Source organism: Triticum urartu, chromosome 3A (assembly GCF_056163025.1).
Source record: "Triticum urartu cultivar PI428250 chromosome 3A, HENAU_Tu73, whole genome shotgun sequence".
Taxonomy (NCBI): domain Eukaryota; kingdom Viridiplantae; phylum Streptophyta; class Magnoliopsida; order Poales; family Poaceae; genus Triticum; species Triticum urartu.
This window is the reverse complement of record NC_141875.1, coordinates 221,595,459-221,667,547: the sequence shown is the minus strand read 5'-3', so window position 1 is coordinate 221,667,547 and position 72,089 is coordinate 221,595,459. Positions and strand designations below refer to the sequence as shown.

Here is a 72,089-nt window from a genome sequence, read left to right as displayed (position 1 = left end):
GTTTATCTTTTATGCATCTTATCTTGCTTTGATTGACGGTAGCATTATAAGATGACCTCTCACTAAATTATCAAGAAGTGTTCTCCCTGAGTATGCACCATTGCCAAAGTTCGTCGTGCCCAGACACCACGTGATGACCGGGTGTGATAAGCTCTACGTCCATCTACAACGGGTGCAAGCCAGTTTTGCACACGCAGAATACTCGGGTTATACTTGACGAGCCTAGCATATGCAGATATGGCCTCGGAACACGGAGACGGAAAGGTCGAGCGTGAATCATATAGTAGATATGATCAACATAATGATGTTCACCATTGAAGACTAATCCATTTCACGTGATGATCGGACATAGTTTAGTTGATTTGGATCATGTAATCACTTAGAGGATTAGAGGGATGTCTATCTAAGTGGGAGTTCTTAAGTAATATGATTAATTGAGCTTAAATTTATCATGAACTTAGTCCTGGTAGTATTTTGCAAATTATGTTGTAGATCAATAGCTCGCGTTGTTGCTTCCCTGTGTTTATTTTGATATGTTCCTAGAGAAAATTGTGTTGAAAACATGTTAGTAGCTATGATGCGGATTGGATCCGTGATCTGAGGTTTATCCTCATTGCTGCACAGAGGAATTATGTCCTTGATGCACCGCTAGGTGATAGACCTATTGCAGGAGCAGATGCTGACGTTATGAACGTTTGGCTAGCTAAATATGATGACTACTTGATAGTTTAGTGCACCACGCTTAACGGCTTAGAATCGGGACTTCAAAGACGTTTTGAACGTCATGGACCATATGAGATGTTCCTGGATTTGAAGTTAATATTTCAAGCAAATACCCGAGTTGAGAGATATGAAGTCTCCAACAAGTTCTATAGCTAAAAGATGGAGGAGAATCGCTCAAGCAGTGAGCATGTGCTCAGATTGTCTGGGTACTACAATCGCTTGAATCAAGTGGGAGTTAATCTTCCAGATAAAATAGTGATTGACAGAATTCTCTAGTCACCATCACCAAGTTAGTAGAACTTCGTGATGAACTATAGTATGCAAAGGATGACGAAAACGAATCCCGAGCTTTTCATGATGATGAAATCGATGAAAGGTAGAAATCAAGAAAGAGCATCAAGTGTTGATGGTTGACAAGATCACTAGTTTCAAGAAAAGGGCAAAGGGAAGAAGGGGAACTTCAAGAAGAACGGAAAACAAGTTGCTGCTCAAGTGAAGAAGCCCAAGTCTGATCCTAAGCCCGAGACTAAGTGCTTCTACTGCAAAGGGACTGGTCACTGGAAGCGGAACTGCCCCAAGTATTTGGCGGATAAGAAGGATGGCAAAGTGAACAAAAGTATATTTGATATACATGTTATTTATGTGTACTTTACTAGTGTTTATAGCAACCCCTCAGTATTTGATACTGGATCAGTTGCTAAGATTAGTAACTCGAAACAGGAGTTGCAGAATAAACAGAGACTAGTTAAGGGTGAAGTGACGATGTGTGTTGGAAGTAGTTCCAAGATTGGTATGATCATCATCGCACACTCCCTATACTTTCGGGATTAGTGTTGAACCTGAATAAGTGTTATTTGGTGTTTGCGTTAAGCATGAATATGATTTGATCATGTTTATTGTAATACTGTTATTCATTTAAGTAAGAGAATAAATTGTTGTTCTGTTTACATGAATAAAACCTTATATGGTTACACACCCAATGAAAATAGTTCATTGGATCTCTATCATAGTGATACACATAATCATAATATTGAAACCAAAAGATGCAAAGTTAATAATGATAGTGCAACTTGTTTGTAGCACTGTCGTTTAGGTCATATTGGTGTAAAGCGCATGAAGAAACTCCATGCTGATGGGATTTTGGAATCACTTGATTATGAATCACTTGATGCTTGCGAACCATGCCTGATGGGCAAGATGACTAAGACTCCGTTCTCCGGAGCGAGCAACTGACTTATTGGAAATAATACATATTGATGTATGCGGTCCGATGAGTGTTAAGGCTCACGGCAAGTATCATTATTTTATGAACTTCATAGATGATTTGAGCAGATATGGGTATATCTACTTGATGAAACATAAGTCTGAAACATTTGAAAAGTTCAAAGAATTTCAGAGTGAAGTGGAAAATCATCGTGACAAGAAAATAAAAGTTTCTACGATATGATCGCAGAGGTAAAATATTTGAGTTACGAGTTTGGTCTTCAATTAAAACAATGTGAAATAGTTTCACTACTCACGCCACCTAGAACACCATAGTGTAATGGTGTGTCCGAACGTCATAACCGTACTTTATTAGATATAGTGCGATCTATGATGTCTCTTACCGATCTACCACTATCGTTTTGGGGTTATGCATTAGAGACAGCTGCATTCACGATTAAATAGGGCACCATCTAAGTCCGTTGAGACGACACAATCTGAACTGTGGTTTGGCAACAAACTGAAGTTGTCGTTTCTTAAAGTTTGGGGTTGTGATGCTTATATGAAAAAGTTTCATCCTAATAAGCTCAAACCCAAATTGGAGAAATATGTCTTCATAGGATACCCAAAGGAGACTGTTGGGTACACCTTCTATCACAAATCCGAAGGCAAGACTTTTGTTGCTAAATTCGGAGTTTTTCTAGAGAAGGAGTTTCTCTCGAAAGAAGTGAGTGGGAGGAAAGTAGAACTTGATGAGGTAACTGTACCTGCTCCCTTATTGGAAAGTAGTTCATCACAGAAATCTGTTCCTGTGACTACTACACCAATTAGTGAGGAAGCTAATGATGATGATCATGTAACTTCAGATCAAGTTACTACCAAATCTCGTAGGTAAACCAGAGTGGGATCCACACCAGAGTGGTACGGTAATCCTATTCTGGAAGTCATGTTACTAGACCATGATGAACTTGCGAACTATGAGGAAGCGATGATGAGCCCAGATTCCGCGAAATGGTTTGAGGCCATGAAATCTGAGATATGATCCATGTATGAGAACAAAGTATGGACTTTGATGGATTTGCCCGATGATCGGCAAGCCATAGAAAATAAATGGATCTTCAAGAGGAAGACGGACGCTGATAGTAGTGTTACTATCTACAAAGCTAGAATTGTCGCAAAAGGTTTTCAACAAGTTCAAGGTGTTGACTACGATGAGATTTTCTCACTCGTATCTATGCTTAAGTCTGTCCGAATCATGTTAGCAATTGCCGCGTTTTATGAAATCTGGCAAATGGACAAACAAAACTGCATTCCTTAATGGATTTACTAAAGAAGAGTTGTACACGATGCAACTAGAAGGTTTTGTCGATCCTAAAGGTGTTAACTAAATATGCAAGCTCCAGCGATCCAGCTATGGACTGGTGCAAGAATCTCGGAGTTGGAATATGCGCTTTGATAAGTTGATCAAAGCATATAGTTTTATACAGACTTGCGGTGAAGCCTGTATTTACAACAAAGTGAGTGGGAGCACTACAACATTTCTGATAAGTATATGTGAACAACATATTGTTGATCGGAAATAATGTATAATTTTCTGGAGAGCATAAAGGAATATTTGAAAGGAGTTTTTTAAAGAAAGACCTCGGTAAAGTTGCATACATATTGAGCATCAAGATCTATAGAGATAGATCAAGACGCTTGATAAGTTTTTCAATGAGTACATACCTTGACAAGATTTTGAAGTAGTTCAAAATGGAACAGTCAAAGAACATGTTCTTGCCTATGTTGCAAGGTGTGAAATTGAGTAAGACTCAAAGCCCGACCACGTGAGAAGATAGAAATAGAATGAAAGTCATTCCCTATGCCTCAGCCATAGGTTCTATAAAGTATGCCATGATGTGTACCAGATCTATTGTATACCCTACACTGTGTTAAGCAAGGGAGTACAATAGTGATCTAAGAGTAGATCACTGGACAGCGGTCAAAATTATCCTTAGTGGAATAAGGAAATATTTCTCAATTATGGAGGTGACAAAAAGGTTCGTCGTAAAAGGTTACGTCGATGCAAGTTTTGACACATATCTGGATGACTCTAATTCTCGATCTAGATACATATTGAAAGTGGGAGCAATAAGCTAGAGTAGCTCCGTGCAGAGCATTGTTGACATAGAAATTCGCAAAATAAATACGGATCTGAATGTAGTAGACCCGTTGACTAAGCCTCTTCCACGAGCAAAACATGATCAGCACCAAGACTCCATGGGTGTTAGAATCATTACTGTGTAATCTAGATTATTGACTCTAGTGCAAGTGGGAGACTGAAGGAAATATGCCCTAGAGGCAATAATAAAGTTATTATTTATTTCCTTATATCATGATAAATGTTTATTATTCATGCTAGAATTGTATTAACCGGAAACATAATACATGTGTGAATACATAGACAAACAGAGTGTCACTAGTATGCCTCTACTTGACTAGCTCGTTAATCAAAGATGGTTATGTTTCCTAACCATGAACAAAGAGTTGTTATTTGATTAACGAGGTCACATCATTAGTTGAAATGATCTGATTGACATGACCCATTCCATTAGCTTAGCACTCGATTGTTTAGTATGTTGCTATTGCTTTCTTCATGACTTATACATGTTCCTATGACTATGAGATTATGCAACTCCCATTTGCCGGAGGAACACTTTGGGTGCTACCAAACGTCACAACGTAACTGGGTGATTATAAAGGAGCATTACAGGTGTTTCCAAAGGTACATGTTGGGTTGGCGTATTTCGAGATTAGGATTTGTCACTCCGATTGTCGGAGAGGTATCTCTGGGCCCTCTCGGTAATGCACATCACATAAGCCTTGCAAGCATTACAACTAATATGTTAGTTGTGAGATGATGTATTACGGAACGAGTAAAGAGACTTGCCGGTAACGAGATTGAACTAGGTATTGGATACCGACGATCGAATCTTGGGCAAGTAACATACCGATGACAAAAGGAACAACGTATGTTGTTATGCGGTCTGAACGATAAAGATCTTCGTAGAATATGTAGGAGCCAATATGGGCATCCAGGTCCCGCTATTGGTTATTGACGGAAGACGTGTCTCAGTCATGTCTACATTGTTCTCGAACCGTAGGGTCCACACGCTTAAAGTTACGATGACAGTTATTATGAGTTTATGCATTTTGATGTACCGAAGTTAGTTCGGAGTCCCGATGTGATCACGGACATGACGAGGAGTCTCAGAATGGTCGAGACATAAAGATTGATATATTCGATGACTATATTCGGACACTGGAAGGGTTCCGGAGAAGTTTCGGATAAAACCGGAGTACCGGAGGGGTTACCGGAACCCCCCGGGGGTTAATGGGCCTTATGGGCCTAATGTGGAGAAGAGGAAGGGGCTGCCAGGGCAGGCCGCGTGCCCCCTCTCCCCCTAGTCCGAATTGGACAAGGAGGGAGGGGCGGCGCCCCCCTTTTCCTATTCTCCCTCCACCTCTCCTAGTTGGACAAGGAACGGGGAGGGGAGTCCTACTCCCGGTAGGAGTAGGACTCCTCCTGTGCCCTCCTCTAGGCCGGCGCACCACCCCCCCCCCTTGGATCCTTTATATACGGAGGTAGGGGGCACCCTAGAACACACAAGTTGATCCTCGTGATCGTTCCTTAGCCGTGTGCGGTGCCCCCTGCCACCATATTCCACCTCGGTCATATCGTTGTAGTGCTTAGGCGAAGCCCTGCGTCGGTGGAACATCATCATCGTCACCACGCCGTTGTGCTGACGGAACTCATCCCCGAAGCTTTGCTGGATCGGAGCCCGGGGAGCGTCATCGAGCTGTACGTGTGCTAAGAACTTGGAGGTGCCGGAGTAACGGTGCTTGGATCGGTCGGATCGGGAAGAAGACGTACGACTACTTCATCTACGTTGTGTCAACGCTTCCGTTGCGATCTACAAGGGTACGTAGATCATACTCTCCCCTCTCGTTGCTATGCATCACCATGATCTTGCGTGTGCGTAGGAAATTTTTTGAAATTACTATGTTCCCCAACAATGGATGGCCTTCTCGTAGGAGAGACGGGGATGAATCCATAGTAGTGTCTTGATGTGGTGATTAGTGGACTCATGTGCGCTGCCTCACCTCAAAGAAGTTTCTCGTTGTCGTAGAACAGGATAGCCACTGAGTCAAAGCTGGCTTGCTGCAACTAAACCCCACATTACCTTCTTGATACAATGCATGTATGATAGGATCTGATGTAAGTCCTGCTGAGTACCTTTGTACTCACGTTTGCTTTGTTTATGTTTTGCAGGTGAGACAACTGTCTCACTAGTAGTACCGCTTGGACTTCGACGAGTAGCTTGTTACCTCCGCTACGATCTTGTACCTTGGAGGGACTTGTAGATAGTCAGGCTTCTCGGCCTTTTTCTTTTGTAGTTGTCTGTACTCAGACATGTAATGCTTCCATTGCTTGTATGCTCTGAATGATGGGTCATGTGACCCCTGTTTGTATTAATGCTATGTGGCTCTTCTGAGCCTTTATCTATATGAGTTTGCGTTATGTTGTGATGCCATGTTGTACAACACATACTTGCATGTTATGCGTACGTGTGACGTGTATTGCTATGTGTGGGATCCGACAATCTAGTTGTTTATCCTTGGCAGCCTCTCTTATGGGGAAATGTAGTCTAGTGCTTCCTTGAGCCATAGTAGTCCGCTACAGCCCGGTTCACCGGAGTTCTGCTAGCCCAGCATTACTGCTCAGAACACTTGACTGGCCGGCATGTGTTCCACTTCATTCCTATGTCTGTCCATTCGGGGAAATGTCACGCGGTGACTTCCGGAGTCCTGTTAGCCCAGTGCTACAGCCCGGATTCATACGCTGTTGACCGACATGCTCGATGTGATTCATGTATGCCTGTTTCCATAGGTCTGTGCCGCTTTGGGTTCACGACTAGCCATGTTCGCCCGGGTTCTCTATCATATGGATGCTAGCGACACTATCATATACGTGAGCCAAAAGGCGCAAACGGTCCCGAGCCATGGTAAGGCGACACCGTGGGGATACCGTGCGTGAGGCCGCAAAGTGATATGAGGTGTTACATGCTAGATTGTTGTGACTTAGAATTGGGGTCCCGACAGCTTTGGTATCAGAGCCTGACTGCCTGTAGGATTACCAGGCCAACCTGGTCGAAGTTGGGTCTAGAAATTCTTTAGCTATATAGGGGAATTGATTGTGGAAGGGAATGTAAGGCTCTTTTTACTCCTTATACCTCATGCCCTTCTGATCTGAGTCATCCTATCCTTCCTACGAGGCTAAGGAACTAGGATTTATCTTCCGTCTAACAGGATCACGTGTTACTACCCCGTAGTCTCTAAGGTTTGGTTGATCAGAGTCATATCCTAGTACGAGTACCTCCGGTGTAGCCTGTTTAGTAATATCTCAGAACCTTGAGTGATGATGTTGAGTATGGTGCTACCCCATCTTTTGCAGAATGTCTCATTTTGAGCATTTTACTGCCGTTATGCTGCCGGATTTGTCATAGGAGTTCAAGAGATAGTATTTTCCTCGTACTATATTCTACATCCTTATGATGATGCTGAATCCATCCTTGTTTCCTTGGTTGGTTCTTCAGGATGTCGTCAGTTAACCGAAGTTCTCTTGCTCATAGACGGAACCACGGAGATGGAAGGGATGAGGATCCTCCCGACCAGCCTTTGTTGGCAGAGTTCATGTTAGAGATGGAGAAGAACAAGCGATAGTCTAACCGCTTGGTAGCACGTATTAAGGAGAACACCTCCCATCAGCACAAAGAGTCAGCGTCCATCTATGATTTCATTGGTCTGAAACCACCTACCTTCCATCATTCCATTGAACCACTCGATGCAGATGACTGGCTACGTAGTATCACACACAAGCTGCATTCTGCAAACGTAGCTGAAAGTAACAAGGTCACCTACGCTGCTTATCATCTGGAAGGTCCTGCTAGTACTTGGTGGCAGAACTATGAGGCTATGCTTCCAGCTGGCCAGATACCCACCCGGAGAGATTTCACTGAGGCTTTTCGCGAGCATCACATCCCTCTGGCTCTCATCGACCGCAAGAGAGAAGAGTTCTGTAGTTTCACCCAGAGTAAGATGGTTGTTGATGCTTACAGTAGAGAGTTTGAGAACCTTGCCCGCTATGCTACAGAAGAGGTGTCCACGGACGCCAAGAAGCAGGCTAGGTTCCGAAAGGGTCTCAACCCCAAGTTGCGTCGTGATCTCCACTTGCATCATTGCAATACATTCCAGGCTCTTGTGAACAAGGCCATTAATGCAGAGACAGCTCAACTCACTTACGAGGAGTCTTGTAAGCACACCCGTGGTTTGGGTTCTTCTTCCAGTTCTACTTCGCAGAAGCGCTGGATTTGGGTTCCGAACTCCGCTCTTCCACCCGGTTATACACCAAGGCCATCTTGTGTGGCACCTCACCTAGTTCAGTTACATGCTCCACCAAGGCCTATTGGTAGACCGCTTGTCAAAGCGGGTCCACGTCCTACTTTAGGGACTTGTTTCACATGCGGAGAACCAAGACACTATGCATGTGACTGCTCTCAAACCAACTATGCTCCACCCCAGCCTGAGAAGTCTGTTGGTCGTGGTAAGCCATCACGCAAGATGATTAGTGTCAAGTCAGCTCCCACTGAACGTGGATGTGTGCATCACGTCTCAGCTAAAGACGCTCATGATGATCCGGATGTCGTTCTTGGTACACTCCTTGTCAACTGTCATCCAGCTTCGGTTCTGTTCGATATCGGAGCATCTCACTCCTTCATCTCTGAAGGATATGCTCGTTTGCACGACATGTCATTTTGTGATATGCCAACTCCACTTGAAATCCAAAACTCCAGGGTCTAGATGGCAAACCACCAGAATAAGCCATGGTAATGAAATCCTTGTTGACAGACTTGTATTCCTTACATCACTTATAGCCCTCAAGTCTACAGATATTAACATCATCTTGGGTATGGACTGGACGAAAGCTCATTATGCCTAGATTGATTGTTACACAAGGTCTGTTCAGCTTACACACCAATCTGGCAAGATAGTCACTGTCTCCACTAGAGTTGTAAAGCGCCAACTCTATTCTCTTAATGCCAACCCTCTTACTAACCTTGAAGATATCCCGGTAGTCTGTGACTTTCTAGATGTCTTTCCAGAGGAACTGCCAGGTATTCCACCTGACAGAGATGTAGAATTTTTCATAGATCTTATCCCAGGTACCGCTCCAATCTCTAGGAGACCTTACAAGATGGCACCCTTAGAACTAGCTGAGCTTAAGAAACAACTCGATGAATCCTTGCAAAAGGGTTTCATCCGTCCTAGTTATTCTCCCTGGGCTTGCCACGTCCTCTTCGTCAAGAAGAAGGATGGTACGGACCGGATGGTTGTAGATTATCGTCCCGTTAATTTGGTCACGATAAAGAACAAGTATCCGCTCCCCAGGATCAACGACCTGTATGATCAGCTCGCTGGATCCTCAATCTTTTCCAAGATGGATTTGAGGTTAGGCTACCACCAAATCAAGATCAGAAATGGGGACATTCCTAAGACGGCTTTTGTCACTCGTTATGGTCAGTACGAGTACACCGTCATGTCCTTTGGTCTAACCAACGCTCCAGCTACTTTCTCTCGCTTGATGAACTTGATCTTCATGGAGTACTTAGATAAGTTCGTCGTGGTTTACCTCGATGACATTCTTATTTACTCGAAGAACGAGGAAGATCACGCCGAACATCTTAGACTTGTGCTAGAAAAACTCAGAGAGCACCGCCTTTATGCCAAGTTTTCCAAGTGCGAATTTTGGTTGCCAGAAGTGACCTACCTAGGCCACGTGATATCTGGTAAGGGCATTGTCGTCAATCCCGAGAGAGTTCAGGCCGTTCTTGATTGGACTCCGCCTGAAACAGTTAAGCAAGTTAGGAGTTTCCTTGGTCTAGCCAGTTATTGTCGCCGCTTCATTGAGAACTTCTCCAAAGTGGCCAAACCTCTCACGGAACTTCTCAAGAGAGATAAAAAGTTTGAGTGGTCCCCGCAGTGTGAGCACAGTTTTCAGGAACTGAAAAGGCGCCTGACTTCTGCTCCCATACTTGTGCCACCGGACTTCACTAAGGACTTTGTTATCTATTGTGATGCCTCACGACAGGGACTAGGTTGCATTCTTATGCAAGATCGCCATGTGATTGCCTATGCATCTCGACAGTTGCATCCACATGAGGAGAATTATCCTACACATGATCTAGAGCTTGCAGCTGTAGTCTATGCACTTAAGACCTGGCGACATTACCTTCTCGGTAAATGTTGCGAGATTTACACCGATCACCAGAGCCTCAAGTATATCTTCACCCAACCAGATTTGAACCTTAGGCAAAGACGTTGGCTGGAGTTGATCTCAGATTACGACTTAGGGATTACCTACACCCCAGGCAAGGGCAATGTCATGGCTGATGCGCTAAGTCATAAGTCCTATTGCAACAATCTCATGTTGCAGCAGGGCCAACCACTTCTTCATGAGGAATTCTGTAAGCTTAAACTTCACATTGCTCCTCATGGATTCCTTTCTACCTTGGTGGCGAAACCTACTCTTGTGGATCAGATCATCTCTGCTCAGAAGCAGGATATGGGAATTTCCTGGATCAAGAGAAACATTAACAAAGGGGTTGGTGGTAGTTTCTCTATAGATGATCGTGGTGTTGTTTTCTTTGGGAGTCGCTTGGTGGTTCCCAAGAATCAACATCTTCGACAATTAATCCTTAAGGAGACGCATGAATCTCCTCTCACGATTCATCCCGGTAGTACTAAGATGTATCAGGACCTATGCCAGAGGTTCTGGTGGACTAGGATGAAGAGAGAAATCGCTGAGTTCATTGCTAACTATGACGTTTGTCGTCGCGTTAAGGTAGGGCATCAAAGGCCTGCTGGCACCCTTCAGCCTTTAGCCATTCCTGAGTGGAAATGGGATAAAGTTGGTATGGACTTCATCACCAGCTTTCCTAGGACCAAGAAAGGGAATAATGCTATCTTCGTAGTCATTGATCATCTTTCCAAAGTTGCTCACTTCCTACCTGTTCGAGAGAGTATCACTGCTAGTCAGCTCGCTGACTTATATATTTCTCGAATGGTTTCACTTCATGGTGTTACACTAGAGATCAATTCAGACCGTGGTAGTCTTGTCACTTCTCATTTCTGGCAGAGTTTCCAAACTGCCATGGGCACCCATATTTCCTTCAGTACCGCTTTCCACCCTCAATCAAGTGGTCAGGTGGAAAGGGTCAATCAAATTCTCGGAGACATGCTTAGAGCTTGTGTTATCTCATTCGGTATGGATTGGGAGAAGTGTCTTCCCTTCGCCGAGTTTGCTTATAACAATAGCTACCAATCCAGCCTCAAGAAAGCTCCTTTTGAGGTTCTGTATGGACGAAGATGTCGAACACCTTTGAACTGGTCAGAAACTGGTGAAAGACAATTCTTTGGACCGGATATGATCCAGGAGGTAGAAGAGCAAGCTCGCATCATTCGTGAGAATTTGAAAACAGCCCAATCTCGTCAAAAGAGCTAGTATGACCGTAGTCATAAGGAAGTGGCTTATCAAGTTGGCGACAAGGCTTACCTCTGGGTTACTCCTTTGAAGGGTACCCATCGATTCGGTATCAAGGGCAAGTTGGCTCCTCGTTACATTGGTCCCTTTCTCATTCTCGCTAAACGAGGAGAGGTTGCCTACCAGTTGGAACTACCCCCACATCTTTCTCAAGTACATGATGTCTTCCACGTCTCTCAACTCACGCGTTGCTTCTCGGATCCCATCCGCGGAGTGGACCATGAAACGCTTGATCTCCAAGATAACCTCACTTATCGAGAGTACCCCGTCTACATTCTGGATCAAGCCGAGCGTGTCACTCGATGTCATAACATCAAGTTTCTCAAGGTTCAGTGGTCTCATCATTCCGAGAGAGAAGCTACCTGGGAGCGTGAAGATCGTCTTCGACTTGAGTACCCCGATTTCTTTTCGCCAACTCCTGAATCTTGGGACGAGATTTCTTCGAGGGGGGGCGAGTTGTCACATCCCTAGTTCTGGTATGCTCAAGGCTAGCTAGTCATGTGTGCATCATGTTTAAATTTCATTTAAATTTGAAATGGGGATTTGTAAAACCCTCAGAAATCATTTCTGGAAATGACCCAGATAAAAATTGCTCCAAAAGGGTCCAAGAAAATGCTCATGTTGCTCTCTGAAAATATTGGGCAGAGGTAAAATTCAAACCAATATTTTTAGGAGGTCATAAATATTTATTTTGGCCATTTGGAATTAATCCAGTAATTATTTGCTTTGGATATATATTTGTTATATATATAATATATGTCCAAAAATGCTGTTAATTGTTGAGGAGTTTTAGAGCAATCCAAATAGTTCCTACAAAAATTGATAGAAGTAAATAAAATGATTTAGTTCTTATAACTAAATCAAAACAAATTACAGAAATAGAAAAAGAAAACAAAATAGAGTAAAGGAAAGAGGCTTACCTGGCGCTCACCTGGCGGCCCAGCAAACCGACTGGCCCAACCGCCAAATGTCGTCCTTATGGCGACGACAGAAGGATGAGGTGCACGCGCTCGCCGCCGCGCGCATGGGCGCCACGCCACCTCCCTGCCTGCCTGCCCTCTCCCTCGACGCCTTGGTCTCTCCGGATGACGCCACGCATCGCCCCAAGCCTCTCTCGCTCTCTCAAGTCCTCCTCCCCGCCTCTGTCACCCTCCCCCGCGAATGCCCGAGCTCTGCCATCACTGCCGCACTCCGTGGCCATACCCACCGCCTTCCCCTCGCCCTCTCTCCGTATCTGCAAGCTCCGCCGTGACTTCCCCTACGTCCTTGACGAGCCAAGCAACCGGGGACACCCCGTGGAGCCGTCACCGCCATCTTCTTTACCCCCGGCCGCCCGAGATCGCCGGCGCCGCCTCGTCGCCTCCAGAGCCTCCCCCGAGCCACTGAGCACGCCCACCGAATCGTTGTGAGCTCTACTCTGTTCCCCCCTTTCTCGAGCTCGATTGCCTCGCCTAGCTAGCTTAACCACCACGGTCATAGCACCTCGCTGCCGGCCATGTCGCCACCGCAGCCACACCTACGGGCACCTGCAACCGAGCATACCACCGAGGTCAGAACGTCTCCAGGAGACGAACACGACCAACCCCGGCCCCTGCCGTGCTCCGTAGCTTGCTCCCGCTCGGAGCCGTGCCCTGGCTACCGCCCCGAGCTCCGCTCCGGCCACCGCTCCTCCTCCTACCTACCCCACTAGATGTGGGAGAGCACGGGCTACCCCCCGGTGCTCCCAGCCGCCGCCCCCGTGCCCTGCAGCGTGGACGCCGCCGCGTCCAGAGGTCGCCGCCGACGACCCTAGTCGGCCTGACGTGCGGGCCTGGCCTGCCAGGTGATTAGCTTAAGGCTAATCACCGTTTAATTAATCCCTGACGCTGACACTGGGCCCATGCGCCCTAATCCTTTAATTAGATTAGTAATAACCCCTGTTAACTAACCGTGTCACTGACGTGTGGCCCCACACGTCAGGTTTGACCCGGGTTGACTGCTGACGCAGTGCTGACCTTAAGCTGATGCAATATATCATTTTCTGGTTTTAAAATAAATCAGGAAATTCCAGAAAATGGTATAAACTTCAAAAATTCATAGAAATTCAACCGTAGCTCAGATTGAAATAATTTATATATGAAAAATGATCAAAAAAATTCAACCTATCCATCTGTACCATTTTCATGCATGACAAAACCAACCTATACATGCTGTATATATGAAAACATATAAATGGCATATTTAAGAGCTTATTTTGGAGTTGCATTCGAACCCTTGGTTCAAATGGACCTCAACTAAATAAATGCTAGATGCATTAACTCAAACCCCATGATCATGGATCATATTGTTGCATATACTTGTGTTTGATTTTCGACACCGTTCCTTCTCGATAGGTTCTGCTCTAGAGATCGATCCAGAGTACCTGTCAGAGGAGCAGTGCCCCCTATTGATCTACCAAGCAAGCAAACCCCTTGTTCATTCCGATACAATCCTACTCTGTCGCTCCTGCTCTCATTTATTGCATTAGGACAACAATTATTCAACTGCTACTTTATGCTGCGGTAGTTGAACCCATTCCTCTGCATGACCTGTCATTGCCACGGTAAATAGTGAAAACCCACTAGCATGTGTAGGAGTTGATTGAGCCATGTTGTGTTCCTACAATGCTTTGCCTGCTATTGCTTAGAGTATGTCAGGTCTGATTCATTGGGAATGAATTGGAGTGCAATGCTATGGTCTGATGCTGAGAGTTAAGTGTGTGAACACGATTTGGTAAAGGTAGCGGTGAGAGGCCATGTAGGAGTACATGGTGGGTTGTCTCACTGGAACCGTCCTTAAGCACTGAGTTCCGTGTATCTCGTCCAATGACTAGCTACTACCACACATTGGAATGCTTAAGTGCCCCTCTCGACTTATTAACCAACTTGATCTCTGTCCAGGAGTTGCAAATAGTTTCTGGTGTTTGTAGGTAGTGCTATTTTTCTACCAAGTGGCACCCGGCAGGGTGGACTTGGGACAGACTAGGCACACGTGGCCCGGTGTACCGAGTGGCACCCGAATGGTGGGCTCGGGAACCCTGTACACATCGTTTCGGGCCGTGAGCGAAACCCCGGCCGGATCTCCTTGCGGATGGAACCCGAATAGGTGATAAACCTGGACTAGAGTCTTGTGTGGTTAGTCAGGTCATGGCCGACACCCTCGCCAGGCTTCCGCTTGAAGGTTTCCGAGATACATGACGTGTATATGGTGATAAGTGGTGAGAGCGTGTGTGAAGAAGTACACCCCTACAGGGTTATCATGATTTATTCGAATAGCCATGTCCTCGGTTATGGACTTCTTGGATGCTTACGTGGTACATAGACAACTTAAAGTGGATACTCTAAAATGCTCAAGACAAGTGTGAGTTCTATGGATGGCCTTCTCGTAGGAGAGACGGGGATGAATCCATAGTAGCTTGTTTCCTCAGCTACGATCTTGTACCTTGGAGGGACTTGTAGATAGTCAGGCTTCTTGGCCTTTTTCTTTTGTAGTTGTCTGTACTCAGACATGTAATGCTTTCATTGCTTGTATGCTCTGAATGATGGGTCATGTGACCCCTGTTTGTATTAATGCTATGTGGCTCTTCTGAGCCTTTATCTATATGAGTTTGCATTATGTTGTGATGCCATGTTGTACAGCACATACTTGCATGTCATGCGTACGTGTGACGTGTATTGCTATGTGTGGGATCCGACAATCTAGTTGTTTATCCTTGGCAGCCTCTCTTATGGGGAAATGTAGTCTAGTGCTTCCTTGAGCCATAGTAGTCCGCTACAGCCCGGTTCACCGGAGTCCTGCTAGCCCAGCACTACTGCTCAGAACACTTGACTGGCCGGCATGTGTTCCACTTCATTTCTATGTCTTTCCCTTCGGGGAAATGTCACGCGGTGACTTCCGGAGTCCTATTAGCCCAGTGCTACAGCCCGGATTCATACGCTGTTGACCGAGATGCTCGATGTGATTCATGTATGCCTGTCTACTTAGGTCTGTGCCGCTTTGGGTTCACGACTAGCCATGTCGGCCCGGATTCTCTGTCATATGGATGCTAGCGACACTATCATATACATGAGCCAAAAGGCGCAAACGGTGCTTGGCCATGGTAAGGCGACACCGTGGGGATACCGTGCGTGAGGCCACAAAGTGATATGAGGTGTTACATGCTAGATCGGTGTGACTTAGAATTGGGGTCCCGACACGTCGGGGGTTGCCTCGCGAAGAACGGCTGGGGGCTCGGGAGCCCCGGCCTCAGGAGCCGAAGGCCAAAACCCTGCATCAACCACCGCCCCAGGGCGGGCCTCGGGAGACGTCGCCTCTGAGGCTTCACGCGGTGCCACCACCTCGACATCAGCCACTTCAGCTCCCGTCGGCTCTCTCCCCGCTCTGTCGCCTGAGGAGGGACCGCTGTGGGCGGCAGGGGGAACAACCACGACCACTGGGTTCTCGCGCGGCCCTGTGAAGCCAGCCAGGCGCGGCCCCCACTCGTCGAAGCTGGGCATCTGCTTCACGAAATCAGCCCTGCCGGAACAAAGGTACAGAAGGACTCCACCGCGCCGTATGCTGCCTGGGGAAGGATCACCAGTCAAGACCCCAAGCACCGTCCGCAGCACTTCGGGCGCCAAATCCTCCTCCTGAAGCCGCATGCGGTCTCTGCGCCCCGCAAAGTCCCACATCCGGCGAGAGTGGCGCTGGAGAGGAGCAACGCGACACAGAAGGAACTCCCTCACCACCTTGGGTGCTGTCACATTATGCGCCCTCAAACTTTCGAAGCGGCGCCAAACGAAAGCAAAGACAGCCAAAAGGGCAATGGACTCCGGCCCAAGGTGCATCATGTGGATCTGATAATAGGAGAGCACAGCATTGAAGAAAGCAGAAAAGGGGGGAACCAGACCCGCCCATAAGGCATCGACGAAGAATCGGACCTCCGTGACAGTCCTAGCAAGAAAGGCGTGGGATGCGGGCCAAATTGTGGTCAGGCCGCACTCATTGAAGATGGAAGCAAGGGCGGAGTGGACCTTGTCCAAGGCTTCTGGGTTGAGTATGATTGACCGATCGATGGCGGTGGCCGCCGCTGGAGGTGCGCAGGACGAAGGCGCGGGCTTCTTCCCCCTTCCCTTCTTCGTCGATGCCATGGCGTTAGGGGAAGGGGAAGAGCTCGAGCCGGATTGGCGGCAGAGGTTGGAGCTCGGAGAAGAACGAAAGGTAGGAGGCGAGCGGGCAGCCAAAGGAGGAACAACTGTGTGCAACTACGGGTCCGCTTAGCCGGGGGCGTAGCAAGGCATCGTGGGAAGTGCAGACACCCATGTCCAATCAACGGCCACGCGGCGCCCAAGGCCGCAGGCTATGAGGGCCCGTGGCGCTTCGCGCTTGCCCCTTTGCTTCTCTGCTAAGCCAAGCCCGCGCGCGCCTTGGGCCCGGGGGCTACTGTCGTCGTTCTAGGAACGGGGGTCCCCAGACTTGCCTGACTTCGGCCCGCGGCGTGGCTCAAGTGGGGGCCCAGCGCGGCCCATCTTCATCATCCCAAGCTCAAGACCCTCGTGAGGGGCCATGCCTTGCGGGGCAGACGACAGGAAGCTTCCTCAAGAGCGGCCTCATCAGGCAGGCTCGCGAGGAGGCGGAGAGATCAATGCAAGGGTACCTCGTGAGGATCCCATGATGCAAGCCATGACGTCAAGGCCAGGTGAGCGCCAAGCGGGCACTGGCCTGCGCAGGGTCCTTGTTTCCCCTTTGGAGCAAAGGGGGCAAGAACAGGCCAAGCCATCAGGCAAAGGTTGCCATTTCGGTGCAATGAGACCAAGACCAATAGAGCGGCAGGACGGAGGTCACCGTGGAGCCCAAGACGGCATCATCACCACTGCTTTTGGTAGCCGAAGACCACCTTTGGTCAGGATAACTTGTACTACATGTTCCCCTTCAAAATGGCCAACTGTTGGCGCCCTTCCCGCTCAATTATTCGGGGAGAGGCCCAAGGCCTCTATAAATTGAGCTAGCCACCACAGAGTAGGGAGACATCTAGAAATCTGGTAGAACCCCAGCAGAGAGAGAGAGGCCACTGAACTCACCCTAGCAGTTCATCGCACCAGCTCAAGAACACCTCTCGCAAGGATGTTCTTCCCTTGTACTGTTCATCATCAGCCCCCTGAGGCAATCCACCACACCACACACTGGAGTAGGGTATTACACCACAACGGTGGCCCGAACCAGTATAAACCTCGTGTATCTTGTGTTGTTCATCATTTTCATCTTAGTTCGCACGAGAGGATCAGACGTAGATCGGTAGGGGAGAGATCTCCGCGCGCACCCCAGTGTTCGAACCTCAAGGGTCTGCCGGAACCCGAAATCCGACACCTACGTCCTGCTTGATTATTCTTGATAATATGAATAGTACAAGAGTTGATCTACCACGAGATCGGAGAGGCTAAACCCTAGAAGCTAGCCTATGGTATGATTGTATGTTGTCCTATGGACTAAAACCCTCCGGTTTATATAGACACCGGAGGAAGTTAGGGTTACACAAGGTCGGTTATAAAGGAGGAGATATACATATCCGTATTGCCTAGCTTGCCTTCCACGTCAAGTAGAGTCCCATCCGGACACAGGATGAAGTCTTCAATCTCGTATCTTCATAGTCCATCAGTCCGGCCAAAGGATATAGTCCGGCTGTCCAGAGACCCCCTAATCCAGGACTCCCTCAGTAGCCCTTGAACCAGGCTTCAATGACGGTGAGTCCGGCACGCTGTGTTGTCTTCAGCATTGCAAGGCGGGTTCCTCCTCTGAATACACCACAGAAGAGTTTGAATACAAGGATAGTGTCCGACCCTGCAAAATAAGTTCCACATACCACCATAGAGAGAATAATATTTCCACAAATCTAATCTGCTGACACATTTTGGCAGCATGACATCATGCCATGGCCCGGTAATTATTCGAACCGTTTATCTTTAACCAGCCCCGCACATAACGCGAGGCGGTTTCTTAACACGTCTTGTCAAAGTAGAGATCCTGTTCCCCTTATTACGGGATTCCCATCAATACGGGCGTGGGTAATCCAACCGCGCCACCAACTACGACGCTTGGGGGATAAGCGAGTTTTACCAGGCTAGTGGGGGGCACATAGTTTCGTCCGCCCTTATAAAGGGATAAGGTCAACTCTCTCCAAACATGTCCGGAGCGGGAGGCAAGTGGATGGCCTCCTCCATCACGGAGGGACACATCAAAAAGCTACGTGGGGCCGGATACTTAGCCGCGGACATCGCGCACCGGTTGCCAGCCGCGGTTAGATCGTCCCTACCTCAGAACCTCACGAGAGGGTGGTTTTCCTCCCCCACTTCGTCCACGGACTGGGGTTTCCCCTCCATCCATTCGTCTGCGGCCTCATGTTCTATTATGGGATGGACTTTCATGATCAGGCCCCAAATTTCATCCTCAACATCTCAGCGTTCATCTTCGTGTGCGAGGCTTTCCTCCGCATCCGGCCCCACTTCGGTCCTGTGGCTGAAGACCTTAAATATCAAGCCAAAGGTGGTGGGCGACCAACAAGGGGAATGCGGTGGAGCCATGGTGGGTAAAATGCCCAACGTTATATGGCTCGAGGGCTCCTTCGTGGAGACCATAAAGGGGTGGCAACCAGGGTGGTTCTACATCACCGAGCCGCGCGACACCAACTGGGTGGCAGCCCCCGAGTTTCCATCCGGAATACCCATGCAGCTCACTTCCTGGAAGGAGAAGGGCCTGTCCTGGGGTTCATCGGTGGAGCTGGACGGACTCCAGAAGTGTATTCGGAACATGATAAGCAAGAAACTTAAGCTTGTCAACATAGTCCAGGTCATGCTCTTCCACCGGATTGTCCCGTGTCAACAACGGGATTTCAACTTATGGGAGTTCGACCCGGCCCAGCACCAGACTCTACACGAGCTCTTCGACATGACGGATAAGGACGTCTGGAGGGTGCTGTTCAAGGGCGCCGAGGTCCCTCCTTCTCTTACCGAGGACCGCGGGCTAAGCGCGAAGCACCCTGCGAATTTGATAAGTTATGTACATCTAGTAGGATATTTATTTCCCATAGCTTAACCATGTGCGGGGTCTGAGCTCCCATGCCTTTGACAGGACTGGGTGGAGACATCGGAGCAGATTAACTGTCCGGCCCTCTGCCCGAAGACACTGCGGACGCTCTCCTGACGGAGATGCGGACTCCGGCTCCTTATGATGTGCCGGAGAAGACCAAGAAGAAGGCCAAGGGAACCCGAAAGAGTTCCTGGCACCAGGTGGTATTGGACTCATCGTCCGATAACACCGAGACACCCTCCTCCCGTGAAAACGAGGAGAAGGAAGATGAAGATTGTCCCCCTCCAGCCGAGGGAGACAAGAAACGGAAGGTCGCCCCAACCGGGGAGGCCGAAGTGTCCAAGAAGGGAAGGACTCTCCTTCCGGACTGCTCCACCACCGCCGCCGACGGCGAAGACGAGTGGCTGCTCAGGGCCAAGCCCCTAGCGAAGTCGTAAGTATTCGGATAGCAGAGTAACTCATAGCATACCTTTGTCGCAGTGCTTCTCCTTACATCGAATATGATTATGCAGTCCGCCCCAAGCCCATATCGATGTATCATCGCCGGACGGTTCCTTGGACTCGTCAGACATGAATAGTGATACACTTCCAACCGCCTCCTCTCCTTTCCCTACGGACAATGCCGAGGTATTGTCTCAAGGGGCACCGAGCCGTGGGGAGACAGTCTCGGAGGCACCTCAAGGCGACCTTCCGGACTGCAGGAGCAAAGGGAGCAAGGCTCCCGGGGGCTCCAAGTTCGGCTCTCAGCCGAAGACCGCACCGGAACCTCCAGTGGTTCCGGACTCGGGCAGGCGGCCGCTTCCAAAAGGGGCAAGATGCCCGTGCCGATGACCTCTGTCCATCCAGAGGCACCAGACAATCTGTTGGGAGCGCTTCGCGGCGCTTCCATCGACGAAGAGCACCGCACTATTATGAGTGCGGTGATCAAGAAGGTACAGTCCGCCAAGAGCGGACTGACTGAAGCCTGTGCCAGCCTTCTAACAGGCTTTGAGGTAAGTATTTAAAATATAGGAAAAATATTACCGCATAGATAGTAGCCCCTGATGCTCTGTTTGGTGTTCACAAAGAAAAGCCGGATAGAGGATCAAATAATATCTGCAGGAGTCTAATATAAGTATGTATGTATGCGTATGCAGGCTTCGCTGCTGACCTCTGTCGCACTGACTGCGGAGGTCACCGCATTGAAGCAGGACCTCGAGGAGTCCGAGAAAGAGCTCGGCCTTGCTAAGAGGCAGCTCGAGGAGAACAAAGGTAAGTAATACCTTGTCTATATATAAAAGAAAATGTGATTGCGAAATGACAGGATCATCATGAATGTGCCAGGGGCCACGACCGAAGTGGCGACCCTGAAGCAAGCGCTGTCCGAGGCCGAGAAAAAGCAGCCAAGGAGCGCACCGAGCGGGAAAAGCAAGAGGCACGGGTGGGCGAGGTGCAGCAAGAGCTCCAGGCTCTCGTGAAGAAGCACGAGGCTTTGGAACTTGACTCGAAGACGCGAGAGTCCGAGCTTGCCGCGGCCCTCGAGAGCACAAAGAATGCCAAGGTTGAAGCCCAAAAGGCCCTCTAGGAGATTGAGGCGATGAGGAAGATAGTGGCGGGTAAGGCATTCAATATGCAAAGCAAGCATGTGAAAGTAAATTACTTGTTACTTACCCGAGTCCGGAGCTCTCCAGGAGCATTCGCAGATTTGCCCCGCAGCGTGTCGGATGCCGCAAAATATTACCAGGCCAAGGAGGGAAGCTCGATGGAGAAGTTGTTCTGGTCTCAGTATACTGGTGTCGGCATTCTGGGAACGGGGGTCCCCAGACTTGCCTGCCTACGGCCTGCGGCGTGGCTCAAAAGGGGGCCCAGCACGGCCCATCTTCATCAACACAAGACTCAAGACCCTCGCGAGGGGCCAAGCCTCGCGGGGCGGACGACGTGGAGCTTCCTCAGGCACGGCCTCGTCAGGCTGGCTCACGAGGAGGCAGAGAAATCAAGGCGGGGTACCTCGCGAGGTGCCCGTGACGCAAGCCATGACGACTCGGGGTGCCAGCCGGGTGCCAGCCCGCGCAGCGTCCTCCTTTCCTCTTTGGTGCAAAGGGGGCAAGCGCAGCCACGGAGTACCGAGGCATTAGGCAAAGGTTGCCATTTCGGTGCAACGATTCCAGGACCGGGAGGACTACGAGACGGAGGTCACCGTGGAGCCCAAGACGGCGTCATCACCAGAGCTTTGTGCAGGCGAAGACTACTTTTGTCAGGATAGCTGATACTTGTTGTCCCCCTTCAAATTAGCCCGCCATTGTTGGCTCCCTTCCCGCTCAATATTTGGGAAGAGGACCAGGGCCTCTATAAATAGGACCAGCCGCCCACAGAGCGGGGGGTTGGGGAAAAAGAGTTGGTCAGAAGAAAGGAAGGAGAGGCGGGCGAGTAAGAGGAAGGCAGTGAGTGAGAGAGAGAGAGAGAGAAAGAGAAAGGTGGCTGAACTCCTCCCAGCAGTTCATCGCCCCATCCAAGAACAGACCCTCGCGAGGCTGTTCTTCTTTGTATTGCTCATCATCATCAGCCCCAAGAGGAAATCCACCCACCACACACTGGAGTAGGGTATAACACCACAACGGTGGCCTGAACCAGTATAAACCTTGTGTCTCTTGTGCAGTTCTTTCAGTAGTCTAGATCTTTGCGAGACGGAGAGGTAGAAGGCGTAATCTCCGCGCACACCCCAGTGTTCGAACCTTAAGGGTCTGCCAGAACCCGAAATCCGACATTTGGCACGCCAGGTAGGGGTGCGCCAGAGTTCGTCTTCCACCGCACCGTTCTCCTCCGACCGTCGCGTCCATGTCCGACGCTCGTCGAGCCCACGCCGAGCGCCGGGCCGCCGTCACTTCCCGCGTCGCCCAGACGGCGCCCGTCGGCAAACGTCCTCATCGTTCCCCGTCGCCTGCCATCAAAGCCACCACCTGCCCGGCGGGGGGCGAGCAGCAAGCGTCATCTCAGCATCCATCCGTGCGGCAAGACGGCCACACTGCTACTCCATCGCTCGCACCAGCTGGTTCTTCGTCCCGCACGCTCCGCGCACCCTTGGAGGCTCGAGCTGCACTCGTCGCGGCAAACGAGCTCCTGCGCTACCGCCCCGTCAACGACGTCTATGAAGAATGGCTCGACCGCGTCGCCGAGCTCGTCCACGCCGCGGGGGGCTCTCCCGCGCCGTCCATTCCGCTGTGCCACACCCCGCCCCGCGCGGGCAATGAAGCTCCAGAGGCGTACCAGCCGCCTCCTCTCCAAGAAGACGCCATGGATCCAAAGCGCGTGGCCCCTGGGCAGAACCCGCTCCGTCAGGTGCCAGCGCAGCAAGAACGGAGCTGCCAAGAAGTCCCTCGCCCGCAGGGAGCTGCCCGGGCGCTCCCTGCTCCGGCACGCCGCGACCCTGCTCCAGCTCCGGCGCACCAAGACCCCGCGCTGCTCCTAGCTGCAGCGCGTGGGGACCCTCAAGACCGAGCTCTCCACCAGCCGAAGCCTTTCGTGGCCACCGCAGGCTGTCGTGCCTACACCACCGAGCTGCGTAGCGTCGCGTGGCCCGGCAAGTTCAAGCCAGATCCGCCTCCTCATTTTGACGGCACGACTGACCCTGCCGAGTTCCTCCAGCTCTATGAGCTGGGCATCGAAGCTGCCAGCGGGGACGAGAAGGTCATGGCGAACTGGTTTTCCATGGCGCTCAAGGAAGGAGCTCGCACCTGGCTCCTGAATCTGGCTCCAGGCACGATCTCTTCCTGGGACCAGATGCGCACCCGCTTCATCGCCAACTTCCAAGGTACTCACAACCGGCCACCCGCCTTGAGCGACATGCGCCGCATCAAGCAACAACTTGGAGAGACCCTGCAAAAGTACATCCAGCACTTCAACAGCGCGTGCCTCAAGATCCCCAAGGTGTCCGAGGAGGCCATTATCTCGGCCTTCTCCGATGGTGTGCGCGATGTCAAGATGAAGGAGGAGCTGGCGATGCATGAAGACCTGTGCACCTCCCTGGAGCTGTTCAACTTGGCGACCAAGTGCGCCAGGGCTGAGGAGGGACGCCTCTCCCTCCTCGAGCTGCCTGCCGCAGACCCAGAAGAGAATAAGCCCAAGGCCAAGGACGTGAAGCGCAAGGGGGCTACCGTGCTGGCAGCAGAACCAGACACCAAGCGGGGCAAAGATCTGCCTAAGTCCTCCCGGGGCGGCCGGTACTGTGTGTACCATGACCTCCACACCCACGACACCAACGAATGCCAAGAACTCTGCGCCGTGCAAGAAGGAAGGATCGGCCGTCGATCCGAATGCGCCAAACGAGGCTACAGCCAAGGAGGAGGAAGAAACGCAGGACGCTGGGAAGACCGCGGCCCGCGCCAAGGGTGGCGCGATCAACCTCGCGAGCATCGCTGGCTTGACCTGCCTCGCGAGGGGGACTAGAGGGATCAGCCTCGTGAGGATCGCCCACAGGGCAACGCAAGCCTCCCTCAACTACCGCCTCAGCCAAGAAGAAACAAGGACCGCCATCAAGACGAAGGGGCTGGGGGCTTCCAGGAGCCACGTGCAATCGCCGGCGTCCTGGCGGAGCTCAAGCCCCAGCCTCACAATGCATCTTCAAGCAGTTTGCCCGCGAAGTGAATGTAGTCCTCCCCAGACTTGAAGCAACGCGCCCTCTCAGGTGGTCGACCTGCTCCATCACATCCAGCTCAGCGGATCAACTCAAGTGCGCGGCCACAGCCGGGGTCCTCCCGATGCTTTGCTCCCCAGTCATCAGCAATGTACTGGTCACTAGGACCCTCATCGATGGTGGGGCAGGGCTCAACGTCCTATCCGTGGAAACGTTCAACAATCTCCAAGTGCCTTACGACCAGCTTCAGCCAACCAAGCCCTTCTCCGGAGTCACCGACGGCTCCACGGTCCCGATTGGGCAGGTCCGCCTCCCTGTCACCTTCGGGGCACGCGACAACTACGGCACCGAGCTCATCGACTTCGACGTTGCCCATATCCGCCTGCCGTAAAATGCCATCCTCGGGTACCCAGCGCTGGCCAAGTTCATGGCCGTGACTCACCATGGCTACAACGTCCTCAAGATGCCAGGAAGTGGCGGAGTCATCACGGTGCCCTGTGAAGAGAAGGATGCAGTGTGTTCCCTGGAGCGAGCCTTTCAGGCCGCGTCACTGGAAGACCCGGATCATGGAAGCAGGAGGCTTCCCGAGACCACCCCCAAGAAGAAGAAGACATCGTCCGGACCAGCCCATCGGGAGGTGGGCCCCTCAGGGCCCCCATCTGCCCAGGGGGAACCTCCTTCCATCGCATAGGAACGCGCCCGGCGCCCTCCTTAGGCAGGGCTCGGGGGCTCTCCCCTGGAGGGCCACCGACCTGGCCAAGGTCACGAGGGAGGCGCTTGGGCACCACATGGAGGTGTGTTACGAAACACGTTTCCCTCAAGAAGGAGCAAGGCAAGGAAGGTCAGACCCGCAGGAGTTCGTCGACGAGGCCATTCAAGAACTACAGGAATCAAGAATCATGAGGGGTTGCCGCCGTCTACCTGCTGCAGCTCCCCATCCAGGCGAGGATGGTAGGCTGCGCGTCTGCATTGACGTACCAGGGCTCAACCAAGTCGCTACGATGGAGCGCCTCTGGCCCTCGCGAGTGGGGCGCTGCGGGGGTCCGCCCCACAGCTACGTTCGCATGCCTTACGGCTTGCCGAGCGCGGTTGCCACGTGCCAGCGCCTCCCGAGGGGCATCATGGAGGCTCAAGAAGACAGGCGTTCCGCAGCCTTGGCGGAGATGGAGATGATTCGTGAAGAGCTACCAGTGCCTCCGGAGCCTCCCGAGGCCCCTGGGCCTGGGTGCTCGTGAGAATCGGCTTCCGCAGCCCACCGAGTCTGCTGCACCAACACCCCTCTCACCCTCGACACATTCAGGTGACATCTTACAAGTTTTATTTCCAGCTGGGAGCGCCCTCCCCGAGCTGCATCGTTCCCAGGACGCGTGGGTCCGTCCCTGCGGTATGTATCCCTTTTATTTCATGTCGTTAGCTTGCTTTGTTGGGGGCGCCCCTCGGGCTGCATCATCCCCAAGTCGCTCAGGCCAGGCCCAGCGGCATGTACCTCCCTTGCGTTTATTTCCGGCTATGCATTCGCCCGTCATGCTTGATTACTTGATGCCTGTCCACGGCACCTCTTCTTCTCCATGTCGACCACTTGCACGTTAAAGGGGCGGTACCTAAGCATCGCGACTCAGGGATCTTACTGGCTCTCCAGCCCTCACCCTCTGGCCACGTCCACGGCATCACGACCTGGCAACCAGTGACGGCTGAGACAAGCTCGAGGGCCGGGACCCGAGGACGTAGAGTGCCGGCATCTAACCAGATTTGCAGGAACACTGCACAAGATAAGGCCCAGTGCCAGGCGCAACCCGCCTAGAGGTAGGGCCCCGTGAGTACCGCACTGGCTCACGGGTGCCCAGATACACCTCACCTAGCCCTACCGTGCCGGCCACGTGTCAGGGTGGGGCTGTACACGCCCCGGGGGCTCCTCCCGGAGGGGAGCCGCCTCCCACGTACCAGTGGAAGCACCATGCTCCGCGCTGGCTGACGACACTGCCGAGGAGCGGCTATGCCCGTACACATGCGGAAGCGCTATGCTCCGCGCTGGTGATAAATAACTGAGGGTGGCCCCCGGGCCGCATCAACCTCAGGGAGCCCAGAGCTCAGTGTCTAGCCTCATCGCAACGCCTCCCCTCGGGAGCGCCGCGCGAGGGGGCTGGGCACGGGGGCTGCGCCTGGGTCATGCCCAGACGTACGCCACCCAGCCAGGCCCCTCGGGCCTGGTTCGCCGCGCGTCTCTCCCCGAGCGGAGCCAAGGTATGAAGGCCATTTGAGCGTCAAGGGGGACCCCTGAGCATCGCGACTCAGGGGCCTAACTGGTCCAGTAGCCCCTCACTCCCTAGTTCCGAAAGGCTAGCGCTGGGTGAGGCACGCGCGGGGCCGGGCTCTGCAGACGTAGAACGGTGGTCCCACTTGCATCTCACCTCATCACTTGCTGTTTGCGCGTCAAGGGGGACTCCTGAGCATCGCGACTCAGGAGCCTAACTGGCTTCATAGCCCCTTACTCCTTTGGTCCCGTCCTGGTTTCTGGTCGGGGCTAATGCTGGGTGAGGTACGCGCGGAGTCGGGCTCTGCAGACGTAAAACGGAAGATCCACCTACATCACACCTCCCTACTTGCTGTTTGTGCGCCAAGGGGGACTCCTGAGCATCGCGACTCTGGAGCCTAACTATCTCCGTAGCCCCTCACTCCTTTGGTCCCGTCCTGGTTTCCGGTCGGGGCTGATGCTGGGTGAGGTACGCGCGGGGCTGGGCTCTACCGGCGTAGAACACAAGCAAGTAGGGAAGAAAAGCATAAAATCCAAGGAACTTAAAAGCAAATATTACAGTCCATATTGTCGTCTCAATACCAAACACGAGTTTAAATGCCTCCCCGAGGCATGATGCATGTGCAGGAATTAAAAGCAGGACAGGAGCAGTAGCGGAGTCACTTGGCGGCAGTGGGCAAAGGCACCACAGGAGTCACTTGGGCCATGGGGGTTGAGCTCGCCCCAGCCAGCTCGGCCAGGCCTCGCGAGGACGACCGGGCAGGAGAAGCCTGCGCGCCACGGTCACCCCCCCTCCACAAGCGGAGGCGCTGCCGCGGAAGGAGCCTCAGGAGCCCCCCTTCGGCTTCTTTGCCGCGGGCGCCAGTCTATCCAAGAGATGCGAACGTCAAGCCTTGGCAGCGGAACAAGAAATGAAGACAAGGGTCAAGCACTTACGGGTCATCGCCGGTGAGCTCGGGCAGCCTCCGGCCAAACTTGAAGCCTGACAGCCGGCTGGAAGGGTCAACCTCGGAAGCAGAAGGCGCGTCTGCAGACTGCCTCGGGGCAGGGGCAGACCCGCGGAGATCAGCCCGGTCCTGTCCTTCTTCGGGATCAGGGGCAGGCTCCCGCCGACCTGCTCGTCTCCATCCTCGTCATCATCGCTCGAAGAAAGGCGAAGACTGCGGGGTCTGCGCCGGGGGAGGGGAGCCCTCGACTCTCCGTCGGTCGCCTCGGAGTCAGGCCCCTTTTCCCGCTCCTCTTCGTCCTCCTCTTTGCTGGAGTCGCCGGAGGGCACGTCCACCAGTCCCTCGGAAGCCGCCATGGGCACGAGCCCGTCCCCGCTAAAAACGGGCATGGACTCCACCAGCCGCTCCCAGTCGTCGTGAAGGAACAAGGGCTTGGGAGCGCCCTCCAACCTTGCCACCTCGCCCCTGACCAGAGATTGGAGGACCGTGGCCAGATCTTCGCCGCACAAGGCCGTGGGGCTCGGATGAGGCCTCCACATCGGAGGTGAGTACTGCCGAAGTGGAGCCAGCTGGTGCTCCAGGAACTCCCTCAGCAGCAACGCACTGCTCAACTTCGCCGCCGCCGTGCTGACCGGCCTCAGGTCCACGTCCATCTTCTCCAACACCAGTTTCACGCGGGGGTCTGTGAGCTCCGCCCGGCACCAGTCGCTGGAGCTCGCGGGCTGCTCCACGGGCAGGATCAGCCGAGGGTGGATGCACCGGGCATCTACCAAGACCCACTTGCTCCTGAAGCCCTCAATCCTCTTCCCAGGATTCGAGATGGCAATGGTACCGCCATACGCGACGAAGCTTGCGCACGCGGAAGGGGAACTGCGAGAGACCCGGAGGGAGAAGTAGTGGCGTAGCAAGGCCACTGAAGGCTGCACCCCTACGTGGGCCTCGCAGTAATAAGCGAAGATCGCCAGGAGAAGGAAGGAGTTGGGGTGGAGATGCAGAGCCTGCAAGTTGTAATGGCGGAGGACAGAGAAGAAAAACTCGGAGAAGGGAGGCACCAGGCCCGCAGCAATGGAGCTTACAAAGAGAGGGTAAAAGGCGCTCCCTCGGCCCTCAGGAGTGGCGGAGCCAGCCTTGAACACTTGCACCCCGTTGATGCCCTACACCGCCGCCATCCGGCGCAGTCGGGCGAGGCCCGCCTCGGACACGCTCGGCAAGTCCAGAGCAGGAGAGTACCAAGCTTCGGCCAGAGACTGACGAGGCGCCATGGCTTCCTAGGTCACGCGGCCGGAGTAGATCTGGAAATTTGGAGGAAGAAGGGGGAGGCGCAAGAAAGGGGATCTAAGCAGCAACCGAAGAAAGCAAAAGGTAAAGTCTGGGCAGATGTCGCTCCTTTATCAACCTGCGCGGTTGCTGAAGCACTTGCGTCCAATCAACTGCCACGTGGCGGCCAAGGCCGCAGGCTGTTAGGGCCCACGGCGCTTCGCACTTGCCCTTCCGCCTCCCTCCACGGCCAAGTCCGGGCGCGCCTTGGGCTCGGGGGCTACTGTCGGCGTTCTAGGAACGGGGGTCCCCAAACTTGCCTGCCTGTGGCCTGCGGCGTGGCTCAAAAGGGGGCCCAGCACGGCCCATCTTCATCAACACAAGACTCAAGACCCTCGCGAGGGGCCAAGCCTCGCGGGGCGGACGACGTGGAGCTTCCTCAGGCGCGGCCTCGTCAGGCTGGCTCACGAGGAGGCGGAGATATCAAGGCGGGGTACCTCGCGAGGTGCCCGTGACGCAAGCCATGATGACTCGGGGCGCCAGGCGGGTGCCAGCCCGCGCAGCGTCCTCCTTTCCTCTTTGGTGCAAAGGGGGCAAGCGCAGCCGCGGAGTACCGAGGCATCAGGCAAAGGTTGCCATTTCGGTGCAACGAGGCCAGGACCAGGAAGACTACGAGATGGAGGTCACCGTGGAGCCCAAGACGGCGTCATCACCAGAGCTTTGTGCAGGCGAAGACTACTTTTGTCAGGATAGCTGATACTTGCCGTCCCCCTTCAAATTAGCCCGCCATTGTTGGCTCCCTTCCCGCTCAATATTTGGGAAGAGGACCAGGGCCTCTATAAATTGGACCAGCCGCCCACAGAGCGGGGGGTTGGGGAAAAAGAGTTGGTCGGAAGAAAGGAAGGAGAGGCGGGCGAGTAAGAGGAAGGCAGTGAGTGAGAGAGAGAGAGAGAGAAAGAGAAAGGTGGCTGAACTCCTCCCAGCAGTTCATCGCCCCATCCAAGAACAGACCCTCGCGAGGCTGTTCTTCTTTGTATTGCTCATCATCATCAGCCCCAAGAGGCAATCCACCCACCACACACTAGAGTAGGGTATTACACCACAACGGTGGCCTGAACCAGTATAAACCTTGTGTCTCTTGTGCGGTTCTTTCAGTAGTCTAGATCTTTGCGAGAGGGAGAGGTAGAAGGCATAATCTCCGCGTGCACCCCAGTGTTCGAACCTTAAGGGTCTGCCGGAACCCAAAATCCGACAACTGGGACCGAACACCCAATGCCTATGAGCGACCAGCTAAAGCAACTAGTGGAGCTACACAAGGCGGCCGAACAGGCCATGAAGGGCTTTAAAGTCCGGATGTGGCCTGGCGACTCCCTTCCCAATAGCTACTTTGGCCTGGTGACGCGGCTTGTGGATGCCTGCTCGCGGCTGGAAGTCATCAAGCGGTCCGTCTGTATTGAAGGTGCCCGCCGGGCTTTTGCCCGTGCAAAGGTGCACTGGGCCCAGATGGACGCCAAGAAGCTGGTGAAGGAGGGGCCGCCGCAGGGCAAGGAGCATCGCCACCATGAAATGTATTATGAGGGTGTCCTAAAGGGTGCCCATCTTGTGGCGGATGAGTGTGCGAATGATGTAGTTTTTGAATGAACTTGCTCGTGTGATCCTGTATTATGAAAACTTGTTCATATGCGCTATGCAACGCTTGTTTCAATTTAAAATATTACCTTCTGCGTAGTTGTTTATCAAATCTGAGAGATGGCCAGTCGTCGGCTTCTACCCCCATGCCACGAGTGCTGGGGTGTTCGGGATAAACCTGAGCACTCTCTTTCCCATTTTTGGGTCCTTCGAGGGAGGTGCTCAGCGCAACGAAGTATGCAATGCTTTAGCACTCTCACTTAGCCATAGAAGTCTACAATTTTAAATTTTGGCGAAGCCCCTAGTATTCGGAAGGCCGAATTCGGGGTGCTATACACGCCTTAAGCCGGACAAAGCCGACTGCTTGCTCTAAGCGGCATAAGTCTTTAGGGACTCGAGACCTCTCGAACAGCGACCAGCTCTCGCCTTATCATGACAGTCAGTTTTAGCTTTCTCTACTGAGGTGCTTAGCCCAGATGAACCGGGGCACAATCCCAATAGTTCTCCCAGTGCTACCTTAGCCGATATAGCGGAACGTAAGGTACCAAAACATGGGAGCCGGGCAAACCCAACTATTGACCCAAGACATGATTCGGAGCTGATGCATATAATGCTATAAGTTCAGGGTGCCGCACTGTCGAAAGTGTTCGGACTTCTCATGCCGCATTATGGGGTATGCTTAAGCCCCTGGCGTATTGGCCATACCAGAGTGTACGGGTGGTGGATGTCATGAATAAACATATATATATAAAGGAAGAATAGAGAATGCGATAATAGCCTAGTGCTATCACTACTAGGAAAAGGCCTACTAATGGCGCACTGGTTTTGCCTACTAATGGCGCATTACCAGTGCGCCATTAGTAGCACGCCACTAGTATATCTTACTAATGGCGCACCACAGGTGCGCCATTAGTATCTTGTATACTAATGGCGCACCAACTAGTGCGCCATTAGTATGTAACAGCATGCGCCATTAGTGTGCCTCCCAGGGGGCCATACGTAAGCATGGCTTTGTCATACTAATGGCGCATTCTCTGTTGATGCGCCATTAGTATCCTTTGGCATACTAATGGCGCACCTAGTGGTGATGCGCCATTAGTATGAATATTTGGTTTTTTTTCCTTTTGTGATTTTTGCGCAGGTTACAAAATATATTATTAGACAGAATATAAAATATATTATTAGACAGAATATAGACAGAAGCACACAGCAACATCAGATTCATCGAATACAATAGAAGATTAGTCTCCGTATACAATTCATCATATTAGTCTCTGAATTCAAAAGACCGAACAAAGATAAAACATTGCAAGTCTCAAGACCGCGAGTATCGAGTTTGTCTTCACATTACAAGTCGATATCGATCATCTAAACTACCATCACATAGAAGAGAGCTGTGGTCATCACGATGAGCATCATCGTGATCAAACTAGTCTTCATCCGGTTCCTCCAACGCTCCCTCCTCTCTCCCGCTAGATAGCGGGCGTATCAAGATTTGGCCTCCGCCCTAGTGGTGTACCCTTTGTAACTATTACCGCTGAAACAGTGAACCTGTCTCCGACACTCCTCCCAGTCGTCGTAGACTCCGAGAACCTTACCCTTGTACACGACATACGACGGCATCTCTATGCACAAGCCAAACAACAGACAATACATAAGCAATATGTAAGTATGCAACAAAAGGATCGGAAGAGAAAAGCATGACATTAATAGCACGATTCATGAATATCATCGATTACATCTAAGTTGAACGACTGTCCAAACCAAAGAGACATACGAATTCATTAAAGTATAATTACAACATGAGCCAATCAATGTTTCAGAACTACACATCACTACTTTCGACTCGACTCATCGGATAGGCACGTGGATGAAGCCGCCGTCTATCGTGATGGTCATGAAATTGCGGTCGTTGTCACCCTGCATTTGTAGCATTTCATCTATCTCACTGTTGGACGGTTGATATCTGAGGAAGAACTGCCCCGAGGTATGAAGGACATCTTGATGGATGATGTTCGCAAACTCCAACTGGATGCGAAAGAATTCTTGTCTGAGGTCCGCGTCCTGGACTGCCGACAAGCTCGCGGCCCAATCTTTGAGATTATCTGGTAGCAGAAGTTGATCAAATTCTGGTGCCCTTGACTTACTAGTATTTATCTCTTATGTCTGATTAATGTGCTTTGAGTCCAGAAGCAAAGACTCTACAGTGAAATGAAAAAAAACCTTAGAAATATATTTATGATAACTCTAAATGGATCAGAAGGTGCAGATGCACTTGTAAAAAAAAGTATGCATTTGCAGCAGCTTTGTTCTGATTATGACACCATTCTGTTAAGAAGGAAAAATAACATTATCATCCCAATTCATGGTTGACCAGTTCAGAACTAATGCACATTGACCACATAATATTATTTTGCAACCACTCAGTTTGTCCTTGACTGGGACACTTGAAGCACAAAACAACTAATGCAGAGCTAGGTCTACTTTGGTTCTGACAGATCACATCCTGGTGCATATGTGGGGTTTTTTACTTAGAAAATACAAAACTTCTATTATTGTTTTTATTTTTAACCAGAGCCTAACCATCTCTACAGTTTAAAAACTAATTCAGATAATCACTAATCAAGAAGATTGGTGATACATATGATGGAATTGTCAGTTTAGTGTTCCACTATGATGCATTGGTTCACCTGTGATTTCCTGATGGCACTGGCCATACCTTTGGTCATTTTCGTTGTAAATATTCCAGAGTTTGACTGCAACGATGCTTAAACAGCAAGCTATTATCTTACTGATCTTGTACATATCTCCAAGTCTCTTGGGATCTTATCCAATATTTTCTAAATGAGGCGATAGCTAAGGAAAAGTAGTTCAGGCTTCTTGCTCCAGCTGGCAGACAAGTTAATGTAGAACTCTATTTTTTTCTTAGCTGGCACAAGTTTGTCTAGTGTGAACCTCAACTAATAAAATTGTTGTGTGTTAGGACCATACACTAGAAAGCCTCACTGTCTGGCTTTCAAACTGTTAACCTGTTGTACTGTAAGTATAAAAGATAACAAACTAACATATGGAGATTGTGAGAGAACCTAGAAAAATGCACTCCTCTTGTAGTGATGCACAAACTAGAAACTATATACCAAACACACAAATAGAAACCTAGCTCCGGGAACTAGAGTAGCATATTCAGTAAATCAACTTGTAGTGGGAAGTACAGCAAGTTAAATCAAGTAGTCAAAGACAATAGGATTAGTGTACTGAACCACGGAGCAGAGGTGGAGCGGAGACCGGAGTTGAGGTGGCCGGAGTGGAGGAAGACGATGGCGACCCGAGGAAGAGGACGAGGTGGATCCGGTGATGTGCGGCTCCTCGGCGATGGCGGATCCAGTGCAGTCCCCCTCCTGGATCGGCTGCGACGCGAACAAGGACACTGTTACTGCTCTGCTCTGCTCTTCTCTATGTAGCAAATCGACAATAGCCAAGAACAGAAATTCCCAGCGGTGAGGTCCCGATGCGTAGCGCCGACGAGATGGCGGACCCGGCCTTGCTCCGCAGCCACGGCAGGAAAGCACCGTCCTCCTTCACCTGCGGGGCGGCAAATTTGATTCCATCGACATTCAGCAAAGGGGTGGGGGGACGGGGGGATTTCTTCCTCTCTTTCTTTGCTTGCGGTGAACCCTAGCTAGCCCAGATAGCTCACCTTGGGGATGGCTGCGAGGGGAGCCGGAGCGGGTGTGGAGCGGGCGCGGGGGAGCCGGAGTGGGTGTGGAGCAGGCGCGGGGGTCGTTGGAGCGGGCCGGGGGTCGTCGGAGTGGGTGTGGTGGCGGGGGAGGGAAGGGGGATCTCGCGAGGGAGAGGGAAGGGGGGATCGGGCGAAGGGGTATCCAGCTAGACATTATAGCAATGGCGCACCACCCTCTGGTGCGCCATTAGTATTTTTTTTCTGATAGCAATGGCGCACCCTCCTCTGGTGCGCCATTAGTAATTTTTTTTTCTGACAGCAATGGCGCACCCTCCTCTGGTGCGCCATTAGTAACATTTTTTTTCATTATTTCTTGTTGCATCTAATAATTTGTTTTTTTATCAAATTTGTTATTTTCATGAGGACTAGAACAGAAGATATCATCAAATATCATCAATTTTTTTTGAAAATATCTTCAAAAAGTGGGGGAGGGTGCGGGTGTCGGCGGCGGTGGTGGAGCGGGCCGGGGGAAGGTGCGGGGTGTCGGCGGCGGCAGTGGAGCGAGGGAGGGTGCGGTGGGTCGTCGGCGGCGGTGGAGTGGGGGAGGGTGCCGGGGGTCGGCAGCGGCGGTGGAGCGGGGGAAAAATATTGAATATGAAAAAATATCATCAAATTTGAAAAAATATTCATGAATTCAAAAAGTGCCCATGAAATATTCATGATATCAAAAAGTGCCCGAGAAATGAAGGCTACAATTTAAATACAATCGATCTTAGCTAGCTATCTGTTCACAATCTTCTTGCCCTTCTTTTTCGCAAATGGAGTTCTTCCGTGGAACGGACATCCTTTAGGTAGGGTGGTCCTGCTTCTTCTTTTGGTGTATGCTGCTACTTCATCGTCGTCGTCATGTTCGATCTTCGGGTCGCCGTACTTGTCGAAGTCTTGCTCATTGGCTACTCCATCCATTCCGATGATCTTCCTTTTTCCTCTCCTCACGACAACACGACTGGGCTTTGACGGATCGGTAATGAAGAAGCATTGGTCCACTTGTGAAGCCAGTACCCATGGCTCATTTTTCGCGGTGACGTTTGCGCCCGCGGTCTTGGATTTGGCTTCGGGTATAACCATGGTGGTGAAATACCACTCTTCTTTTAGGACGCTCTTGGCCCATCTGACATGGAACATCGGGACCTTCTCTCCAGCGTAGCTCAGCTCCCAGATCTCCTCGATCCTTCTGTAGTATCTGTCCTTGTCGTTACCCCAGAGTTCTGATAACCATCGCTCTTCATGTCCTTGTCCTTGGTGTAGAATGTGTAGCCATTGATATCGTACGCCTCATAGGTCATCAGGTTGTGCTCGACGCCCTGTGACAAGGCGAATATGAGTTGTTCTTCCGCGGAAGAATCCTCATGTAAAGGGTACGACAGAAGCTTCTGCTTGAACCAACGCGTGAAACATGAGTTGTGCTCTTTGAGTATATCTCCATCCGTCCTCTGTTGGCCTCGGTCATTGTACGTCTCCTCAATAAAGGTTTTGTGCTCTACCACCCAAGGATCGACCACGTCTATGTGTTGTAGCGCGACTAGGTTTGCTCTTTCAAAGTCGGCGAGTCGACCCTCGAAGTCGACATGCATTTCGCGGAGACCCTCATGGTGACCCCATCCAGCGATCCTGCCGAGGTGCCTGTTGACGAGCAGACCAATGGGGTTCTCGATGCCTAGATAATTCGTGCAGTAGGAGATGCACTCTTCGGTCAGAAAGCCCCTGGCTATACTTCCCTCTGGACGTGACATGTTGTGAACGTATCCTTTGATGACACCATTCATCCTTTCGAACGGCATCATGCTGTGCAGGAACGTCGGCCTGAGTTGGATGATATCCTCCACGATATGGACCAGCAGATGCACCATAACGTCAAAGAATGCGGGCGGGAAGTACATCTCAAGCTCGCATAGTATCACCACGATCTCTTCCTGTAGCCTTCTGAGTTGCCTCATGCCAATCGACTTCCGAGAGATGACGTCGAAAAAGTTGCATAGGACAAATAGCGTTTCACGGATGTGCGCGTCCATGATCCCACGGATTGCAACTGGAAGTATCTGCGTCATCAGCACGTTACAGTCGTGAGACTTCATCCCGCTGAACTTCTGCTTCGCTGGGTCTAGGTATCTGCTTATCTTCCCCGCGTAACCATAAGGAAGTTTTACTCCTAGGAGGCAGGTGAAAAACTGCTCGATCTCCTCCTGACTTAGAGTGAAGCACGCGGGAGGGTAGTCATTTCCGGTCTTCTTGGCCTTTTTGCCTTTGCGACGACTTTATGTGTCCTTCTTCGCCTCATCATCATCATCATCATCATCATTAGCGTGAAGCTCCTGCCTGATGCCCATTGATTTCAAGTCTGCCCTTGCTTTCGGCCCATCTTTGGTCCTCTCTGGCATGTTGAGAAGGGTACCAAGCAGACTCTCACACACGTTCTTCGTGATATGCATGACATCAAGGCTGTGAGGCACACGGTGGATCTTCCAGTACGGCAAGTCCCAGAAAACAGACCTCGTTTTCCATACCTTCAGCAGTGGCTCTAGCGACTTTCGTTTCTTTCCCGGCTCTGGCGCCTTTTGCTTCTTTCCCGGCAGTGGGCAGTCTTTCCAATTTTTCAACAGCTCGTCTATTTCCTCGCCACTCCTCGTACACGGGTGTTTTCGGGGTTCGGTTTCACCATAGTGAGCTGTGCGGCTCTCATAGGGAAATATTCTTTCTCTGTGGCGTCCCACGTATTAGCTGGCGTTTTCCACAGCGTGTCTAGCTCCTCCTTCAGCAGCCCCAGATATAGATTGATGTCGTTCCCTGGTTGTTTCGGCCCTTCAATTAGCATACTCATGTGAATGTACTTCCTCTTCATGCACAACCAGGGGGGAAGGTTGTACATCCACACAAACACAGGCCAGGTGCTATGTGTGCTTCTCTGGCTGCCAAACGGATTGACTCCATTGGTGCTCGCGCCCAGCACGATGTTCCTTGGATCCTTCCCAAATTCTGGGTATTCGAAGTTCAACGCTTGCCACTGGCTCGCATCCTTAGGGTGACTCAGCATCTTGTCTTTTTTATTTATCTCCGGATCATTTCCATCATCTTCCTGCTTCTTCTCCTCCCTATCCGCGTGCTAACGCAGGAGCTTTGCTACCTTAGGGTCCGCGAAATACCGCTGCGGACGAGGAGTGATCGGAAAGTACCACACCGATTTTCTTCCTCTTCTTGTATCAAGTGACGCCGCACACCGGACATATGGTAGACTCCGCATACTCGTCCCGATAAATGATACAATTGTTCATGCACACATGGTATTTCACGTGCGGTAAATCCAGAGGACACACGATTTTCTTCGCCTCCTCGAAACTGGTCGGGCACTTGATCCCCTTGGGAACACATTCGTGCTAGAATGACATGTTCTCGTCGAAGCATGCGTCCGTCATTTTGTGTTTTACCTTCATCTCCAGAGCCATGAGCGTTACTTTCAGGCGGGTATCCTCGGGCCTGCATCCTTCATACAATGGAGTAACCGCGTCTATCTCCAGTTGATCGAGCTTGGCTTTCTCTCGGGCGGCAGCTCTTGCGTTATCCGTCTGCTTGAGAAGCAGCTCTTGAATATGAGGGTCCTGCACCCAGCCACCATCGTCGTCTGCTCCGGCATCTCCATCTTCATGATCATGCCCTTCGTCTTGATCTTCCTCATCATCATGTACGACATCTTCTACATGATGACTGTGTACAGCATCACCGTCGTGATCATGTCCTGGAGATTCTTCGTCTTCTCGCCCGCCCTCGCCGCGGTGGTACTTGTCTTGTTGCCCTTCCTCATTTCTTGCCCGGCCCCGGCCATGGACGACTTCATAGTCATCTTCATCACCTTGCCACCGATAGCCATCCATGAAACCACGCAAGAGCAGGTGGTCCCGCACCTGCCCGGAATCCGGGTCCACAATAAGGCTCTTGAGCTTGCATATTCGACACGGACATCTTATCTCCGTCTCGTTCTTTTGAAGCATCTCGGCCTTCGCGGAGCTCAAAAACCTATTCACGATGCCTTCAGTCATCGTGCGGACCATGGTCTCCTACGGGGTAGAGCAAAACGATATTTTAGAACCAAGAAAAAAATTTGGCATGACCTTCCCTAAAAATAGGACCAAAAAGAATGCATAGTGACAAAATTCTCGCCGAAACGGAAATGAATCAAAACATTCCGGCAAAATATTGGCAACTATCGCATTTCAAATACCGGTACCTTCAAACAAAAACATATATGCAACACCACAAACACATGCAACACCACAAACATACATAGATCTAGCTAGGCCACAAAAAGTGCATGTGCACGTTGTTGGAGCGAGCTAGGGAGAAAAAAAGTAGATCTACATCATGAAGATAGCTTTCCCCTTACTTACCTATCAAAAAAAGGTAATTTCACCACTTAATTTTGATGAATCTATGGTGGAAATGAGGTGAGGAGGAGGAGGCAGCCGAAAGCTTGGAGAAGGAGGTGGAGGGAATGAAGTGGGGAAAGTGAGTGGGTAAAATATCTTGTTGGGGTCCCAGGTTACTAATGGCGCACCACAAGGAAATGCGCCATTAGTAACCCTGGTTACTAATGGCGCACCTGCAGGTGGTGCGCCATTAGAAGTTTTGCAAAAAAGTAAAAAATATAAATATATATACTAATGGCGCACCGTGTAATAGTGCGCCATTACTAGTTTAAACTAGTAATGGCGCACTGTGAAACGGTGCGCCATTAGTAGTTTTGCAAAAAAAAGAATAAGAAAAAAATTACAGTAATGGCGCACTCTCTGCCTGGTGCGCCATTACTAGTTAGAACTAGTAATGGCGCATTGTCAACCTGATGCGCCATTAGTATGTATGGAAAAATGGAAAAAAAATTAATACTAGTGGCGCACCCTGTTTCTGGTGTGCCATTAGTGTCTTCCACACTAATGGCGCATCACCAACAGGTACGCCGTTAGTATATAGTAGTGGCGCACTACTTCCCTGGTGCGCCATTAGTATCAATCCTATCTATAGCCCTTTTCCTAGTAGTGTATGCATTGTTTATTCAAAAAGGTGCATCGAAGCAGAATGATACAAGTAGTGCGATAAGCAAAAAGTAGGACTATTTGACATGTCCCCTCCAAGGGCAAGCTGAGGAATGGTATTTAAAGCAGGTATTTCACTCGTTATTAGAGACCACCTGGGAGTTCCGTGGTGCAACGTAGCTTTCTGCCTCCTTGGTTGTTGCATCGTGTGTCCGGCAACCGTACTGCCGGACAGGGCTTCCAGAGATTAAAGTCCTGAAAGAGAGAAAAATAACAAAGCGGGAAGCCCCTAGTGCGGTTGAGCCGCGTCTTAGGGCGTACCGTAGTCATGCCCCCCTTCCCACCTGCGCCCATGGTATTTTCAATGCGTAATTATGTACACGTGGCAAGGATTTCGTTGTTTGGCTGGGACTGGGGTGGGGGCTGCATTGCTATGCGAGCTCGGAATGTGCCAGGCGGTCTTGTTGCCGATTACTCCGAGCGCGCTTGAAGGTGTCCAGGTCCTTAATCGCCAAACTGGTGGATTGCCTTAAGAGGCTGCTTTTGCGCTTGTGCTGCGAGGGCCGTAGTGTGCTCCTCCGTACGAAGAGAGCGCTCTGTGTTTCCATTGACTGTGATGACCCCCCAGGTCCTGGAATCTTGATCTTGAGGTATGCATAATGCGGTACCGCATTGAATCTCGCAAATGCGGTTCGCCCGAGCAGTGCATGATAGCCACTGCGGAACGGGACTATATCGAAGATTAACTCCTCGCTTCGGAAGTTATCCAGGAATCCGAAGACCACTTCCAGTGTGACTGAGCCTGTGCAATGGGCCTCTACACCTGGTATGACACCTTTGAAGGTCGTTTTTGTGGGTTTGATCCTTGAGGGGTCTATACCCATTTTGCGCACTGTGTCCTGATAAAGCAGGTTCAGGCTGCTTCCGTCATCCATAAGGACTCGAGTGAGGTGAAATCCGTCAATGATTGGGTCTAGGACCAGTGCGGCAAATCCGCCATGATGGATACTAGTGGGGTGGTCCCTGCGATCAAAGGTGATCGGACAAGAGGACCATGGGTTGAACTTTGGGGCAATTGGCTCCAACGCATATACGTCCCTTAGCGCACGCTTCCGCTCCCTCTTGGGGATGTGGGTTGCGTATATCATGTTCACCGTCTGCACTTGTGGGGGAAACCTCTTCTGTCCTCCGGTGTTCGGCTGCCGAGGCTCCTCCTCGTCATCGCTATGTGACCCCTTATCTTTGTTTTCGGCATTTAACTTGCCGGCCTGCTTGAACACCCAACAATCCCTGTTGGTGTGGTTGGCTGGCTTGTCGGGGGGTGCCGTGTATTTGACACGAGCGATCGAGTATACGGTCCAAACTGGACGGGCCCAGAGTGCTTCTTTTGAATGGCTTTTTCCGCTAACCGGGTTTAGAGCCTTTGAATCCGGCATTGAGTGCCGTATCCTCGGTATTGTCGCTGTTAATGCGACACTTGTGTTTGTTGCGATGTGACCTGCCATTGCCATCCTTGGTTTCCGGAGTACCATGGTTCTTTGATTTGTTATTGCTGCGAGCCAGCCAGCTGTCTTCTCCCGTGCAAAAGCGGGTCATGAGTGTCGTGTGGGATGCCATAGATTTTGGCTTTTCCTGGCCGAGGTGCCGGGCGAGCCACTCGTCGCGGATGTTGTGCTTAAAGGTTGCTAGGGCCTCTACATCCGGACAGTCGATGATTTGATTTTTCTTTGTCTGGAACCGTATCCAGAATTGCATGGCCGATTCTTCTGGCTGCTGAATTATGTGGCTCAAGTCATCGACATCTGGTGGTCGCACATAAGTGCCCTGGAAGTTGTCGAGGAATGCGGCTTCCAGATCTTCCCAACAGCCAATGGATTCTGCTGGTAGGTTGTTGAGCCAATGCCGAGCTGGTCCTTTGAGCTTGAGTGGGAGGTATTTGATGTAGTGTAGATCATCACCGCGGGCCATGTGGATGTGCAAGAGGAAGTCCTCGATCCATACCGCAGGATCTATTGTGCCATCATATGATTCGATATTTACGGGGTTGAAACCCTCTGGGATTTGGTGATCCATTACTTAGTCTATGAAGCATAGGGGGTGTGCAACGCCTCTGTACTGGGCTATATCGCGACGCAGCTCAAATGAGTCTTCTCCGCTGTGTTCGGCCCGGCCGGATTTACTTTTACTGTATCCGGCGTGACGGTTATCGTCTCGCATAGTGGCGCGCCCTCGTGATCCGTAGATCGATCTTGCGTGTTTTGCTTTGTCCTACAATACATCTCGCAGGTCTGGCGTATTTCCCCATGTCTTGACATTTTTATTTGAGTGGCGTCGGGGTGCGGGCTGAGCTTTTGGCTGGAATGCCTCTTTGTCGTGGCCACGAGGTGGCCGATCAGCCGTGTCATACGCTGGAGATGTAGGTTTTGGTGCTTGCTCCTCCAGTCGGGGTAACAACCTGCACTTTGGGTAATTCTTGGAGGAGCGTTCGTGTTTATATTCCTCGGTCGCAAGGACTTCAGTCCATCTGTCAGCTAGCAAATCATGATCAGCTTGAAGCTATTGTTGCTTTTTCTTAAGGCTATTTGCCGTGGCAAGTGTGTGTGTTGCTTTCGAAAACGGATTGGTTTAAGTTGCGACCGTTATTCCAACCTTACATGCGCAACCACTCTACCCTTATATGGGAAAGGGCATTATTGATTACCTAGGCCGATTCTAGCTTGGAGCCCTCATTACTAGTGATGGGGGAGAGTTGGTGCTCTCTCTCGGGACGGGGTCATGCCAGGTAGGGCGGCCAAGAACATTTTTATGGGGCACCGGACACACCGTTGGTACCCCGTGCCACTGGTATGTGATGAATATGGGAGTGAGGCTCCACAATTTTAAGTTGTGAAAGATTGGGCACGGGGGTTACTACCAATCGAGTGGACTCCATGTTAGTGTCGTCTAGGGAAAGATAGTGATCGGGTGCTTACCCCGGGTACTTGAGGTACTGCGGGTCATGGATGACACGGAAGTTCCCCGGATCCTGTGGGTAAAGTGTGCAACCTCTGCAGAGTGCAAAACTATTCGAATAGCCGTGTCCATGGTCAAGGACAGTTGGGTAACCGCTCTTGGGCTACGTCCACTTGTTTACAAACTAGTGTCTGTGGGAAGTACTTCTTGGGTCAAGTCAAAGGACTTTACATGAATGAGTTGGGTTGGAGCCCACTCCCTTTATGTTGATATCTGTAACCAACCCCTATGGTTACTTGAATTCATGCGATGCATGGTTTACTTGTTATTGAACATGTCATAACACAACAAAAATTAGCTTTCTGCAAAAATTTACCTATGTCATGCATTGTTGTATATTGAGCCAAAACATTGGTTGCTTGCGAGTACATTCAAAGTACTCATTGGCTTGCCACTGGTTATTTAATTGGCCAGGCATGGAAGAACCGGAGTTCGAAGAAGAGTTCTTTGGAGACGAACATGCGAACTAGGACGTTTCGCAGTCAGAATGCCTGTAGGGTTAAGGCAGATGGCATGGGTTCTACTTATCAACGAAGATTTCCGCTGCTTAAGTTTATTTGATATTCAACCCTTGTGGCTTTATCTATGTAAGACTTGACCATAATGGTCATAATTTGTGTAAGACGGTATGTATGGATGTAAGACTGTTGTTATTCAGCTTCTGTGTGTTCAGTGAGCATTGATATTTGGGATCACTGTACACGTGCATTCGGTGATCACGACTTATGAGTCGTGGTCCCCACAGAGCTAGTATCAGAGCCATCCTGACTGTAGGAAGCCTTAGTTAGCATGGACGTTAGTTAGCTTGAGACCATCTAAACTTCTCTTCTTTTCTAAAGCTTACCCCACCCAAGATATATTTCCCTTATTGACCTCTCCCATTCAACCTTTGTAGATGGCTGTCGTACCCGAAGACTTCCTGACCACCGGATTTCACGTGCTTCTCGAGGATAGCCTCAAGAAGTGCCAGTTTCATCGAGCCCCCATTTTCACCTACCATGAGCATTGGATCAATGACACCGAGACGGAGTATCATGTGGAAGTGATCGTGAAGGCTAATGACTCTCCAACAAGCTGGTTCTTCGAGGGACCCCAGATGGCAACACTGGTTCTTGCCATCGAGACGGCAACCCTCAAGGCACTCACCCGCCTCCAAGACCTTCTTCCAGAGATGGCAGACGAGTTGGCAACCCGCTTCTTTCCTTATCGGAAGGAAGGTGAGGATGAGAGCAGTGCACCAACTCCACCATTAGAAGAAGGACTTCCACTCCGATTCCAAACCTACTTCAGCCTTTGTGTAGATAGTTTGGCACAACACTTGGCCTCGGAATCAATGGAGATCTGAAAGGAACTTCATGAGACCAAGGCACTTCTTCGCCAAGCACAAGGGAAGACGGATAGGATCAAGAAGGAAGGTGCTCCCCCTGGTCAGCCCGCGATCGCATACTGAGGCAGAAGACCCCCAAAGGATGGGGAACCACCACATCAGCACCGCATGGGCGCAAGGGATTACCGCAAGCTCTTCACACCACCGGAAAAGCAACGCCGTGTTGAGCTCCTCCACTCCCCCACCCCTTCGAGCAATGAAGGAAGTCAGGCCACCGATGACGAGGAGGAAGAACTAGAAGAGCCAGACTACGCGACCGAGCATTCCACCACTTAGGCATCATTTGCAACCCGGATATGCCCGTTAGTAACCCCTACGGTAGGATAGGTCCTGTACCCCTATGTGAAGTCGAGTCCTTGAAATGGTTCATATGAAGCCATGTAGTGTTGTGTTTGATGGATGTCGTGCTTTCCTACGGGAACTTGTAAGCGACTACATCACCCATTTGGATTTTAATGAATGTTTTTGGCCTTTTGGCCCTTGCATGAAAACAATTAGTGTCATACCAACCCCCTTACAAGGCATCCCATCTATATTTCTTTCCCCATCTTTCCCAATCATGAGACCTTGACAGCTCCAACAGGATGCCTGTTGTAACTCGTACTGGTACCTCTACCCTACATCAAGAAGCCGGAGGTTCAGCCGGAGCAGAAGCTAGTCAGGACCAACCACAAGGACAAGCTCCACCACCGCCACCACCTCCAAACATGGACATGGCTCAGCTTCTCCAAGCCTTCCAAGAGGAACGTCAATCCAACACTGCAGCCCTCCAGATGATTGCTCAAGATGTCAATCGCCAACCGGCGGGAAACGGCAATGGACATTCCATGTTGGTGGAGTTCAAGAAGCATGCACCACCCACCTTCATCGAGACTGATGAACCCCTGGATGCAGACGACTGGGTCCGCACCATTGAGGATCTGCTGGAACTAGTCGGATGCACTGAGGACCATGAGAAGGTGGCACATGCTGCTCACTGTCTCGGGGGAACTGCCAGAGCTTGGTGGGATGGATTCAAGGCCATGCATGCTGAGCAAAACATCACTTGGAATGACTTCAAGGCAGAATTCCGCAAGGCCCACATTCCTTCCGGAATCATGGCCATCAAGAAGCATGAATTCCGAGCCCTGAAGCAAGGAAGTAGCACTGTCAAGGAGTACATGCAGAAGTTCAGTGTTCTCTCAAGGTATGCTCCTGAGGATGTCAGCACTGATGCTACCAAAAGGGAGCGCTTCATGGAAGGCCTTAACTGGACTCTGCAGTACTCGCTTGTTGTGTGTGACTGCCCAACCTTTCCTGATCTGGTGAACAAGGCACTCATGCTTGAGGACAAGCGACGTGCTTTGGACGATACTCGTAAGCGCAAGATGATCAGCAAGGGTAGCTCCAGCAACCAGAGGCCTTGCCCGTGGCAGCCAGCCCCGGTCAAGCCAACCTATCAGCAGCCAAGAGCCCCTGCACCTCGCACCAACTATCAGCCTCAGCCGTATGCCAACCCCAGGCCAACTTACAACAACCCCAATAACAATGCCGGCAAGAGCAGCAACCCCAATCAAGTCACTTGCTTCGGATGTGGTCAGCCAGGACACTACTCCAAGAATTGCCCTAACAAGAAGCCCGACGCCCCACGCCCTAATGCGCAGAACCCAGGGCAAGGCCGTGGAATGCCACCAAGGAACCAAGCTCCCCACAACCCGCCAAACAACGGCAAGGGTCATGTGAATCATGTCACTACAGAAGAAGCCCATGAAGACCCGGATGTCGTGCTGGGTATGTTCCTTGTTAACTTAGCACCTGCAACTGTCTTGTTTGATTCTGGAGCCATGCATTCATTTGTCACCCAAGAGTTTGCATTAAAAAATGGCATGACCCCTACACCCCTGAATAACCCTATGGTGGTGCAAACCCCTGGAGCAGAGATGAGAGCCAAGATAGGATGTAAAGGAGTTAGAATTGTCATTAATGGGGTAGACTTCCTAGCAGACCTTATCGTCTTAAGATCACAAGGCTTGGATGTGATCTTAGGAATGAATTGGCTCATCAAGCACCAAGGCTTGTTACATTGCGCCAACCGGAACGTCACTGTAACCAATGACCAAGGAGTCGAAGTTAAATTTGCCTCCAACCCCTCCTCTGCTCAAGCCAACCAAGTCAACTGTCTGACAGAAGTCAGATTTGAGCAAGTGCCGGTGGTATGCGAATACCCCGATGTCTTTCCTGATGAGCTACCGGGAATGCCTCCAGACCGAGACATTGAGTTCATCATCGAGCTCATGCCCGGAGCAGGTGTTGAGGAACGTAGTAATTTCAAAAAAATTCCTACGCACACGCAAGATCATGGTGATGCATAGCAACGAGGGGAGAGTATGATCCACGTACCCTTGTAGATCACAACGGAAGCGTTGACACAACGTAGAGGAAGTAGTCGTACGTCTTCTTCCCGATCCGACCGATCCAAGCACCGTTACTCCAGCACCTCTGAGTTCTTAGCACACGTACAGCTCGATGACGATCCCCGGGCTCCGATCCAGCAAAGCGTCGGGGAAGAGTTCCGTCAGCACGACGGTGTGGTGACGATCTTGATGTTCTACCGACGCAGGGCTTCGCCTAAGCACTACAACGATATGATCGAGGTGGAATATGGTGGCAGGGGGCACCGCACACGGCTAAGGAACAATCTCAATGATCAACTTGTGTGTCTAGAGGTGCCCCCTGCCTCCGTATATAAAGGAGCCAAGGGGGAGAGGTGCGCCGGCCAGGAGGAGGGCGCAGGAGGAGTCCTACTACTACCAGGAGTAGGACTCCCCCCCCAATCCTATTCCAACTAGGATTCCCAAGGGGGAAAGAGGGAGAGGGGTGGCCGGCCACCTCTCCTAGTCCTAATAGGACTAGGGGAGGGGGGGAGGCGTGCAGCCCTTATGGGCAGCCCTTTCACCTTTCCACTAAGGCCCACTAAGGCCCATATGATTCCCGGGGGGTTCCGGTAACCTCCCGGTACTCCGGTAAAATCCCGATTTCACCCGGAACACTTATGATGTCCAAACATAGGCTTCCAATATATCAATCTTTATGTCTCGACCATTTCGAGACTCCTCGTCATGTCCGTGATCACATCCGGGACTCCGAACAGCCTTCGGTACATCAAAATGCATAAACTCATAATAACTGTCATCGTAACGTTAAGCGTGCGGACCCTACGGTTCGAGAACAATGTAGACATGACCGAGACACGTCTCCGGTCAATAACCAATAGCGGGACCTGGATGCCCATATTGGCTCCTACATATTCTACGAAGATCTTTATCGGTCAGACCGCATAACAACATACGTTGTTCCCTTTGTCATCGGTATGTTACTTGCCCGAGATTCGATCGTCGGTATCCAATACCTAGTTCAATCTTGTTACCGACAAGTCTCTTTACTCGTTCCGTAATACATCATCTCACAACTACCATATTAGTTGTAATGCTTGCAAGGCTTATGTGATGTGCATTACCGAGAGGGCCCAGAGATACCTCTCCGACAATCGGAGTGACAAAACCTAATCTCGAAATACGCCAACCCAACATGTACCATTGGAGACACCTGTAGTACTCCTTTATAATCACCCAGTTACGTTGTGACGTTTGGTAGTACCCAAAGTGTTCCTCTGGTAAACGGGAGTTGCATAATCTCATAGTTATAGGAACATGTATAAGTCATGAAGAAAGCAATAGCAACATACTAAACGATCGGGTGCTAAGCTAATGGAATGGGTCATGTCAATCAGATCATTCAACTAATGATGTGACCTCGTTAATCAAATAACAACTCATTGTTCATGGTTAGGAAACATAACCATCTTTGATTAACGAGCTAGTCAAGCAGAGGCATACTAGTGACACTTTGTTTGTCTATGTATTCACACATGTATTATGTTTCCGGTTAATACAATTCTAGCATGAATGATAAACATTTATCATGATTATAAGGAAATAAATAATAACTTTATTATTGCCTCTAGGGCATATTTCCTTCAGTCTCCCACTTGCAGTAGAGTCAATAATCTAGATTACACTGTAATGATTCTAACACCCATGAAGCCTTGGTGTTGATCATGTTTTGCTCGTGGAAGAGGCTTAGTCAACGGGTCTGCAACATTCAGATCCGTATGTATCTTGCAAATCTCTATGTCTCCCACCTGGACTAGATCCCGGATGGATTTGAAGCGTCTCTTGATGTGCTTGGTCCTTTTGTGAAATCTGGATTCCTTTGCCAAGGCAATTGCACCAGTATTGTCACAAAAAGATTTCCATTGGTCCCGATGCACTAGGTATGACACCTAGATCGGATATGAACTCCTTCATCAAGACTCCTTCGTTCGCTGCTTCCAAAGCAGCTATGTACTCCGCTTCACATGTAGATCCCGCTACGACGCTTTGTTTAGAACTGCACCAACTGACAGCTCCACCGTTCAATGTAAACACGTATCCGGTTTGCGATTTAGAATCGTCTGGATCAGTGTCAAAGCTTGCATCAACGTAACCTTTTACGGTGAGCTCTTTGTCACCTCCATACAAGAGAAACATATCCTTAGTCCTTTTCAGGTATTTCAGGATGTTCTTGACCGCTGTCCAGTGATCCACTCCTGGATTACTTTGGTACCTCCCTACCAAACTTATAGCAAGGCACACATCAGGTCTCGTACACAGCATTGCATACATGATAGAGCCTATGGCTGAAGCATAGGGAACATCTTTCATTTTCTCTCTATCTTCTGCAGTGGTCGGGCATTGAGTCTTACTCAACTTCACACCTTGTAACACAGGCAAGAACCCTTTCTTTGCTTGATCCATTTTGAACTTCTTCAAAATCTTGTCAAGGTCTGTGCTTTGTGAAAGTCCAATTAAGCGTCTTGATCTATCTCTATAGATTTTTATGCCTAATATGTAAGCAGCTTCACCGAGGTCTTTCATTGAAAAACTCTTATTCAAGTATCCCTTTATGCTATCCAGAAATTCTATATCATTTCCAATCAATAATATGTCATCCACATATAATATCAGAAATGCTACAGAGCTCCCACTCACTTTCTTGTAAATACAGGCTTCTCCGAAAGTCTGTATAAAACCAAATGCTTTGATCACACTATCAAAGCGTTTATTCCAACTCCGAGAGGCTTTCACCAGTCCATAAATGGATCGCTGGAGCTTGCACACTTTGTTAGCTCCCTTTGGATCGACAAAACCTTTCGGTTGCATCATATACAACTCTTCTTCCAGAAATCCATTCAGGAATGCAGTTTTGACATCCATCTGCCAAATTTCATAATCATAAAATGCGGCAATCGCTAACATGATTCGGACAGACTTAAGCATCGCTACAGGTGAGAAAGTCTCATCGTAGTCAACCCCTTGAACTTGTTGAAATCCTTTCGCGACAAGTCGAGCTTTGTAGACAGTAACATTACCGTCAGCGTCTGTCTTCTTCTTGAAGATCCATTTATTCTCAATTGCTTGCCGATCATCAGGCAAGTCAACCAAAGTCCATACTTTGTTCTCATACATGGATCCCATCTCAGATTTCATGGCTTCAAGCCACTTTGCGGAATCTGGGCTCACCATCGCTTCTTCATAGTTCGTAGGTTCATCATGATCTAGTAGCATGACTTCCAGAACAGGATTACCGTACCACTCAGGTGCGGATCTTACTCTGGTTGATCTACGAGGTTCAGTAGTATCTTGATCTGAAGTTTCATGATCATTATCATTAGCTTCCTAACTAACTGGTGTAGGTGTCACTGAAACAGTTTTCTGTGATGTACTACTTTCCAGTAAGGGAGTAGGTACAGTTACCTCGTCAAGTTCTACTTTCCTCCTACTCACTTCTTTCGAGAGAAACTCCTTCTCTAGAAAGGATCCATTCTTAGCAACGAATGTCTTGCCTTCGGATCTGTGATAGAAGGTGTACCCAATAGTCTCCTTTGGGTATCCTATGAAGAAACATTTCTCCGATTTGGGTTCGAGCTTATCAGGTTGAAGTTTTTTCACATAAGCATCGCGGCCCCAAACTTTAAGAAACGACAACTTTGGTTTCTTGCCAAACCATAGTTCATACGGCGTCGTCTCAACGGATTTTAACGGTGCCCTATTTAACGTGAATGCAGCCGTCTCTAAAGCATAACCCCAAAATGATAGCGGTAAATCTGTAAGAGACATCATAGATTGCACCATATCTAGTAAAGTACGATTACGACGTTCGGACACACCATTACGCTGTGGTGTTTCGAGTGGCGTGAGTTGCGAAACTATTCCACAGTTTTTCAAATGTACACCAAACTCGTAACTCAAATATTCTCCTCCACGATCAGATCGTAGAAACTTTATTTTTCTTGTTACGATGATTTTCAACTTCACTCTGAAATTCTTTGAACTTTTCAAATGTTTCAGACTTATGTTTCATTAAGTAGATATACCCATATCTGCTTAAATCATCTGTGAAGGTGAGAAAATAACGATATCCGCCACGAGCCTCAATATTCATCGGACCACATACGTCGGTATGTATGATTTCCAACAAATCTGTTGCTCTCTCCATAGTACCGGAGAACGGTGTTTTAGTCATCTTGCCCATGAGGCACGGCTCACAAGTACCAAGTGATTCATAATCAAGTGGTTCAAAAAGTCCATCAGTATGGAGTTTCTCCATGCGCTTTATACCTATATGACCTAAACGACAGTGCCACAAATAAGTTGCACTTTCATTATCAACTCTGCATCTTTTGGCTTCAACATTATGAATATGTGTATTACTAATATCGAGATTCAATAAGAATAGACCACTCTTCAAGGGTGCATGACCATAAAATATATTACTCATATAAATAGAACAACCATTATTCTCTGATTTAAATGAATAACCGTCTCGCATTAAACAAGATCCAGATATAATGTTCATGCTCAACGCTGGCACCAAATAACAATTATTTACGTCTAATATTAATCCCGAAGGTAGATGTAGAGGTAGCGTGCCGACCGCGATCACATCGACTTTAGAACCGTTTCCCACGCGCATCGTCACCTCGTCCTTTGCCAGTGCCCGCTTATTCCGTAGTCCCTGTTTCGAGTTGCAAATATTAGCAACAGAACCAGTATCAAATACCCAGGTGCTACTGCGAGCTCTAGTAAGGTACACATCAATAACATGTATATCACATATACCTTTGTTCACCTTGCCATCCTTCTTATCCGCCAAATACTTGTGGCAGTTCCGCTTCCAGTGACCAGTCTGCTTGCAGTAGAAGCACTCAGTTTCAGGCTTAGGTCCAGACTTGGATTTCTTCTCCTGAGCAGCAACTTGCTTGTTGTTCTTCTTGAAGTTCCCCTTTTTCTTCCCTTTGCCCTTTTTCTTGAAACTAGTGGTCTTGTTAACCATCAACACTTGATGCTCCTTCTTGATTTCTACCTCCGCAGCTTTCAGCATTGCGAAGAGCTCGGGAATAGTCTTGTTCATCCCTTGCATATTATAGTTCATCACGAAGCTCTTGTAGCTTGGTGGCAGTGATTGGAGAATTCTGTCAATGACGCAATCATCTGGAAGATTAACTCCCAATTGAATCAGGTGATTATTATACCCAGACATTTTGAGTATATGCTCACTGACAGAACTGTTCTCCTCCATCTTGCAGCTATAGAACTTATTAAAGACTTCATATCTCTCAATCCGGGCATTTGCTTGAAATATTAACTTCAACTCCTGGAACATCTCATATGCTCCATGACGTTCAAAACGTCGTTGAAGTCCCGATTCTAAGCCGTAAAGCATGGCACACTGAACTATCGAGTAGTCATCAGCTTTGCTCTGCTAGACGTTCATAACATCTGGTGTTGCTCCAGCAGCAGGCCTGGCACCCAGCGGTGCTTCCAGGATGTAATTCTTCTGAGCAGCAATGAGGATAATCCTCAAGTTACGGACCCAGTCCGTATAATTGCTACCATCATCTTTCTACTTTGCTTTCTCAAGAAACGCATTAAAATTCAACGGAACAACAGCACGAGCCATCTATCTACAATCAACATAAACAAGCAAGATACTATCAGGTACTAAGTTCATGATAAGTTTAAGTTCAATTAATCATATTACTTAAGAACTCCCACTTAGATAGACATCCCTCTAATCCTCTAAGTGATCACGTGATCCAAATCAACTAAACCATAACCGATCATCACGTGAGATGGAATAGTTTTCAATGGTGAACATCGTTATGTTGATCATATCTACTATATGATTCACGCTCGACCTTTCGGTCTCCGTGTTCTGAGGCCATATCTGTATATGCTAGGCTCGTCAAGTTTAACCTGAGTATTCTGCGTGTGCAAAACTGGCTTGCACCCGTTGTAGATGGACGTAGAGCTTATCACACCCGATCATCACGTGGTGTCTGGGCACGACGAACTTTGGCAACGGTGCAAACTCAGGGAGAACACTTCTTGATAATTTAGTGAGAGATCATCTTATAATGCTACTGTCAATCAAAGCAAGATAAGATGCATAAAATGATAAACATCACATGCAATCAATATAAGTGATATGATATGGCCATCATCATCTTGTGCTTGTGATCTCCATCTCTGAAGCACCGTTATGATCACCATCGTCACCGGTGCGACACCTTGATCTCCATCGTAGCATCGTTGTCGTCTCGCCAATCTTATGCTTCCACGACTATCACTACCGTTTAGTAATAAAGTAAAGCATTACATCGCGATTGCATTGCATACAATAAAGCGACAACCATATGGCTCCTGCCAGTTGCCGATAACTCGGTTACAAAACATGATCATCTCATACAATAAAATTCAGCATCATGCCTTGACCATATCACATCACAACATGCCCTGCAAAAACAAGTTAGACGTCCTCTACTTTGTTGTTGCATGTTTTATGTGGCTGCTATGGGCTTAAGCAAGAACCAATCTCACCTACGCATCAAAACCACAACGATAGTTTGTCAAATAGACTCCGTTTTAACCTTCGCAAGGACCGGGCATAGCCACACTCGGTTGAACTAAAGTTGGAGAGACGGTCGCCCGCAAGCCATCTATGTGCAAAGCACGTCGAGGGAACCAGTCTCGCGTAAGCGTACGCGTAAGGTTGGTCCGGGTCGTCTCATCCAACAATACCGCCGAACCAAAGTATGACATGCTGGTAGGCAGTATGACTTGTATCGTCCACAACTCACTTGTGTTCTACTTGTGCAAATAACATCAAACCATAAAACCTAGGCTCGGATGCCACTGTTGAGGAACGTAGTAATTTCAAAAAAATTCCTACGCACACGAAAGATCATGGTGATGCATAGCAACGAGGGGAGAGTATGATCTACGTACCCTTGTAGATCGCAACGGAAGCGTTGACACAACGTAGAGGAAGTAGTCGTACGTCTTCTTCCTGATCCGACCGATCCAAGCACCGTTACTCCGGCACCTCCGAGTTCTTAGCACACGTACAGCTCGATGACGATCCCCGGGCTCTGATCCAGCAAAGTGTCGGGGAAGAGTTCCGTCAGCACGACGGCGTGGTGACGATCTTGATGTTCTACCGACGCAGGGCTTCGCCTAAGCACTACAATGATACGATCGAGGTGGAATATGGTGGCAGGGGGCACCGCACACGGCTAAGGAACGATCTCAATGATCAACTTGTGTGTCTAGAGGTGCCCCCTGCCTCCGTATGTAAAGGAGCCAAGGGGGAGAGGTGCGCCAGCCAGGAGGAGGGCGCAGGAGGAGTCCTACTCCTACCGAGAGTAGGACTCCCCCCCGAATCCTATTCCAACTAGGATTCCCAAAGGGGAAAGAGGGAGAGGGGTGGCCGGCCACCTCTCCTAGTCCTAATAGGACTAGGGGAGGGGGGAGGCGCGCAGCCCTTATGGGCAGCCCTTTCACCTTTCCACTAAGGCCCACTAAGGCCCATATGATTCCCGGGGGGTTCCGGTTACATCCCGGTACTCCGGTAAAATCCCGATTTCACCCGGAACACTTCCGATGTCCAAACATAGGCTTCCGATATATCAATCTTTATGTCTCGACCATTTCGAGACTCCTCGTCATGTCCGTGATCACATCCGGGACTCCGAACAACCTTCGGTACATCAAAATGCATAAACTCATAATAACTGTCATCGTAACGTTAAGCGTGCGGACCCTACGGTTCGAGAACAATGTAGACATGACCGAGACACGTCTCCGGTCAATAACCAATAGCGGGACCTGGATGCCCATATTGGCTCCTACATATTCTACGAAGATCTTTATCGGTCAGACCGCATAACAACATACGTTGTTCCCTTTGTCATCGGTATGTTACTTGCCCGAGATTCGATCGTCGGTATCCAATACCTAGTTCAATCTCGTTACCGACAAGTCTCTTTACTCGTTCCGTAATACATCATCTCACAACTACCATATTAGTTGTAATGCTTGCAAGGCTTATGTGATGTGCATTACCGAGAGGGCCCAGAGATACCTCTCCGACAATCGGAGTGACAAAACCTAATCTCGAAATACGCCAACCCAACATGTACCATTGGAGACACCTGTAGTACTCCTTTATAATCACCCAGTTACGTTGTGACGTTTGGTAGTACCCAAAGTGTTCCTCTAGTAAACGGGAGTTGCATAATCTCATAGTTATAGGAACATGTATAAGTCATGAAGAAAGCAATAGCAACATACTAAACGATCGGGTGCTAAGCTAATGGAATGGGTCATGTCAATCAGATCATTCAACTAATGATGTGACCTCGTTAATCAAATAACAACTAATTGTTCATGGTTAGGAAACATAACCATCTTTGATTAACGAGCTAATCAAGCAGAGGCATACTAGTGACACTTTGTTTGTCTATGTATTCACACATGTATTATGTTTCCGGTTAATAAAATTCTAGCATGAATAATATACATTTATCATGATTATAAGGAAATAAATAAAAACTTTATTATTGCCTCTAGGGCATATTTCCTTCAGTAGGACCCATCTATAAGAAGCCCTATAGAATGGGATCGGAAGAGTTAGCAGAGTTGAAGAAGCAACTGGAAGAGCAGTTGAGGAAGGGATTTATCCACCCTAGTGTCTCCCCTTGGGGATCACCTGTTCTGTTTGTGCAAAGAAGGACGGTACCATCCGCTTGTGCATTGACTACCGCTCCCTCAATGAAGTTACAATCATGAACAAGTATCCACTTCCCAAGATTGAAGATCTGTTTGATCAACTCAATGGGGCCAAGGTGTTCTCCAAGATCGACCTCAGATCTGGGTACTACCAGCTGAAAATCAGACCCCAAGATATTCCGAAGACGGCATTTGTAACCAAATATGGCCTGTATGAGTGCATGGTCATGTCCTTTGGATTGACCAATGCCCCAGCTTACTTCACGTATCTCATGAATAAGGTCTTCATGGAATATTTGGACAAGTTTATCGTTGTCTTCATTGATGACATTCTTGTCTTCTCGAAGACGGAAGAAGAGCACGAGCAACACTTGGGGATGGTCCTAGACAAGCTTCGAGAGCACCAACTGTATGCCAAGTTCAGCTAGTGCGAATTTTGGCTGCGTGAAGTTGGATTCTTGGGTCATGTTTTGACCGAAGAAGGATTGTCGGTCGATCCCACTAAGATTGAAGCCGTGACTGAATGGCAATCCCCAAGCAATGTGAAGGAAGTCAGAAGCTTCCTCGGACTTGCAGGATATTACCGCAAGTTCGTTGAAGGATTCTCAAGCATTGCACCACCCATGACTCAGCTCTTGAAGAAGGACAAGAAGTTTGAATGGACATCGAAGTGCGAAGAAAGCTTCCAGGAGCTGAAGAAGAGATTGACTACTGCCCCAGTTTTGGCCACACCAGATATACACAAGGAATTTGTGATATATTGTGATGCGTCGAGAACCGGACTGGGAGGTGTTCTGATGCAAGAGGGCAGAGTCGTAGCTTACCTTTCGAGGCAACTACGGCCTCATGAAGAGAACTATGCTACTCATGACCTCGAGTTGGCAGCTGTAGTTCATGCCCTGAAGACATGGCGACATTACCTCCTAGGGAAGCGGTGTGAGATATACACGGATCACAAAAGTCTAAAGTATATTTTCACTCAGAAGGAATTGAACATGAGGCAAAGAAGATGGCTAGAGTTGATCAAGGATTATGACCTTAGTGTTCAATACCACCCTGGAAAGGCTAATGTGGTAGCAGATGCATTAAGCAGAAAGGCTTGTTCCTTGAATGCTATGCTTAAGGATAGGCTACCCGCCTTGTATGAAGAACTTGAAAGCTTCGGGTTGGAACTGGTTGCACCAGGATTCTTGGCCAACCTCGAAGTTAGGCCTACCTTGATAGATGATGTTAAGGAAGCTTAGAAGGGACATGAAAGTATTGAAGGCATCAAGAGGAAGATTAAGGTAGGCAAGGCCCCAGGATTCTCAGAGGATGAGTAAGGAATTGTGTGGTTTGGGAATCGCATTTGCGTACCTGACAAGATTGAGCTCAAGAATTTGATCTTGCAAGAAGCTCATGACACCCTCTATTCCATCCACCTCGGAGGAACCAAGATGTATCAAGACCTAAAGGAAAGATTCTGGTGGCATGGCATGAAGAGAGAGATAGCCACTTTCGTTGCTAAGTGTGACATATGCCAAAGGGTCAAAGCTGAACATCAGCGACCCGCTGGATTGTTACAGCCTCTCAAGGTGCCTGAATGGAAATGGGATAAAGTTGGAATGGACTTCATCACTGGATTACCCAGGTCAAATAAGGGACATGACTCCATCTGGGTCATAGTCGACCATTTGACCAAACTAGCCCATTTCATTCCTGTCAAAATGACTTACAAGGGAAACCAGCTAGCCAGCCTATACATCAACAGAATCGTAAGCCTTCATGGTGTTCCCAAGGAGATTGTGTCAGACCGAGGAACCCAGTTTACCTCAAGGTTCTGGAAGAAGTTCCAAGAGGCCGCGGGGACCAAGTTGTCCTTCAGCACTGCTTTCCACCCACAGACCGGAGGTCAGACAGAACGAGTGAATCAGATACTCAAAGACATGCTCCGAGCCTATGTCTTAGCATATGGAGCTAGGTGGGAAGATTGCTTCCCTTTCACCGAGTTCTCCTACAACAACAGTTATCAGTCAAGCCTCCAGATGGCACCATTTGAGGTGTTGTACGGACGCAAGTGTCGCACACCCCTCAATTGGTCAGACACCAGAGAAGGACTAGTCTTTGGGCCCGATATCCTCCATGAAGCAGAAGAGCAAGTACAGCTTGTTAGAGAGCGTTTAAAGACTGCCAAGTCAAGGAAGAAGAGCTACGCTGACTCACATCGGAGAGACATGACCTTCCGAGTTGGATACCATGTCTATCTCCGGGTCACACCTCTCAAGGGAACCCAGCACTTCCATGTCAAAGGAAAACCCGCACCAAGATACATCGACCCCTTCGAGATCACTAAATGGCGAGGAGAAGTGGCTTACCAGTTGGAACTGCCACCTGAACTATCCGATGTGCACAACGTATTCCACGTGTCACAACTCCGGAAGTGTCTCCAAGTTCCAGACAAACCTGATCTTTGCAAGGACATTGATCACCAAGCCATTGACCTTCAACCCGATTTGACCTACCGCGAGAGACCCATCTGCATTTTGGATGAGGCTGAACGACGCACTCGAAGCTGCACCATCAAGTACTTCAAGGTCCAGTGGAGCAACCACACTGAAGCAAAAGCAACCTGGGAACATGAAGACTACCTTAGATCCGAGTTTCCGTATCTCTTTAAAGCCTAGTTTAGGAATCTCGGGGATGAGATTCTTGTAAGGGGGGTAGGTCTGTCACACCCTGCATTTTGTAACATTTCATTTGCATTAATAAAGCATTAAAATTTAGATCAACAAAAACTTCTGCATTATTTGGCTTTTATTTTGCAGTTGGATTTCTCTGTGTGGTTTTTCAAGTGCTCTTTAAAGTCAACAACTCCACCTTCTGTACTTCATCTCCTTGCCCCAAACTTCTGCCCAATGATCATGCCATGTGTATAGTGCAATATAGTATTTTCCTACAAAAATAATTTGGCCAAATAGTATTTTCAAAAATTAGTTTTCCAAAAACCCCTGAATTGAGGTTTGCACTACAAGTACTTGATTTGGGGTATGAAAAATATTTCAAAAAGTATATTTGAAACCTATTAGATAAAGGATTCCCATAAACCACAAAGATATAATTTTAGAAGTTATTTTCCCATTTTATTTAAAAGATTTTTCTTAAGGCCAGAAATGGTCTTTAATAGGCAAAAATTATTGTATTGTTTTAAAAATATTTGAGAAAAATCAGGGAAACTCAGTGGACATATATTTTCCATATATATGAGTTTCAACACATGGTCATGATCAAAATATTGGACAAAACCTCCCAAAACCATTTCTGCCCATTTCAAGGATTTGAAATATTTCTACAAGAAATATTTTCATAAAAATCAAAGGAAAATCCAGCAAGTCACAAATGCATATTGTTATCACCATGCAAAGCCTCATGTCAATTAAGGTCATTTTGGTTCACCAAAATGCCCCAAAACCCTTTCTGACCAGAATCAAATTTGAACAAGTTTGTACTACCAACTTTCTCTCCTTGATCCCAACTTTTGTGAGTATGTTCACATGACCAAATGAGGCCACTACATCAAGTGGTGCATCAACGGGAAGTGATTTGCTCAACTAGGTCTACACAAGTTCATTTCTGCTAATTTCTAGGGTTTACAAAAGTTGCATTGGCAACTTTTCCCAAATAAGCTCCAAATTGGTGGAAGACCCTAATTATATGTGTCATTTCACCCTGTGGAGTCTCATGGCAATTGGAAATCTTTTTATTACCCAAACCATTATCAAACACCTTATGCCACTTTTCAAAAATCACCATTTTGACCACTGACACTATTCTCCTTGAGCTCAACTTTTTACCATAGCTCCTCCTAGTCCTCTCCTACCTCCAGTAGCTCTTCCCTGGCCTCAGCTCAATGATTGAAGGGTAAAATACCCCCATTTACCTCCCTGGACAGCCCCTCTCTCCCTCTTCTTCTACATCTCTCCTCTCCTACTGACTCCCCAGGGCATCCAAGGCCACATCCCACTTCTTTACTTCCCCCTAGAGCTACCAGACACCTTTGGACATGCCCATGTTGCATAAAAAATGGCTATGCCAGCCATTTGCACGCTCTGGAGCGCGCTACAGTGCGCTCCCGCACTGTAGCCGCCCCCTTCCAACCGCCTCCGGCCACCTCGGGCCTCCCCAGCACGCCTGACGATGCGCCTCGGCGTCCGCGGCACGCTAAACCCTGGTCCCCCTCTTCCTTCTCCCTCCTATCGCCCCAGCTCGCACGCGCGCTGGCCGCCCGAGCGCGCCAAGGGCACGGCTCACACGCGCGGCGTCTCTGACCCCTCCCTGCTCTCTCCCTTAGCTCCCCTCGGCGTAGTCCACACCCAGCAACACCCCAGACACAGCGCTAGCTCCTCCCGAGCCCTGTGGCAACGAGCAGGAGCTCTTCGGCGCACGGGTCCACGGCACCCCGCCGTTCACCAATTTAAGGGCCTCCCTGAGCCCTCCTCTCCTCACCACTCGCTCTTTCACTCCCCAAATCATCCCCCTGCACCCCAGTTCATCTCCAGGAGCATCCGAGCTCGAGATCGGGCTCGAGCTCCGCCGCTTCGGCTCGCCGGAGTTTGCGAGGTACAGGCCTTCCCCGCTCCTCCTCTGCCCCGATCTGAAACCGCCTCCTCCCACTGATCGTTTCCCCTCTCTCCCCCGCCTCGTTTGCAGCCGGAGTCGACCGGAACAACCACCACCCGAAGCTCCTCCGCCGCAAGACCTCGTCGCCGGCGAACCAGGCCACCCCGGCGACCGCAACCACCTCCACCTGAACGGCGACTCTACACTGAGTCCAACGGTGCCATCATCTCACCCCGCCGTGCCCTGCTTCGCCGCCGGTGAGCACGCCGGCCCTCTGGTCGCGAGGACAGAGATGACAGGCGGGCTCCGCCTGTCATCCTCACCTCTCTCTCGCCCCCCTCTCTCCCACTGGCAGCTGGGCCCCACCCGTCAGGTTCAAACCTGGCGAGCGCGCGACGGCTCGGCTGGGCAGCAGCGCTGGCTGGGCCGCTGCCCTGCGGCTGTTCTGGCCCAGCAGGCACAGAGCCCTTTTTCCTTTTCTTTTTCTGTCACTTTTGCAAAAATTCCACAGGATTAAATATTAATCCAAATGCAACAATTCCAGTTCCTAAAATCTTGTAAAAATCCCACCTCTTTAATGGTATAATTTTCACTCATGTCCAAACAACTTTTATGTACTGTCCATATTCAAATTTAATATATTTAGACCTCTCTAAAAATCCATTTCTTCTCTTCTGCCACTCCAAATCCAAAACTAGTAATTTTTCCCTTCTTAGTTTTCATCCTAATATTTAACAAAAATAAGTTGACATTTTTCTGAGCACCTTGGTTTTTCTGTTACCTTATTTTTTTTCTCGTTATTATTTCCGACGATAGATTGCGTTGCCGACGAAGGAGTTGGACCAGAAGACTTTGAAGACCCAGAAGACTTCGCTGAGCCAAGCAAGCAGCCCTTTCACCATGTCTATGAAACCCTTTTTATGCATGTCATATAGCACTTTATTAGTGTTGCATCGGAATCATGATGAGATGGTAACCACTTTGATGGGTTGCCTCTATTACTTTCTCATTGATACTTGCATTGTGCATGACCCTAGCTCCATATGAGGGTTATGCCGGTGGGAGTAGATACGATGCTAAAGTAGTGCTATGCAAAAAGGGACGGGAATATGCATGGTGATGGAGACAACGCATTTTCAAAGGACTTTTCGAAAACCCCGTCGGGTGCCACTTATGCCCGAAGGAGATAATGAGATGGGTAACCGCTTGATGGGAAAGGGCATTATTGATTACCTAGGCCGATACTAGCTTGGAGCCCGCATTACTAGTGACGGGGGAGAGTTGGTGCTCTCTCTCGGGACGGGGTCGTGCCAGGTAGGGCGGCCAAGAACATTTTTATGGGGCACCGGACACACCGTTGGTACCCTGTGCCAGTGGTATGTGATGAATATGGGAGCGAGGCTCCACAATTTTAAGTTGTGAAAGGTTGGGCATGGGGGTTACTACCAATCAAGTGGACTCCATGTTAGTGTCGTCTAGGGAAAGATAGTGATCGGGTGCTTACCCCCGGTACTTGAGGTACCGCGGGTCGTGGATGACACGGAAGTTCCCCGGATCTTGTGGGTAAAGTGTGCAACCTCTGCAGAGTGTAAAACTATTCGAATAGCCATGTCCACGGTCAAGGACAGTTGGGTAACCGCTCTTGGGCTACGTCCACTTGTTTACAAACTAGTGTGTGTGGGAAGTACTTCTTGGGTCAAGTCAAAGGACTTGACATGAATGAGTTGGGTTGGATCCCACTCCCTTTATGTTGATATCTGTAACCAACCCCTATGGTTACTTGAATTCATGCGATGCATGGTTTACCAGTTATTGAACATGTCATAACACAACAAAAATTAGCTTTCTGCAAAAATTTACCTATGTCATGCATTGTTGTATCTTGAGCCAAAACATGGGTTGCTTGCGAGTACATTCAAAGTACTCATTGGCTTGCCACTACTTATTTAATTGGCCAGGCATGGAAGAACCAGAGTTCGAAGAAGAGTTCTTTGGAGACGAACATGCGAACTAGGACGTTTCCCAGTCAGAATGCCTGTGGGGTTAAGGCAGATGGCATGGGTTCTACTTATCGACGAAGATTTCCGCTGCTTAAGTTTATTTGATATTCAGCCCTTGTGGCTTTATCTATGTAAGACTTGACCATAATGGTCATAATTTGTGTAAGACAGTATCTATGGATGTAAGACTCTTGTTATTCAGCTTCTGTGTGTTCAGTGAGCATTGATCTCTGGGATCACTGTACACGTGCATTCGGTGATCACGACTTATGAGTCGGGGTCCCCACACGCGCCCTTTGCGGTCTCTTTCAAAACTGCTAGTTCGGCGGTAACTGCACTCAGTTGCGTCTGGTTCGTGTTCAACTCCTGAGCTAGCATAGTGTTCTTTTCTTGTAGAACCTATACAAATTATCGATCCTTAAATTGGTTTGCTTCACCGTTTCAAGTCTTGGGGGCTACTGGCATACGACCATGCAAAATTGTCTCAAATTTTACCTGTATTTTCTTTGAGAACAGCTGAATAACTCCGGCAAGGCCAACTTGAGCGGCTCGGATATATGCATCTCGCGAACTCAGTGCGGTGAATTCTTGTTTGGACAAGGCCGGAGCACACATAGCTTCCTTCAAACGACGGTGATTCATCACGCTCTCCACTTCGGAATTCATGATCGACACATCATCCGAATCCTCTTGAGGAGGCGGAACGAGCGCAGCATTGGCTTGTCTCCTAGCCGACGAGTCCTGCACCGGATTAGTAGACATTTTGCTATTTGGGCATTTTCCCACCGTTTGCCACGTACTCCTCCTAAAAATAAAAGACAAAAAGGGGAGACTCTTAACAATCTAGACTCATGCCTAGGCATGCATTAAGTATGCATACCTCTTGGAAGATTGTGAGGTCTCCGCAGTACTCATCGTCCCTTTTCATTTTGGACGACAACCTTGCGTGGGGGCCGCCCTTGAGGAGATACGGTCCCTGGAGCGCCGATCCTCTTAAAATCCAGATCAGTACAACAGGAAAGGATACAAATAAGGATCTCTTCTTAGGAAGCCTCTGGATGCAGAATGGGTAAAGGCGAGGGTAGTCGGCGATGATGGCCACATCCGAGCCTTCAAGGCTCGCCTAATAGAATACCCCATTGATGAATTCTCTCTCTCTCTCTCTCTCTCTATATATATATATGGATCCTCGCAAAAGCCACGATCTTCATCACGATTACGATCCTCCGGCTGGGGAGCAGGACAGTAGACATCCTCGGTCATCCTCGTCCATGACTAGTTGGTGGCAACAAAGAGTACATTCGGTTAGTGTCTGCAATGCAGTGAAATAAGCACAGACGATCGAGATCTTACCCATTCGATAGGGGTGTACTTGGAATAGGCCTCCCGACAGTTTAACCAAAGAAAATCTTCTTTTTCGCCCTTGTACAGATTGGCCAAAATTGAAGCTAGTTCGGCTGGGGTATCCGGACCCTGACGCCTGTAACGGAATGCGTCGTCTTCTCCGTTGTAACACCATAAAGGAGTTACTCTGGATTGAAGAGGCTCCACACACCTCTTTATTGTGATCGCCATGACTTCAACTATTGAGAGTTCGGAATGGGCTAGGAGGCTGACCTTGCTGACCAACCTCTGTATCTCCACACTGTCCTCTTCTTTAGGACTTCGGGGACACCAGTTGAGGCGCTTCTTTAGAGGGGCGCTGGAAAATTCCGGGAGACCGCGCCTGACTGGATCCGGCAGCGGAACATCGTCCATATAGAACTACTCCGAAGACCACTGTGGGTATGCTTCATTAGGAGTTCCTACGTGGTATTTGGATCCGGCAATAAGCCATACTTTGGCACCACCCACTTCAAATATGGAACCCCCTTTGTGGCGGGGAATGTGGCAGAAGAATTTCCTCCATAAACCGAAATGGGCCTCGATGCCTAGGAATAACTCATAGAGGGCAACAAAGCCTGAGATGTGCAAAATCGAACTTGGGGTGAGGTTTTGCAGTTGGATGCCATAAAGTTCCGGTAACCCCCGGAGGAAGGGGTGGATTGGAAATCCCAGGCCCCGTAATAGAAACATGACGAAGCACACCCTCTCATCCTTATTGGGATTAGGAAAGTTCTCAGCCATCGCGTCATTGCCAATTGAATATAATCCGGCTTGAATGGGAACTAGATCTACGAGTGGGAGGTAGCCCTGCGCCTGGAGCCGGTTTAGTTGAAGGTGAGGCACGGAGCAACTCTGCAAGTCGCCCTCTTGAGGGCCATGGGGACGCGAAGAGGAGCCCGTGGTGCTGGCCATGATGGAAGGCTTTGTTTTGTGGCTAGACTTGGTCGTTTTTTCTTCTGTGCTGTGCGAGATGGCCCTAGGAGATCCATATCTCTTTATATAGGTGCCACCCGAGCGTGGTGGAGGGCTTATTTGGGAAAAATCATGGACCGTTCATATTCACCCTGTGCAAAAATCGAAGCGTCATCAAGGGGAATCTTAAAAGACATTGAGGTTATAGCCGGATTATCATTAGTCCATATTATGATGAAGAACACGCCTTACAAAGCCAAAGACATGGGCCGAATATTACATCATCATTGAAGGAAAGTTCGGGGGCTACTGAGGGAGTCCTGGATTACGGGGTCCTCGGGTGTCCGAGTTGTGTAGCATGGGCCGGACTGATGGGCCATGAAGATACAAGATAGAAGACCTTCCCCCGTGTCCGTGTGGACTCTCCTTTGCGTGGATGGCAAGCTTAAATGCCTAGATGAGTAGTTTCCTTTCTTTGTAAACCGACTTTGTACAACACTAAGCCTCCCGGTGTCTATATAAACCGAGGCTTAATCCGTAGAGGCTAACACAAACCATATTGTTACATCCCAATTTTCAATTTGTATGTTATTATTTAGATCATTCATATGCATCCATGATTTATGCATTTTGCCCATTTGTTTTATTTGAATTTTGATCCTAGAAACCTTAACCAACTCAAGGACCAATTAAGAGAGTTGAGGGTTTCCCAAAAATACATTTTTGAATTTTCCAAATTTGGAAAATTGGATCAAATTGTTTTATTAAAAAAATTCCAATTATTTCCAATGAATAATATAAAGAGAGAAGATAAAAGGACTTCTTCAAAAACAGTAAAGAAATATTGGAAATTGAATTTTGAATTTTGGAATATTTTATTTGATTTTATTTGCAAGATTATTTATTTTATTGCGGAGTTTATTAGTACTAAAAATTGTTTTCAAAATTTTGCATTTAGGTCCAGAAAAATGTTCACCTAAGCCCACATATTTAGGAGGGAATTATGTGAATTTTTCTGGAGTTTTTAGGTTTTCATTTATTTTTGTTCTCGTGGTTTTGACGTTTCTATAAATAGGAAAAACAGAAAAAAGTTTTGTTAAAAAAATCGGACCGCCGAACTGGGCCGGCCCGGCTCAGCCGCCAGGCCGCGGCCCAGCCCGATGCCCGCGTGCTGCCGCCTTCAACTCCTGGAGGAGTCCGCCCTGGCCACGACATCGCCAACAGGCGCAGTCCCGCAGCCGGACTCCGCCTCCGTCGCCTCCTCCTCCAAGAAAGTCGCCGCCCTTCCCTCCTTAAATACCCCTCCCCGGACCCCTCTCTCCTCCCCAAACTAGCAGCCGCAACGGCCGCCGCCTCGAGCCACAGCAGTAGCCGCCGCGCCACTTCCCGCCGCCGCCGTCGCTGCCGCACTCCCGCGCCCACGGTCGACGCCCGTGCCGCCGCCTGTCGCCCGAGCCGCCGTCGCCAGAGTCGCCTCGCCCTACCTCGCCGCATCGCCCCGCCTTGCTGCCTCGCACCACCTCGCCGCCTCGCCCCGCCGCCGCCGGAGATCAGCCCGCCGACGTCGAACCGTCGAAAACCGCCGCCGAACTGCCTGGTTTTCTTTCGGGTTTTTTTGTTTTTCTTTTAAAACCCAATTTGTTTATTATTATTATTTATTTTAGTTATTTAGTGAACGTTCTTTATTTAGATCCGTTTAGCGAACGTTTGTCCATTAGTTTCTGTCACGTGGCTAGGGACCTAGATGCAATTAGTTTTCTTATAAATCAATCCCTACTTTTCAATCTAGCACGACTTTTTACTCGTTTGTCCAAATTTGATGAAACCAATGCCAAATTCTTCATCATGATCCCCTCTATTCAGGTAACCAACTTAATAATATTTTTGAAAGTTTAAAATTTGAATTCAAACATATTTGAATTTGAACTTCTTTTGATCGTATCTTGAGTTTCGCAACTCCGATTTAGTTGATTCTTTTTGCAAATCGAAGCTCTTGTTCTAAACTTTCTGTTGAGACCTAATCCTCATAGTTTATGTACTGTTAGAAAATGTTTTCTGTTTAAAAGTCTTATTCGCTTAATTTTTTAGTTTTCCGAATCTTTTTCTTCGAATTTCTTTGCATCTTCATACTTGAGTACTTATGTATGCTATTGTTTGTCTATGATAGATTTTTCATAGTGCGAAGCCTGCTACTATGAGTCTCTAGAGTTTACCGATTGTCAACAGGGCAAGTTACGGTTTGATCATACTCTTTCATACCCAGTTTTATTATGCATTAGTTTCACCCTCAAAGATTGCATGAGTAGGATTGGGAACATGTGGTTATTGTTATGTAGTTCGAGGTAGGAACCTATTACCTTTGATCACCCCGGGAATATACCTTATGCTCATATTGCTTTGCAATGCTCGTAGACGGGAATTGGTATGTGAGATTCATGCAAGTTGTGAGAGTAATATTAATTAAGGGTAACTTACGGTGGCAACATTAATACACATTTGGGTGGATTGTTTGGGGCACCTGGAGAAACAAGTGCTTGCCCGAGGGAATCCCGGAGTACCCGTGTGATTACCCTAGTCCCGCCACCCAGGCTCAAAGGGATCATATAATTACTCATGACTAGAAACTTCCATGTGCAGCCACAAGCCATTATGGGCTCTGGCATAGTTGAGTAAGTTGTGTGACCTCTTTCAGTGGTAGACTGTCTACCCACAGTAAAGAGTAAATGCTTCAAGAAGACTGTGTCTCTATCTTTCGATCATGGAGGTGGTCGAGTCTTGTGGGGAAAAGTGCGCAAACCTCTGTAGAGTGTACAAACTAATCATGATTCGTCGTGTCCCCGGTTATGGACAACTTGAGTATCTAGAAGTGAATTATTGGTTGATATCATCACTCTATTTAATTAAAGTATTGGGTATTATTATTGTTACTTGGTAACTTTGGGACTGAGTTGGAGCAACCTTCTCAATAATGGCATCAACTTGGTAGTAAATAAAATTTATTACTTTGTTGTAGGGAAAAATTAGCTTTATGCAAAAATTAAACTTAGAGCCTCCACCAGCCAAATATGCATGTAGTGATAGATATTGTTCATTATTGCTCTATAGTGTGATCTTGCCAGCATATTCCATGTGCTGACCTACACGGCTGCAACGTCTCATGTTGCAGAATTTTCAGACTAGGATTAAGGTGCGATAGATCATTGTCGTGCACTCGGTTTTGCCGTGGAGTTCGATGGACTCATTTATCTTCGAAGCTTCCGCAGTTATTTTATTTAGTTGGCCTTTAGCCCTATTTATGTAATAAATACTCTTTATGAGGACCTCGATGTAATAAGTGTGTGATTGAACTCTGTTATAAAGCCTCGAGTACTGTGTGTGTCAGCATACCGATCCAGGGATGCCACTTAAGCACAGAGACTTCGATCCATTGGGATCGGGTCGCTACACATAAAGGCTAGACATCTAGGATTTAGCCATTACGATCTCGAGGTAGATCAACTCTTGTAACCCCTATACTCATCAAATACAATTAAGCAGGACGTAGGGTTTTACCTCCATTAAGAGGGCCGGAACCTAGGTAAACATCATGTCCCCCTTGTCTCCTATTACCTTCGATCCTCAGACACACAGTTCGGGACCCCTACCCGAGATCGGCCGGTTTTGACACCGACAGCGCTCATGTAGCATGTCACGCAGTCCTGTTAATATCGTGTACACGTATGTATAGCCAAGGTGCAAGAAAGTAAATACGACCACGTACGTACATATGGGCGGATTCTCAAACGCCTACTCGCGCATATGTACGGCCAGGGCTCGTGTACATGGCTAGGTCAGAACGGAGAAACTGCATCGCCGTCGTGTTCATCGGGAGCCAGCTGGCTTGGACGGAACAATCGATCAAAACGAGGCCTGGCGTACTGCAGAACGGAGGAAACGGCCTTGTGTTCGACCGGCCATGATCGAAACAGGATCATGTTCATCGGGAGGGGTCTGGCATTCTGCAAAACGGAGGAAACGAACTTCTCTTGGACCTCCTACAGTCGAAATGGGGTCCTGTTGATCAGAAGGGGTGTGGCATACTGCAAAACGGAGGAATCGGACTTATGTTGGAGCGCTACAGTCGAAACGGGGGTCCTATTCATCGGGAGGGGTGTGGTGTACCGCAAAATGGGACTCCACGGGCTACTGTTCATCTCCATCATTGACCTCCTCCAGCCTCCACGGGCGTTCATCCACCGTCGACCTCCTCTAGCCTCCACATGAGGCTGTTCATCGACGGGCTCCTATTCATCCAACCTCCACCGCTCCACCACCAGCTACTGTTCAAACAGCCCTCTCCATGGGGTCTTGTTCAACCACCCCTCCACGGGCTACTGTTCATCCAGCCCTCCACCGATTACTGTTCAACTAGCCCTCCACGGGGTCCTATTCATCCAGCCCTCCACGAGGTCCTGTTCATCTATCCCCAACCGGCTTGATCAGGGTCCTGTTCATCTAGCGGCAATGGCCTCTACTACCACGGGGTCCTATTCATCCACCCCCCCCCGCCACCGAGAACTATTCATCCAAACCCACCCCCCAACAACACTCACTGTTCATCAAGAGGCAGCACCGATCGTCTTCAGTAAGCAGCAGTAGCGAAGGAATCACTCGGGTTTAGTTAACAACAAGGGATAGATCGGGGTTCAGTAACGTAGCTGGTGCAATTGCTCGGGTTTAGTTAGAGCCCAATGCCTCGCCCGGGTTCAGTTAGAGCGCAACGCCTCGCACACACACGCGCGTACGTGTACAAGAGAAATGCACAAACCTTCGTGCATCGCTCAGCCCTGACCACCTACCGTAATCGGGAACTCCCCGATATTTCCCTCGCCCTCGCTTCTACCATGTTTTTTCCGTCATGGACGGCCCAAAGAATGCCATGCAGTTGCATCTCCGGCCCGCCCAGGACGAAAAGCCCATTTTCTGTCATGATTTTTTGTCATAGAAGTAGGAGCCCACCACATCTATGATGATACCGGGTTTTTTCACAATTATCGTCATAGAAGTGTCATAAGCATGACAGGAAAAAAATCATTCGGCCCAAAACGTCACGGATGTGTCTTTTTTGTACTGACAGGTTGATACGTCTCCAACGTATCTACTTTTCCAAACTCTTTTGCCCTTGTTATGGACTCTAACTTGCATGATTTGAATGGAACTAACCCAGACTGACACTGTTTTCAACAGAATTGCCATGGTGTTATTTTTGTGCAAAATAAAAAGTTCTTGGAATGACCTGAGCCAAGTTTTGGAATTAATAAAAAAGATTGACGAAAGAATCAGCAGCAGGGGGCCCACACCCTAGCCACAAGGGTGGGGGCGCGCCCACCCCCTGGGGCGCGCCCTCCAACCTTGTGAGCCCCCTGGACCTCCACCGACCTCAACTCCAACTCCATATATTCACTTTCGGGGAAAAAAATCAAAGAGAAGGATTCATCGCGTTTTACGATACGGAGCCACCGCCAAGCCCTGTTCTTCCTCGGGAGGGAAGATCTGGAGTCCGTTCAGGGCTCCGGAGAGGGGAATTCGTCGCCATCGTCATCATCAACCATCCTCCATCACTAATTTCATGATGCTCACCATCGTGCGAGAGTAATTCCATCGTAGGCTTGCTGGACCATGATGGGTTGGATGAGATTTACCATGTAATCGTGTTAGTTTTTATAGGGTTTGATCCCTAGTATCCACTATGTTCTAAGACGATAACTTTGCGATGCTTAATGCTTGTGTCTAGGGCCCGAGTGCCATGATTTCAGATCTGAACCTATTATGTTTTCATGAATATATTTGTGTTCTTGATCTGATATTGCAAGTTATAGTCACCTACTACATGTTATGATCTGGCAACCCTGGGGTGACAATAGTCGGGACCACTCCCGGTGAGGGCCATAGTTTGAGGAGTTCATGTATTCACTAAGTGCTAATGATTTGGTCTGGTACTCTATTAAAAGGAGGCCTTAATATCCCCTAGTTTCCAATAGGACCCCGCTGCCACGGGAGAGTAGGACAAAAGATGTCATGCAAGTTCTTTTCCATAAGCACGTATGACTATATTCGGAATACATGCCTACATTATATTGATGAACTGGAGCTAGTTCTGTGTCACCCTATGTTATAACCGTTGCATGATGAATGCCATCCGACATAATTATCCATCATTGATCCATTTCCTACAAGCTTTTCACATATTGATCTTTGTTTTGTTACTTTTCCGCTGCTATTGTTACAATTGCTACGAAACTACTACTGTTACTTTTGCCACCATTACCACTACTTCTATACTACTTTTCTACGAAATACTTTGCTGCAGATATTAAGTCTTTCAGGTGTGATTGAATTGACAACTCAGCTGCTAATACTCGAGAATATTCTTTTGCTCCCCTTGTGTCGAATCGATAAATTTGGGTTCAATACTCTACCCTTGAAAACTATTGCGATCCCCTATACTTGTGGGTTATCACAGTTATCTCCGAAGGTGTTTGCTGAGTTGGCATAGATCAAGATTAGGATTTGTCACTCCGAGTATCGAAGAGGTATCTCTGGGCCCTCTCGATAATACACATCATAAGCTTGCAAGCAAATGACTAAGGAGTTGGTCACGAGGTGATGTATTACGGAACGAGTAAAGAGAATTGCCGATAACAAGATTTAACTAGGTATGAAGATACCGACGATCGAATCTCGGGCAAGTAACATACCGATGGACAAAGGGAATTACGTATGTTGTCATAACGGTTCGACCGATAAGTATCTTCATAGAATATGTAGGAGCCAATATAAGCATCCAGGTTCCGCTGTTGGTTATTGGCTGGAGAGGTGTCTTGGTCATGTCTACATAATTCTCGAACCTGTAGGGTCTGCACACTTAATGTTCGATGACGATATTGTATTATATGAGTTATGTGATTTGGTGACTGGATGTTGTTCGGAGTCCTAGATGAGATCACTGATATGACGAGGAGTCTCGAAATGGTCAAGAGGTAAAGATTGATATATAGGACGACAGTATTCGGACACTGGAAGTGTTCCGGAGTGTATCGGGTATTTATCAGAGTACCGGAGGGGAAACGGGAACCCCCGGGGGGAATATATGGGCCATATGGGCCATGAGAGGGGAGCACACTAGCCCACAAGGGGTGACGTGTCCCCCCCCCCTATAGCAGGAGGCCGAATTGGGAGAAGGAAAGGGGGGGTTCGGCCCCCTTTCATTTCTCTCTTCCCCCTTCCCTTTCTTCTCCGGTGAAATAAGGCAAGGGGGGCGCTACTTGGGGAAACCCCAAGTAGGATTCAGATCCTACTTGGTGCACACCCTGGCTGCCTCCCCTCTCCCTCCCACCTATATATATATATCTGTGTGTGTGTGTATGTGTGTGTGGGGGGGGTATCACACCCCATACAATTGTGCGGTGCCCCCCTCCACCGTTTACTCTCCCGGTAATATCTTCGTAGTGCTTAGGTGAAGCCCTGCACGGATCACTTCACCATCACCGTCACCACACTGTCGTGCCGACGGAACTCATCTACTACCTCAACAACTTGCTGGATCAAGAAGGCGAGGGACGTTATTGACCTAAATGTGTGTAGAACTCAGAGGTGTCGTATGTTCGATACTTGATCGGTCGGAGCTAGAAGAAGTTCAACTACATCAATCGTGTTGTAGAACGCTTCCGCTTTCAGTCTATGAGGGTACATAGACATACTCTCCCCCTCGTTCCTATGCATCTCCATGGATATATCATTGCGTGTGCATAGAATTTTTTTTGTATTCCATGCAACATTTCCCAACAATATGCTCTTCACACCCTACCCTCAGAATTTCTAAAAAATAAAAGACATTGCGCACCTTTTATTTTAACTCACACGTCACACACTTATACTATTACTCTTGTGACGAACATTCTTTGGGTGTAGTATATTGTACTCTCATGAAGAGAAGCGGTGCACGCACGCACTACTTCTCTCACACCCACTCATGGGTACACGTAGGAGCGCATTTTTTTGAAGCTAGGAGCGCATTTGTTTACAAAGAGGCATCCAGATTGACTTTTGACGAGTCTGGTTTTCAACTTGATGGAGGGCCGGGGACCGCTCGTGAATGATATAGTATTGTGCGTCCTGGATGCGGTGGTACGTTATTGATCGAGTTTTATTTTTACTTGAAATTTAAATGAAAATAGTGGGTCGCGCATATTCAATTTGATAACGGCCGGTACAACAAAATCACTCCACTATATATATAAGCAGGAGCCCGATACGTCTCCAATGTATCTATAATTTTTTTATTGTTCCATCCTATTATATTATCATTCTTGGATGTTTTATAATCATTTTATAGTCATTTTATATCATTTTTTGGTACTAACCCATTTACATAGTGCCAAGTGCTAGTTGTTGTTTTTTGCATGTTTTTTTACATCGCAAGTAATCAATACCAAACGGAGTCCAAATGTAGCGAAACTTTTCTGGATTTTTTTGGACCAGAAGACATCCAGTGGGCCGAAGAAGCGCC

The 72,089-nt window shown here is 49.0% G+C and overlaps 1 protein-coding gene across 1 annotated transcript; it reads left to right on the top strand.

The window, feature by feature from the left end:
* The first annotated feature begins 44,204 nt into the window (after nucleotides 1–44,204).
* On the top strand, nucleotides 44,205–57,310 carry LOC147979282 (uncharacterized). Its single transcript, XM_087515129.1, has 2 exons — nucleotides 44,205–45,689; nucleotides 56,213–57,310. The coding sequence occupies exons 1-2, from the start codon at nucleotides 44,205–44,207 to the stop codon at nucleotides 57,308–57,310; spliced, it is 2,583 nt and encodes an 860-aa protein (XP_087371255.1).
* The last annotated feature ends 14,779 nt before the right edge of the window (nucleotides 57,311–72,089 follow it).

Bases quoted from the DNA above. Each gene is read 5' to 3' on its own strand.
- LOC147979282 (XM_087515129.1), top strand. From the start codon at position 44,205: ATGGACATGGCTCAGCTTCTCCAAGCCTTCCAAGAGGAACGTCAATCC. The intron at 45,690-56,212 runs GTATGCGAATAC...GGATTGTTACAG, and splicing joins GATTTGAGCAAGTGCCGGTG to CCTCTCAAGGTGCCTGAATG.